At 38.8% G+C, this 72,089-nt stretch overlaps 4 protein-coding genes and 1 pseudogene across 5 annotated transcripts; 2 read left to right on the top strand and 3 right to left on the bottom strand.

Annotated features, from left to right (window-relative positions):
• Positions 1–24,550: 24,550 nt before the first annotated feature.
• Positions 24,551–26,675, bottom strand: LOC121746217. Its single transcript, XM_042140153.1, has 5 exons — positions 26,360–26,675; positions 26,159–26,213; positions 25,919–25,975; positions 25,245–25,322; positions 24,551–25,076 (listed from the first exon to the last, which is right to left on the bottom strand). Exons 1-5 carry the CDS (start codon positions 26,618–26,620, stop codon positions 24,667–24,669), a joined length of 861 nt encoding a protein of 286 aa, XP_041996087.1. The 5' UTR covers positions 26,621–26,675; the 3' UTR covers positions 24,551–24,666.
• Positions 26,676–27,956: 1,281 nt separating this feature from the next.
• On the bottom strand, positions 27,957–29,672 carry LOC121745921 (hydroxyproline O-galactosyltransferase HPGT2-like). The gene is made up of 7 exons (XM_042139866.1): positions 29,336–29,672; positions 29,176–29,239; positions 28,939–28,951; positions 28,776–28,848; positions 28,626–28,679; positions 28,439–28,511; positions 27,957–28,079 (listed from the first exon to the last, which is right to left on the bottom strand). Exons 1-7 carry the CDS (start codon positions 29,467–29,469, stop codon positions 27,984–27,986), a joined length of 507 nt encoding a protein of 168 aa, XP_041995800.1. The 5' UTR covers positions 29,470–29,672; the 3' UTR covers positions 27,957–27,983.
• Positions 29,673–33,980: 4,308 nt separating this feature from the next.
• LOC121745920 lies at positions 33,981–41,239 on the bottom strand (annotated as a pseudogene).
• Positions 41,240–56,486: 15,247 nt separating this feature from the next.
• On the top strand, positions 56,487–59,860 carry LOC121745465 (ER membrane protein complex subunit 10-like). Its single transcript, XM_042139387.1, has 9 exons — positions 56,487–56,820; positions 57,031–57,093; positions 57,181–57,276; positions 57,615–57,665; positions 58,225–58,296; positions 58,417–58,475; positions 58,840–58,927; positions 59,041–59,220; positions 59,624–59,860. The coding sequence occupies exons 1-8, from the start codon at positions 56,512–56,514 to the stop codon at positions 59,194–59,196; spliced, it is 894 nt and encodes a 297-aa protein (XP_041995321.1). The 5' UTR covers positions 56,487–56,511; the 3' UTR covers positions 59,197–59,220; positions 59,624–59,860.
• Positions 59,861–68,674: 8,814 nt separating this feature from the next.
• Positions 68,675–69,768, top strand: LOC121743499. 2 transcript variants are annotated; one of them, XM_042136808.1, is made up of 2 exons: positions 68,675–69,447; positions 69,571–69,768. In XM_042136808.1, exons 1-2 carry the CDS (start codon positions 69,107–69,109, stop codon positions 69,605–69,607), a joined length of 378 nt encoding a protein of 125 aa, XP_041992742.1. In that variant the 5' UTR covers positions 68,675–69,106; the 3' UTR covers positions 69,608–69,768. The 2 variants fall into 2 exon arrangements, with proteins under 2 accessions (XP_041992742.1, XP_041992741.1); XM_042136807.1 differs by having other exon boundaries at positions 68,676–69,447; positions 69,526–69,768.
• The last annotated feature ends 2,321 nt before the right edge of the window (positions 69,769–72,089 follow it).

Raw genomic sequence — 72,089 nt, 5'->3', positions numbered from 1 at the left:
CATCCATCCTTCATAGCCGTCACCGTCAAACTTTGGAAATTCATACCGTGTTGATCTTCCCCAATCAGTTCCATTTTCATACCGATTACCTCTATTACTACCTTCACCAGTCTCTGTTTCCTTATTCCTTCGATTTTGCAAGTTAATTGCAGCAATTGATTGTGTCAGCTCCATAATTTCGATCTTATGCTCTTCTCGCATCTCCTGCATTTTCTGCTCCATCATCTCCATCATTTTCTTCTCCATTTCTGCGCCTCTAGTCACCGTTCCGACGTCCGGAGATCGATTGCTCTGAATACCAATTGTTACGATCTTACGCCGCGATCGACCTATCGTAGCTCGTCACTGCCGAACTCAATGACTTCTTCGCGGTCGGCTGCCGAACTCCGTGACTTCTTCGCGGTCGGCCTATCTTAGCTCGTCACTGCCGAGCTCAGTGACCTCTTCTCGGTCTTCCTCTCTTAGTTCGGCGTTGCCGAACTCAGCGATAAAACGCCGATCTCAACACTTGAATGATCAATAGAATGGATTGCATTAACAATGATAATGTTCTACAATCGAATAAGAAGCAAAGAGGAGCTCACGATCCACGATCGGAGCTTAACAAACATACAACTCACAATATTCACGACAATTCAAAAGAAGAACAACTACGGCTATTTATACTCACTGCATCTTAGCTCGCTTCCTTCTCATTGGCTAGCAACACGTCACTGCTCTCTTCTTATTGGCTGATGCATTTCCTAACTAACGCCATGTCATCAACTAACACAATATTGCATGCGCATGTCCCTTGCTTACGTTGCATGCATGTTTATATTAATGCATGCAACAGATGCCTCTCCCAGAATAAGACCTGCGAGACATTGCTGTGGGTGCGAGTGGTTGTGTATGCACCTGATTTCCAAAAGCTAATTAATCAATCCACCAAATCAACTTGGGGTGGAAATTTCTGCAAAAAATTAAAGAAACAAATTTTTTTTTCTGGTATAGAAATGAACCTGGTTGAGCTTCGAGGAAAGCTGCAACTGGAGGAATATCAGCTGCAGGTGATACGACGCCGTTCTTGCATAGAAATCGGTGGGCATGAGTCATAAGGTGTGTTTATGAATATGAGGAAAGGGGCGTGAGAGAGATGGAGAAAGAAGCGATTTTGTTGGAGAGAGATGTGTCGGAATTGGACCTGTCTTGCTCCACTTAAAGAGACGTTGCCTATTTTCAATTTCGACTTCAATTAGGCCATCCACAATAGGAATAGCCCAGCAATAGCCCAGTCATAGCCTAGCCACTGCCACATCATCAGCACTAAAAATCCTCCTGCCACATCATAAATAGCCCAGCCATAGCCCCGCCACATCATAAATAGCCCCGCCACATCAATAGCCACATCACTAATAACAATTATATAAAATGACATAATTAACAATCACACAATATACGGAATTTAATTTACGAGACATATACGGGAAAAGTTTAATAATACTATTAAAATTTTAAAAAGTACAATAATTTAAAAAAAGTACATTAATTTTAAAAAAAAATACATTGATAAAAAAGAGTGACAATTCACTCCTCGTCTCCGTCGTCGTCGCCTCCGTCGCTGTCGCCTCCGTCGCCACCATCGTCGTCGCCACCATCGCCGTCGCCTACGCCGCTGCCGCCGCCACCGGTCTCCCTCCGTATAGCCTCCAACTCGTCCTGCAGGCTCATGAGCAAGGTTTGAAGCACGCTCTTCTCCACGGGATCCGTCGCCACCCGCCATTCGGCCATCGTCTTGATCAACTGAGCGCGCGTTTGGGCGCGAGCGAAGAATTTGAGCTCCTGGGTGGATTGGCCAAGGGGGGATGCCGACTGGACCTCCTGGGAAGCCCCGGCGTTCCCTCTCGCCGCCTGCTGAGCGCGCTTGCGCCCAATCGGGCGAGGTTGGCCACCGACCGAACGCGGCGTGGGGAACTCCTGCGTCGTCTCGGGGAGGTCGTGGGAACCTCCGCTGCTGCCGCTGTAATCGCCGGTGTAGTTCAGTCGTTGCTTCTTCGGCCAGCCAGAGTAGACACCTACTCGGAACTTCTCGGACTCGCTCAGTACAAGATAGCAGTTCCAGTAGGTGAAGTCCTTGTATAAACCCTTCAGTGGGAAGGCTTTCTCCGCTATTCTCCTGCAGTCATCCTCCGTTTGGCCACTGCTCATCATGCGGAGTGCGTTGGTGTACAAACCCGAAAATCGGGAGACCGCCGCCCTGATTCAGTTCCAGCCCTTCCGGCAATCCTCCCCGTTGCGGGGCCTCCCCTCCGGGCAAAATCTCTGGTAGGCTGCTGCTATCTTGCCCCACATGTTGACGATCCTTTGCTCGTTCGAAACGAGAGGATCGTCGCAAACACTCACCCACGCCTTGCTGAGCGCGACGTTCTCGTCGTCCGTCCACCTCCTCCGTACCTCCTCCTCACCCGGCTGCGACGACTCGCCGACCTTCTTCTTGCCCTTCTTCTTTGGGGCGCCACGCCCCGGCACTGCCCCCCCCCTTGAACTAGAGTCTCCGGAGCTCCGAGAGTATCAAACACCAACTCATCTAAGGAGAAACTATCAAACCCCAAGGGTGTTTGGGTCGATGTGTGCGAAGACCCAGTCGAAAAATCAAAACTGGGGCGATAGACATCCCCCGCCGACGCCGGGGACCCCCCAGGTGTCCCCTGTGTAGCCGGTACGACCCCCGGAGTCCCCTGTGTAGCCGGTACGACCCCCGGAGTCCACTGTGTCGCCGGTACGACCCCCGGAGTCCACTGTGTCGCCGGTACGACCCCCGGAGTCCACTGTGTCGCCGGTGCTCCCCCGGGCATCATCTGCATCCCGGGTACCCACCCCGGTATCGGTGGAAACCCCCCCGGCGGACTCCCCCCAATTGGGGCTCTAGGCATCATCTGCTGCTACGGGTACATGTTGTAGTACCCGGGCACCAGACCCCATCCACTTCCCACAGGGATCGTCGGAGTTTGTGACCCGCTACTCCCGGAACTAGGCTCGTTGTTGAGATCCATTTCCCGTTGTTGATCTTGAACAGAAATTAAGATAGAGAGAGTACTCGTTAAAACAAGTGGTGCGAATGAAAATGACGAGCAAAGCGCGTATATATAGTGTTTCGGAAAAAAAAAATTAATTTTCGCGCTAGGCGGTGCGCTGGGCGATCCGGGCGCTGCAATAGCGCCGAACGGACCGCCCAGCCGATCGCCCAGCGCTGCGCGGTTTCTCTCTCCACTCAGCCGCTGGGCGGCTGCAATAGACCGCCCAGCGAACCGCCCAGCGCCGGCGCTCGGCTGGGCGGTCGCTGGGCGCCTATTGTGGATGGTCTTACTAAAGTCTACAGGGATGCCAACCAGCAGTTAATTGCCGGGTCGGAACCATAACCAAAACCGACAGCCGGTTTCAAAAGCAACCCTGGTTTATCAGGGCCAATTACAGTTAATTAGAATGTAGAACCGGAACCGATGTTTAAACGAGGTTTTGAATTGCCAGTCAAACGGTTAATCGATTGTTCTAAATAATACTTCATTCGTCCCTTTGTAGTAGAAACGTTTCTTTTGGGCACAAGATTTAAAAAATTATATTAAAAGTGAGTTAAATGAATGGAGAATAAAGTAGGAAAGAGAACATGTAGAGAGATGGAGAGAAAATAAAGTATGAGAGAAGAAAAGTCAGTATTTTTTGCCAAAATAGGGAATAACTCAGCTACAATGGGACAATCAAAAAATTAATATGACTCAGGAGTAGCACTACGTTCGACCATAAAAAATAAACTAATTTTGAATGACATGAGTTTTAATACAAACTTAATTGGTAAATTAAGAATGAATGAGAAAATTGTGAAAAAATTATTTTTAGTGGTTTCTCTTTGCAGAGACATCAACAAATATTTTATGCTTTGTTTTCAATATAAAATAAAATGTTGTCGAAGTATTTTTTTATATATAATTATTTGTTTAGATTATTCATTCATTTTTTTCTAATACACGATACAAATCTTTCTTTTACCTTCTCTTCTCATTTTCTTTATTTTTTTTATTTTATAACTCATTATCTTTATCTCTAATTTTTTGCATCATTCTTTTTCTAAGACATAGAAAATAGTAACATTATCTATAATAGTTATATTAAATTTAAATGTTTGCTGCTCATAATTTTTTATTCTTATATTGATAAAATATTGGAAATAGAACTTGAATATTGGTATATTGCTAATTTTCCTTAATGTATAGTTTAAAATCTATAATAAAATACTCCATACGTCCCATATAAATAGGTTATATTTCATTTTCCGTCCGTCCCATAGAAATAGTCCATATTTATTTATGACAATTTTTTTCTCCTTCTCTTTTACTTTATAATTTATTGGCCCACCATCTACTACACAATTTCAACTATTTTTTTTCTTTCTCTCTTACTTTACCAATTACGCACTAAAACTTGTGTTAATCCCAAATTACCTATTTCTATTGGACGAAAGGAGTAACAAGTAATATAATTTGTATATTGATAAATTAATAGATAATAATATAATTTGTATTATTGATAGACTGATAATTTGTATTATTGATAGACTGATATGATTTGTATAATAATTATTATTTTAATGGATATAGTTTATATAATAAATAAAAATATTTGGTTAAATCTATTGTGAATGGATAAGAATAAATAACTAATGAATTTGTAAGTTGATATATTAATATAATTGGTTTTTTTATAGATTAATATGAATTCTATTATTCGATTGTTTCGAAAATTGAAACTTGCGATTCTGAACCGGCTCCATTATTTTGGGGAATTGAAACGAGTGATTTTTAAACCATGGGCTTCACTGCTTACAGGTGAGGTGGCCACCAGACACCCTTTTTACAAAATTTTTGTTTCTCTGATTATGTAAATTTTCACTTACAATTACATTTCTAGTAACGTTATTTTTTAAGCCATAATATTTCTAATCAAATCTCATTTCTTAGTTTCAAATTTAATTGTAATCTCTCTTTTTTCCTCATTTCATCATTTTATTAATTATTTTTAATTCTATATATTTATTTATTTAAATTACTATATTTCTAAACATAAAATTTATAACATTAATGGCATCATTAATGTTACAAAAGCTAAAATTCTATTTATTTTCTAATGGCATGAGTAGAGCATAATGTTGGTATCCTTTTAGAGTTTAGGTATACTTGATACGCTCGGATTTTGCACTGTTTTATGGTCATTATTTGGTCCGTTTTTAATGTCAAAATCACATTTCATGTCCATATTTTGTATGTTTTATCTATTTTGGTATTTTGACCTGTTTTGTGAGAAATGTGCATATTTGAGCCTTAAAAGATAGCTAAAAGTCGAAGTTGAATATCTTGAGCTTTCAAGACGTCCAACGGTCCGCTGCAACTCAGCCAGAGACCGCTGGCGACCACCGACCGTATGAAAAGAGGAACACGCTCAGCGACCGCTCCAAGTGATCCAGAACCTACAGGATGATTGCCAGCGACCGCTGAAACAAGTGCAGCGACCGTTGTTCAAGAGGCAGAGGCTACAGATCAACCCACATCGACGGCTGGCCAAGGTGCAGCGGTCCGCTGGGAAAACACGACGCACAGAATTGCCCTGCTTTCTCCCCAAGATTTACCATACTTTGCAACTCTTTTCCTTACTGGAGATGGACGAAAATTCAGCTATAAATACCCCATCAAGCTTCATTATTATGATCATCTTTTTGCCATATAATTGCAGAGCATAAAATTGAGAGTTCTTCATAGTGCAAGGGTTTGAAAAAGGAATCAGGAGAAGATCAAGGCTACAAGGGGTTGAGTTCAAAAGTGAGAGTGCTCCATAGTGCAATGGATTGAAGAAGGATTCAAGAAGATCATCAAGGCTACAAAGATTCAACCTTTGAGTTGTATTTGCTTTAGTTCTTATGTTCTTTATGACTTCCCTACAAACTATGTTTTTAGATTATTCTATCATGTGTAACTAAATTCATAGGATTCTAGGGATGTGTTAGTAACGATTTTGGTTATACAATTCCATTTTCTATTTAATATTCGTTTTATTCTTACTTCGTTTCTTTTCTAAGTTCACGATAATTGTTTCACGTTTGAGTGACACATTTTGTGATGATTTAATATAACTTGCTACATAATCGTGAGAGGAGGTTGGCTAGTTAGATCGGCTTAGTAGACACTACAATTAGCTTCCCTTAAAACGGCACTGTTAATTGAGAGTGAGGACTTTTCAAGGGTCTTAGGAGCTTTAAGGAGTTACGGATCTAGGATTGACGCCCCTAGTGTTAGTAATCCACGTTTGTACCTCATGGGCATAACTTAGGCGACTCGTTCTACTGAAGTAAGAACTGTGCTAGGATATTGTAGTTGAAATTTGTATAACCATAATTATGAATGCACATCCCTGGAATTCCCTTATCTCTTATATCTATCTTCTTGATTTACTTGCAATTAGTTGTTTACTATTTTCTAATTAGTAATTGAATCTTAGTAGAAGGTAGACAATTTGTGATTGTTTTTCCTGTGTTCGATATTCGATACTGACATTTGGCTATACTATTTATACCCCGTATACTTGTAGGTATTTTTAGTGCTAATAAAAAGGCATCAATACTGCAAAGTACTGTGTATGTAAAAAATTTTTTATCTATTTTTACGAATTAATGCTAAGAAATATTTTGTCACAGTGTATTTTTACTTATGTAACTGTAAGATGTTTTACTTACATTAAATGTGTAAGAAACAAATATGTTTAATTTTTCTGCTTAGTAGATCGGTCGTGGTCCTCGTGGATATGTTCATCACAATAGATGATGAAATTAGCTCTTTGCAGAAGAGAGAGAGTTAAGACTTATTTAAACTTTCTATTTAAAAGAAACTATTTAGAAAGGAAATCCTTCTGTGAGATTCTGTGTATTCTAGAATTTAGGGAGTAACTCAATAAATGAAATTTATCAATTATCAATTCTTAGTCATTGAGATACGAAAGGGAGTAAAGACTACTCAATAAATGAAATTTACTAAAGATTTTTCTTTGAGCTATTTGATAGTTATCCGACTTAAGTTTAGACTTAAGTTATGAATGCGAGTGGTTTATTTTTCATTTTCCAAGGAAGCAAAAAGATGGGAATCGTAGTGTAGTTCTTTTTATAGGTCCATTTGTTATTTAATTTACTATAATTGGATACATAGACAAAACTTCGAATTAAATCGTTTTTTCTCGAGCCGTACGAGGAGAAAACTTCCTATACGGTTCCAGGGGGGGTATTGTTCACATGTATCGATCCCAATGAGTCGTATATCGATTCGTTGTAATTGATGTTCGATCCTGAAGCGAACGTAAAGATAAGACTTGTTTCATTGTTAGATTTGTTCAGTGTTATACCACACCATTAATGTTATATCCTTAGGTACAGAAATTCGCGAACTTACTCTGCAACATTTCACAATAGGTAGTTAAAGACGGTTATTTCTTAATCATTGTTGATATACCATTGATAAACTGATATTGATTATTCACGTTGACCTATCAAAATGTGTGAGTTTTTGGTAACCCGAAAATCCTGATATCTTTGATAGTGATGATTAATGTCTATCGTTGATAGTATTGATATTGAAATGAATCATGTGTCGGGCGAATCCGGTGGTTAATTAATATTTTCAAGAGGTGTTCAGAAAGAAGTTTTTGTTATTTATAAATGGACAGCTGGAATTTATTCCATGAACTTTTTTCTTTCAATCTCTCTCAATTTATCTCTCTCAATTTACCATTAGTGTATTAAAACTCATGTCGTTTCAAATGTTATCTGTTTTTTAGGGACGCAAAGAGTATTAGTTAATTAAAAGTTAAATAGCAGAAGTAGAATTATTTAAGGAATATTTATATTTTAAATATGATAGATAATTAAATGAAAAAGGAATACCCAAATTAGTACTCCCCCGTCCCATAAATATATGTGCATTTGAAATGAAACGAGAATTAATGCATAATTGGTAAAGTAAGAGAGATGAGGAGAATGATAGTTAAAATAATGTTAGTGGATAATGAGACTCATATTATTATTAAAGTTTAATGAGTTGTAATGATGAGCGATGGTGATATAAGTTCTAAATAAATTGACGTATACGGCTAAAAAGTTGTGACAGCTTTCCATAAATGAAAATGCCTATATTTTTATGGGACGGACGAAAATAAAAATTGCATATATTTTTATAGGAGGAAGGAAGTACTTTTTTACCATTAGTTTTACTACACCCATTTTAGACAAATTAGTACTACATGTTTGCTTTTCATTTTAGACTTAGTCCTCACACATTTTCTCTTAATCCAGTTAGTCACGAAGTGAAGCCACATATGAAAAATAGATTACGTACCATTAGCCACACATCCATAGCATTCTGCTACCATCCAAACTTAGTTCAAGTAGTTAAAGCACCATCCAATCTTAGAATAATGTCAATGGTTCAATTTGCGGGTAAGTTAGGTTGTTTATATTTCTACTTTTCTATACAACTTCTATATTTTTAAAATAGAAATTCTTTCTTTATTTTTATCCATTTCTTAAAAATAAAAACTTTTCATTCAGGTTTTTTTTCTTTAATAAGGTGAAACTTATTTTCCACTAATACACATTTTCTTTCTATCTCTCTTACTTTACCAATTTCGCATCAAAATCATACTCCCTCCGTTCCATAGTAGTGGGGACATTTCTTTTCGGCACGGAGATTAAGAAAGTAGAGAGATGAAGAGAGAATAAAGTAAGAGAGAGTAAAGTAAGTGAGAAGAAATGTGTTAACTTTTACTAAAAACGGAAATGACTCAACTACTATGGAACGTACCAAAATGGCAAAATGACTCCACTACTATGGAACGGAGGGAGTACCGTTTAAAAAAAAATTATTTTTAAGACATAAGGGTGGTACTCAACCCTAGGTGTGTCGGCTAAAATTATTATAGTAGGTATTATATATTCTAATTTTATATAAGGTAATAATTTTCTTATACTTTATTGTTTTAAACATTTAATAAGAACTTTTCCACGTCAATTTACACAAGCTACTAATAAAACCATAATGTATACAACTAGAAAAAAAAATTGCCAAGGGCTTAAGCCCCTCCCTTTGTTAGGGTATACTAGAAATCACATTTCGAGTGATTGAATACTGTAAAACTCTAATAATTATTTTCCAATGAATGCAACAGATTATTTTTGTCGTAATGTTGTTATGTTTTACATTTAATGGATGTTTATTGCATATTTAAATGTATAAGCGAACATAACATAAGTCTAAGTCTTTGTTCTAGTAGACCGGTTGTGGGCTGTGCTCAATTTAAGGTACGCGGTCAGTTCTGAACAAAGCAAAATAAGAATTTCACAACCCAGATAGACCTAGACTACCTATCGTGAAAGGTTGCAATGTCGGTCCGATTATTTCTAAGCCTTATTGAAATATGATGACGTTGGTGTGGTATAACACTGAATGGATCTAACAGCAAGACGAGTCTTTATGCTATCTACTGAAAGACGAGGTCTTGAAAATTAATTTCTTAATCAATGTACGTTAGCAATGAGCATACGATATTGAGTATCTACTACTTTGACTTACCAAAGGTGCGGGTTTTTCGTCACCCAACGATCCAGGTATATTGGGTAGTGGTGATCATTATCTAGCGGTGCTAGGATTGCTATTATGTTGAATCGTGCGCGAGGAGAGTCTCGTTTGATAACATCCACAAGAGGAGCTCGAAACAAGGTTTTATTATTCGGAACCTAGCTAGTTGGAGTTTAATTACTCTATGAATAATAAATAAGAGTTTCTTGCTAAGTCCACTCTTGGAGAATATAATATGTTAATTAATTAAGTCCATAGCAGACATTAATTAATTAATGGATGTTTCTGCCTTAAGCGCGGGAAATGAATTAAACAAATAAAGAAAACCCGGAATACTTGTAATTTCAGATTTGGAAAGACAGTGCAATATTACTTCTGTAGTGGCTGTTTGTAATATTCCAATATAAGCTTATATTAAATTGTGGGTTCAATTTAATTAGTAAAAAGCTAATTGGGTGAGACCATGTCCAAATTCTTCCTTAGATCCCTGACTGGGCCCAAATGTGACGTAATATAAATAGGAGAATAAAGGAGATAGAAAAAATATATATAACAATTATTGCTCAGAATTTTCGTCCCCTTAGAGAAAGAGAGAGTTCGAAATTTTGCCTCCTCCGTGAGCTGTGTTCTGTCTTCGTTATTCAAGTCCTAGTACGCTGGTGAGATTTGCCCACACAAATATCAGTGTACAGTCCGGGACACCAGTCAGAAGATCTGAGGTCGAGTATTGAAGATATTCACGTGGAGACGGAGCAAGCCATCATCGATTCTTGATTGAATCCACGAGGTAAATTGGCTAATTCCGTAGTAAGCATGTTTTAGGGATTTTAAATGCTAAAGCATGTTTTAATTCAAGTTATGAGCATGATACATGTGATAATTACGCGAATAGAATTTGTCTAAATAATCTGCTAAATAGATCAAATTTATGTGATCGGATTTCACGCACGCTTCCGCTGCCAACCCCTTCAATTGGTATCAGAGCCAGTCTTTGGCTATGATTATTTGGATTTAAATTTCGCGAAATTCATGTATGCATGTATTATTTGATTGCGTAGCATGTTCTTGGTGTTTTGTTTAATTTATTATGCGTGATGAACTCAAGAACTATCGAATCAAAGAACTTGAATTGCTCGATCGTACGAGACGTGCAATCCGTCGGTGCTCGCACCGAGACGGATCGCACCACGCGCGATCGAGGTAGGGTAGTCCAGACATTGGGAGCCAGGTAACCGCGATCACGGGGCGACGTGCAGACGAGTGTGGGCTCGTGCACGCCGCTGGCCGAGACCGCACGCCCCAGACAGAGCTCGCGTCGAGATCGACACGGCGGAAGGCGTGGCACATCAGTTGGACAGAGAAGATGCCGAGGTGCTGAGCCACCAGGCCGAGAACCCTAGGGGGAAGGGTCGAGACAGATGGCGGCGCTGGCCGGGAGCGCGCGCCACCCGGCGCATCGAAGATGCCGAGACAGGCGGCCGGAGCTGGCCGAGAGCATGCGCGCTACCGTGCGCTCTGCTGGCCGAGAGCTCGAGCCGCCCGATGGAACGCTGGGCCGAGACACGTCGGCACCTGACGGTCGACAAGACCGAGACGGGTGCTTGCCGCTGGCCGAGACGGAGGCGACACCCGATTGCTCGACGGGCCGAGATGCAGGCGCGCCACCTGCGCGCCGGTGGCCGAGACGCTGCGTGCGTCGTGATTCGACGACGAATTCGTCGGATCTTCGTCGTTCATCGTTCGTTCGAACCTCGTACGATGAGATAACGATGAAAGATTATTTTAATGATTATTTAATTATTTTATTAAAAGATATCATTAAAATATTATTATTTAATGGAAATAAAATCTTTTTGGAAGATTTACCTAGATTTTAGGAATATTTTTATTATTATCTATATCTATGGAAATAAATAATATTATTTTATTCCTAGATGATATAGATGAGAATAATTTAATAGTTTCCTAATATTTATCTAGATTTAAGGAATATTTTTATTATTTTCTATATCTATGGAAATAAATAATATTATTTTGATTTCTAGATGATATGGATGAGAATAATTTAATAGTTTCCTAATATTTATATATATCTAAGATCCTAATAAGGATAGATATGTATGAATACATTAAATAATAAAATATCTCTTCCTAATCTTGAACAAGAAAATAATTTGAATTTATTTTTCATGTCTTATTAAGGATTAAATAATTTTTTTATTTTAGATATACCTTATAGTAGACATGAATAAGAATTAAATTCTAGAATAATAGTTTCCTAAAGGAAGATAACAACATAAAACTAAAGATTTAATTATCCAGAAAATTAAATACCAACATAATTTAATTAAGCTTTTATCTTCCTAAAGACTAACGATAATTAAAGAAAAACCATAACCCAAATATCTAAGCTATAATTACGAACTCAACGTTTGTATATGGTCTCCATCAATTGGTCTGCAATTTATGAAGCCTTTTTCTAATATTATCGCCACCTGCTCTGTAGGGGACTATAATCCTAAGAAAATAGCAAGTTCATGAGGTCGGACTTCTCAAAAAATAAATAGTATGAACTAGAATGTGGTTTCCAATATTATCGCCACCTGCTCTGTGGGGACAATAATCCTAAGAAACTACGAGATTCAGATGTTCACACAGAATTTATGAGATAGCTTGATCTTATTAGCAGCACATGAGCATTGTTATGGGAGTGTGTTGTAGAAATGAGACTCTGTAATGCTAAAGAGATGGTCTTGCTTAGGCAGCATTAGGCGGCCATGCCACTCTGTGGTCTCTGGACTATTCGTCGGTGTTGTGACCAGTAAAAATTGTAAGATTTTAATGCGTATTAACTTCATCTGGAGGATACAAAATTTTAATTTTACTGTTGTAAGATTTTGAATAGTTTTATGGTTAATCTAATCAAACTTCTTACATAAGTTTATGACAAAAGGTAAATATTCTATTTTGCAGTGCAAATCAAATCGTCAATATGTCATTCAAATCCTCTTTCTGCAATACTTAAAGAAAATAAACTCGAGGGCCAAAATTACATAGAATGGAAACAAAATTTGGACATCGTTCTCACAGCAAATGAGTACATCTTTGTACTCACAACCCCGTGACCTCCAGTGCCTCCAGCTAACGCTGCGGCAGGAGTCAGAGATGCACACAGACGGTGGCATAAGGCGAATAAGATGGTTAAGTGCTATATGTTGGCATCTATGTCATCTGTACTCAAGCATCAACATTCAGCCATGGAAACTGCCGCTGAGATCATGCACAATGTCAAGAATCTTTTTGGTACTCAGAATCGAACGGCTAAGTCTCAAGCCTTTCAGAGTATCATGTCGAAGACTATGAAGGAAGAATCGTCTGTGAGGGACCATGTCCTCGAGATGATGGGCCACCTCAACCAAATTGAGGTCTTGGGAAGGACGATCGATCCCGAGTCCCAAGTGACTATTATCCTTCAAAGTCTTCCCCCTAGCTTCCAGCAGTTCAAGCTCAACTTCGAGATGAACAAAAGGAACTACACCGTGGCAGAGCTGTTGACTAAACTTCAGTCGGCAGAGGACCTTATGGTCCAGGCTAAGGCGGCCATGATGACTTCGGCGCCTCGTTCCTCTAGCTTCAAGCCTAGCGCAGGAAAAAAAAAGGCACCGAACTCAGGACCGGCCAAGATAGTTAAGGGAAAGAAGAAGAAGAGGGTAAACAAGAAGCCCACGGGGAAGTGTTTCAAGTGCGGAGAGAAGGGGCATTGGAAGCCAGATTGTCCTAAAAAGGGCAAGGCTACAGGTATGCACCAAGCTTTAGTAGTCGAGTCATGTTTGGCTTCGAAGTCTACTTGCACTTGGGTTATTGACACTGGAGCCACTGATCATATTTGTTTTGATCCTGACTTAATGCAGGTGACAAGACGGCTACGTGATCGTGAGATCGAGGTCCAGCTGGGCGATGCTACTAAAGTGGCGGCCGTAGCAGTGGGAGACATATATTTGCATTTTAGTAGTGATAGATTTTTTATTTTGAAGAATGTTTTGTTGATACCTTCTTTTAGAAGAAATTTAATTTCAGTTTCTAAATTGGTTTTTGATGGATATTCGATTTCTTTTAATGACAATTGCGTTATTAAGAAAGATGGTTCTTATATCTGTCGTGGTATCATGGAAAACAATCTGTACACAATCACATCTACACAGTTTAATAATCGCAAATCAGAACTCAATACAACATAAAAAATTTCAAAGAAACGAAATGAACCTTCAAGTTCAATGAACGAAATGTACTTATGGCACCTTAGAATTGGTCATGCCAATGAAAGGAGGATCCATTCTCTCGTTCAACAAGATCTTATTAAAGATCTAGAGGAGGAACATTTTCATAAGTATGAGTCATGCTTAGAAGGCAAGATGACCAAGAGGCCTTTTCATGCTAAGGGCAATAGGGCCAAGGAATTACTTGAGATCGTTCATTCCGATGTATGTGGACCAATGTCTACTGAGGTAAGAGGTGGTTTTCGATACTTCATCACATTTATTGATGACTTCTCGAAAATTGGATACGTCTATTTGATGCGCCACAAGTCAGAGTCTTATGATAAGTTCAAGGACTTTAAGACTCTTGTGGAGAAGTATCATGGTAAGGGTATCAAAAGCCTACGATCTGATCGTGGAGGTGAGTACCTCAGTGCGGAGTTTTTAGACTACTTGTCGGAGTCGGGAATTGAATCCCAACTGACTGTGCCGGGCACGCCCCAACAGAACGGCGTGGCTGAAAGAAGGAACATGACCTTATTGAACATGGTCCGATCGATGATGAGTTATGCACGGCTACCTACTTCGTTTTGGGGACATGCCTTGCTTTCTGCAAGCCATATTTTAGACAATTTACCGCCAAAATCCGTACCTACTACTCCTTATGAGTTGTGGACTGTGCGCAAGCCCAATCTAGCACATCTCAAGATTTGGGGTTGCCCGGCTCATGTATTGGAAAAGGATCCAACTAAGCTTGGATCTAGGACGGAGGTATGTTTGTTTATAGGGTACCCCAGAGGAACGAAAGCTTATGAATTCTTTAGTCTCCGAGATAAGAAAGTTATTGTGAGCACTCACGCCACATTTTTAGAGGAAGACTATGTAATGAATCATAAACCCAGCAGTGAAGTGGCTCTTGATGAGCTAACTTCTGTCACAAATTCCATTAACCAAGAACGAGTACCAAGTGTACAAACAATTCCAGAAACTTCAACTTCTATTCCAAGAGTTGTAGTGTCGCGCCGCAGTGGGAGGGTCTCACATGAGCCCGAAAGATACATTGGTTTGGGGGAATCTATGGATCACTCCTCAGACAACAATGTATTAGATCCCTGGAACTTTGCGGAAGCGCAGGCAGATGTCGATCATTGCGAATGGGTGAAAGCAATGGATTCGGAACTACAATCTATGATAGACAAAGACGTCTACGATTTGTCCGTCCTACCCGAAGGCTGTACTGCCATTGGGAGCAAGTGGATATATAAACGTAAACGTTGACCCGATGGACGAGTTAAAGTCTTCAAGGCAAGACTAGTTGCTAAGGGGTATACCCAAAAGGAATGTGTCGATTACGACGAGACTTTCTCCCTAGTGGCCATGCTCAAATCGATCCGGATACTATTGTCTATAGCAGCTTATATGGATTGGGATGTATGGCAGATGAATGTTAAGACTGCGTTTCTAAACGGCGGTCTTGAGGAGACCATCTACATGGAACAACCCGAAGGTTATTCCATAAAGGGCAAGGAACACATGGTTTGGAAGCTTAAGAAGGCCATTTATGGCCTTAAGCAAACATCTAGATCATGGAACCAGTGTTTCGATCAAACTGTTCGCAAGTTTGGATTCAAAAAATGCCCAAGTGAAAGCTGTGTGTATAAGAAGGTTGAAAAGGGGAATGTAGTGTTCTTAGTTTTATATGTAGATGACATTATTCTAATTGGAAACAATAAAAATATGTTGTCATTAATACGAACATGGTTGTCAAACCAGTTCGAGATGAAGGATATGGGAGACGCGTGACACATCCTCGGGATCAAGGTTCTTAGGAATCGAGAAAAGAAGATGTGTTTATCTCAAGAACCTTACATCGAAACAGTGCTTAGTCACTTTAGCATGCAGGACGCCAAGAAAGGTTTCTTACATTTTAGACATGACATCCATCTATCTCAAGAGATGTGCCCCAAAACGCCGTCTGAGATACAAGCAATGAGAAGAATTCCATATGCTTCGGCAGTTGGAAGTCTCATGTATGCTATGCTTTGTACGAGGCCTGATATTTGCTTTGCTGTTGGCACGGTGGCAAGATATCAGTCAAATCCGGGCCAAGGACATTGGACTGCCGTAAAGAACATACTCAAGTACCTTAAACGCACTAAGGACTATGCTCTAGTTTACAATGCAGTCGAGCTCTGTCCTTTGGGATATTCTGACTCAAACTTTCAAGCTGATCAGGACTCGAGAAAATCTACTTCAGGATATATGTTCACCTTAGGAGGTGGAGCCGTAATTTGGAAGAGTGTGAAGCAGAAATGCATCGCGGACTCGACCATGGAAGCCGAGTATGTGGCCGCTTCGGAAGCTGCAAAAGAGGCGGTATGGTTCAAGAACTTCCTGGCAGATCCTTTTACAAAGGTATTGGCCGTAAAACCGTTCGAGGGCCACATTAAAGGGATGGGAGTTCGACTCATTCAAGACCTCAACTCGCTTTCAGTATAAGTGGGAGAAATTTGACGTGTGCACACTGTTTTGTATACTCGAAAGCTGTTTTGAGTATAAGTGGGAGATTGTTAGGGTTTGTATACTAGAAATCACCTTTCGAGTGATTGAATACTGTAAAACTCTAATAATTATTTTCTAATGAATGCAACAGATTATTTTTGTCGTAATGTTGTTATGTTTTACATTTAATGGATGTTTATTACATATTTAAATGTATAAGCGAACATAACATAAGTCTAAGTCTTTGTTCTAGTAGACCGGTTGTGGGCTGCGCTCAATTTAAGGTACGCGGTCAGTTCTGAACAAAGAAAAATAAGAATTTCACAACCCAGATAGACCTAGACTACCTATCGTGAAAGGTTGCAATGTCAGTCCGATTATTTCTAAGCCTTATTGAAGTATGATCACGTTGGTGTGGTATAGCACTGAATGGATCTAACAGCAAGACGAGTCTTTATGCTATCTACTGAAAGAAGAGGTCTTGAAAATTAATTTCTTAATCAATGTACGTTAGCATTGAGCATACTATATTGAGTATCTACTACTTTGACTTACCAAAGGTGCGGGTTTTTCGTCACCCAATGATCCAGGTATATTGGGTAGTGGTGATCATTATCTAGAGGTGCTAGGATTGCTATTATGTTAAATCATGCGCGAGGAGAGTCTCGTTTGATAACATCCACAAGAGGAGCTCGAAACAAGGTTTTATTATTCGAAACCTAGCTAGTTGGAGTTTAATTACTCTATGATTAATAAATAAGAGTTTCTTGCTAAGTCCACTCCTGGAGAATATAATATGTTAATTAATTAAGTCCATAGCAAACATTAATTAATTAATGGATGTTTCTATCTTAAGCGTGGGAAATGAATTAAACAAATAAAAGAAAACCCGGAATACTTGTAATTTCGGATTTGGAAAGGCAGTGCAATATTACTTCTGTAGTGGCTGCTTGTAATATTCCAATATAAGCTTATACTCCCTCCGTTCCATAGTAGTGGAGTCATTTTGCCATTTTGGTACATTCCATAGTAGTAGAGTCATTTCCCTTTTTAGTAAAAGTTAACACATTTCTTCTCACTTACTTTACTCTCTCTTACTTTATTCTCTCTTCATCTCTCTACTTTCTTAATCTCCGTGCCGAAAAGAAATGCCCCCACTACTATGGAATGGAGGGAGTATTAAATAGTGGGTTCAATTTAATTAGTAAAAAGCTATTTGGGTGAGGCCATGTCCAAATTCTTCCTTAGATACCTGACTGGGCCCAATATGTAGACGTCACCAAACCGAACCGAACTTGCTGAACCGGCCCGGAACGCGGTTCGAACTGTGACCGGAACTGCCGGTTCCGTCTGGCCGGTTCAGGTTTCAATTCTAGGCAAACCGTAACCGGCGGTTTCGCCGGAACCACCGGTTCGGCGGTTCCTGACAACTTTTCAGGCTTATTTCCGACCTAACCATAGGCTTTTCAGAAACCGGTCAGAAACCGCCGGTTTTTGTCAGAAAACCGTTGACGAAACCGGCGGTTTCCACCAAAAAACCGGCGGTTTACGCGTGAAACCGGCGGTTCCGGTGGCAAACCGGCGGTTCAGCCGGATTTTCAAAATTTCAAAATTTGAATTTTTTTTTAAAAAATTTAATCACAATTTTCCCCTATAAATACCCCCTCCTCTTCATTTCTACTCACCCCATTCTTGTGTTAATAAGAATTTCTCTCTCAATCTCAATTTCTCTATTCTCCATCCTCATTCTCTCAAGTTGTTTACGTTATTTGCGCTCATAATTTACTCATGTTGTTCACGTTTTCATCTTCACACAATCACACTACTCTCTATTCTCCACTTTCAATTTCCATAAATATTTATATCATGTCTTCATCTCGTCGTGGTGGTGATCGGGGCAAGGGAATTGCCCAAGATCAAAGTGATACTCGTCGTCGACGTGCCCCTTCTAGAGCACAAGTTGCTGAGGGGGTGGGAAGGCTAGCCGCTCTTCGAGCTCAAGTAAGTTATAATATGTTTTTGTTTTTTGTTAATTCATTTTTATTAAATTCATAATTTCATTTTTCAACATCTATGTGTCTATGTGTTTTTATTTTTGTGTTAGTATTTTTACTTAGTTGTATAATTTTCGTAGGAGGAAGAAGATCGAAATGCGGCCTTGTTACTTGCCCTTGCCGACGACGACCAACAAGGGGGGCATTCACATTCGGCTTCGCGTTTCGAGTACGATGTGAATCTATCATCGGACGAAGGCGATGATGGATCGCATCAATTCCCCCCTTCTAGCATCGGCCAAGTTGGCGACAATGACGAGGAGGAGGCCGATGCTCCTCCTCCCGTAGGACGACAAAAGAAAAAGATGCCTCCCAAGTTGAAATCCGAGATTTTCACTAAACATTTCAAGAAGGTCCCGGTGGTAATTTCAAATCCTAATGATCCGACCACTACCGTTGAGACAAGTGAGTTCAAAGCATATTGCAACTATTGCGATAAAGTCTATCCATTTGTTATCGGTGGGGGATATGGTACTCTCCATCGCCATTTGAAGGCAAAACACCCTGTGGAATATGGAAATTCTAAGTCCCAAAGCCAAATAAACTTCCCCGCCGGCTCATCGTTTCAAACAGGTACGCCGCTATTTAAATATGATCCGAAAAATGTTACCGATGCTATGGTAAGATGGGTGGCAATGAAACATTTGCCGTTCAATTTTTTTAATGACAAAAAATATGAAGTTACTATGCAAACCGCTTTTAATGTTGCTACAAAGAGAATTCCCCCCTCTACTGCTCAAAGATCTAACAACCGTCAGTTTTTTGACAAAAAAAGAGAGAGTGGAAAATTTCTATCCACCTTGGGGCACAAAGTTAATATTTGCTCCGATGTGTGGACGGATTCTTTCCAACGAAATTCTTACATGGGAATTTCATGTCATTTTATAGACAATAGTTGGTCTTTAAATAAACGTTTAATTGGTTTAAGACAATTTCCTTCCCCACACACCGCACAAGCAATTGCATCTTTAATTATTCAAGTTTTGAATGAGTATGAGTTATGCAACAAGATATTTTTGGCTGGTTTTGATAACGCAACCGCTAACACCGCAAGTATATCTGATTTAATTGCGGCTTGCTCCCCGGCGATAAGTGGTAAGTATTTTCACCAACGGTGTATTTGTCATATTTTAAACTTATGTGTACAAGATGCTTTGTCTTTATGGCAAAGACATATTCAACCTATTACTACAGATGTATCCTTGATCCACTGGAAGCCTCAAATTAGCAAGACGTGGAAGAAGTATCGCCACACGAAGAAAATAAGGTACACAACTTTTACTTTAGACGTGTCTACTAGATGGAACTCTACATATGATATGTTGCATTCTACATTGGAGCATATAGAATATTTAGTTGATTTTTATAGAACTTACCATGTTGATGATTTATATCTAACATCTTCTTGTTGGGATCAATGCATGAGCTTGTTTAAGTTATTCAAAGGTTTTCGAAATGCAACTATTGAGTTATCGGGTGTGTATTATTGCACATCCGTTCGTGTTTTAGAACATTGCATGATCATATCACTTGGTTTTAAAACTGCAATGAAAAATTCCACAAACAATCTTGAGTTAATGTGTGTTTTATATTACATGGTTGAAAAATGGCTCAAGTATTTCAACGAGATCCCCACGGTTTTTTTGCTTGCCAGAGTTTTGGATCCAAAGTGGAAACTAGTTGGTACTTTCAAAATTTTAGAATTTTATTACAACAATTTGGCTTCTATTGATCTTGAACCACTCCGAGCTTTGCAAACTGACGAGGACGACAACTACATAAACCTAGCCCAAACATTCTAAATAAACCTCCCCCACCTCCCAAGCCTCCAAAGAAGTTTTGAGTTCGACTTGCGGGCTCTCTTTCACGATTATGAAGCCAAGTACAACCGTACCCACCAAGTGAGACCTAGACCCCCCCATCAAACACATAACTTTGGCTTCTTCCAAGTTGATGACCCCGACGCCCAATCCCAATTGGCGGACCTATACGGCTTCAGCAGCGGAGGAAGGACGGCAAATTCGACAAGTGAGTTAGACTTATATTTTGACTCACACTTTTCATTCAATGAGGAAGAAGGAGGTCTCGATCCCCAACAAATCGACGTCCTAGATTGGTGGGGATCACACGAGAAAGATTTTCCCATCCTTGCATCAATGGCCAAGGAGATCTTTCGGTTCCGGCTTCCACTGTCGCCGTCGAGTCCGCCTTCAGTGTTGGAGGCAACGTCTTGGACGACAGAAGAAGTAGACTCACCGGGCAAAACATGGAAGCCGCCATGTTACTTGATGATTGGTGCTCCGCTGAAATTAGAGACCAAGAACCGGATTGGAACAATCAAGTAGTACAACCCGACCAAGACTACTTCCCCGACGAAGAAGAGTAGGCGCGCCACCAATTCCTAGATCAAGCCAAATAGGTAAGTAAGGTAAGAGAACTACGTGGACTTTGATTCCAAAATGCAATTGAGCATTGATGATACGTAGGCATCTCAACTTAAATTTTAAATTTAAGTTGAGCTCAACTCATTTTCCTTTATTTCTTTTTTCTCCCATTTGTTTCGAATATGTAATTTGTAAATTGTAATCAAGACTTTAAGTCTTTTGTATTTATAATTTTTAAGTTGTAATTTGTAAATTTTAAGTTGTAATTTGTAGTTTTAAAGTTGTAATTTGTAAATTTTTAGTTGTAATTTGTAATTTTAAAGTTGTAATTTGCAATTTTAAAGTTGTAATTTGTATCAATAAAATTGCATTTGTACATCGCTTTATTCTAATTTTATTTATACAAATATATTTACATTTTTTACTTGAATTACAAATTCACAATGTATAAAAAAAAATTGAACCGCCGAACCGGACGAACCTGCCCGGAACCGGACATGCAACGGCGGTTCCGGCGGTTCACGGTTCACGAACTGGAACCGCCGAACCTTGGCCGGGCCGGTTCAGGTTCACTTATTTTTTGAACCGGAACCGGCGGTTCCGAACCGTGAACCGCCGGTTCCTGAACCGTGGTGACGTTTACCAATATGTGACTTAATATAAATAGGAGAATAAAGGAGACAGAAAAAAAAATATATATAACAATTATTGCTCAGAATTTTCGTCCCCCTCAGAGAAAGAGAGAGTTCGAAATTTTGCCTCCTCCGTGAGCTGAGTTCTGTCTTCGTTATTCAAGTTCTAGTACGCTGGTGAGATTTGCCCACACAAATATCAGTGTACAGTCCGGGACACTAGTCAAAAGATCCGAGGTCGAGTATTGAAGATCTTCACGTGGAGACGGAGCAAGCCATCATCAATTCTTGATTGAATCCACGAAGTAAATTGGCTAATTCCGTATTAAGCATGTATTAGGGATTTCATATGCTAAAGCATGTTTTAATTCAAGTTATGAGCATGATACATGTGATAATTACGCGAATAGAATTTGTCTAAATAATCTGCAAAATAGATCAAATTTATTTGATCGGATTTCACGCACGCTTCCGCTGCCAACCCCTTCACCTTTAACATATGTGTGTTTACCAATGCGTGTCATCATCTCCAAAACTACAAAACTTAGAGCGTCCGCATCGGTGCTCGATACGGAGAGCTGACGTCGTGCCGTCGACGCGGCATGCTCCCTGCTCGCCGATGTTCTCTTGCTGACGGCACGACCATGCTCTTAGCATCGAGCACCGCCGTGCCGAAGAGCAGGGCGACGTGGCGTTCATTGATTGGCCAACGGCAATGCCGTTGGCTATTTTCCATTTTTTTAATTTTGAAAATTATTAAAAAATCATATTTATATAAAAAATAATTTCCCACTTCCGAATAAAATATATCCGTTTTTTATCCACTTTTAATTTATTTTACATATTTTTACCCAAAAATTCACATTGTCATTTATAAATACCCCCATTTCAACTCAAAATTTTTTACACCACACTACACCAAACAATTCTCTCATTAATGTACTTCTCTCTAAGTTCTCACTGTTTCTCTCTTGCAAAAATACCCGGCTCCGGCAATCACCACTCCGACTCCCGCGGATGGAACCACAAATGGTTCGGCGCAACGCCATTCCCTTCGCCGGATACGAATTTCTCGCCCCCTCCTCCAACCCAAGATTCGCAAGTTTCAAGTGGCTACCGGCCTTACCCGGTGGACGAGCAAGATGCCCCCGAGGGGCGATACGGGTGGGAACCCGAACAAGGCTCGGGCGGGAGCGCCTCGATGCCACCGTTGTCCCAAATTCCAGAGGGCAATTCCGACAGTCGCGTCGCTCGTGGTGTCCGTGTCCGTACTCGTGGCAGTATCGGTGACCCCAGCATCCGCACCTCGTACACTCCGCCCGAGATGGATAAGATATTCGATGCCTATTTGAAAATCTCCGAAGATGCCGAGGTGGCATGAACCAAAGCAGGGATAGGTTTTGGTTCTGTATCGCTCGCCGATACAATGTGAGACGACCGACTGGAACTATCGAGCGCAATGAGAGTATGGTGCGCAATGTCATCGAAAGAGCCAACGAAGAAATCCAAATGTTATAGGGGTATTACCTCCAGGAACAACAGTCGGTAGGGAGTGGCACAACCGAGGTTGACATCATCACGAATGCCATGTCGACCTACCAATCAATGCAGTTCAAACCATTCATGCATCTTAACACTTGGCTGATGGTGCGTAATCATCCAAAGTATAAGGCAGGCGTCCTATCCTCCTTGAGCTCCTCCAGCAAACATTCCAGGACGATATCCCTATCCGATTTCGCCGAGGACGAGGTGGCAAGCTAGCTTGTCGGAGCTCACTTGGATAGTCCCGACGCCGGCCCGAGAGGTTTCCAACGCCGGCCCGAGTGGTTCCCAACGCCGGCCGCAAGGAATGAAACAGGCGACGGCCAACCGCCGTCGCACCACAAGCCCCAGCCTCACCGCCGGCTCCCGCTCCTTTTGTGCCGCCTCCACCCCCACCAACTCGTTGTGGGCCATTTTGGCTCAAGCCAATATGGCCGATACGTCTCGGATGACTCCCGATAAACTTGATTCACATATTGCAATGACACGAGCTCTCCGACAACAATTGGAGACACCGCCATCAGTCTAGTCTTCTTTTAATTTCAACGGGTGTATTTTTTAAGATTTAATTATGTAATTTTTAATTTGTAGGATTTTAATCATGAAATTTTAATTTTTAGGATTTTAAGTATGTAATTTTTATTTTTTTTATAATTCCTAATAGTAGTTCAGGTATTTTGAATTCAGTTTAATATTGCGGAAATGTTTTTAGTAATTGAAGTATTTAAATTGAATAATAGAATGATGAGACCCTTGAGGATGGTCTTTCGGAAGAGCATGGATGTGAGTGTTATGCTCTTGCGGAAGAGCATGGAATAAAAAATGAATAAAAGTGGGTCTGGGCCCACATCCATGCTCTTTCCTAAGAGCATGGATGCGGATGCTCTTAAAGTAGAGTAAACATTAACAATTTCTTTTTATGTGGGATTCGACCCTGCTTGCCCTTATCCCTCGTAGAAGTATGAGCAGTGGTTTATTTTTGTCATATGCACGATTCAGATAGCTGACAACAACGTATTCAGCTCATTACTTTTTCGATTGTCCGACCAAAGAAGTCTATTCAATGGTCTAGTTCTCCGATGAGCTCTGTCCAAAGTAAAGCCGGGAACCGAGCAGCACCCACCAGTTGCTTGATATGTCTCATTGTGTGCACATTCCATCTTATGTCATCATCGAGGCTCGTGGCAATATGAATCGCTTTAGTATGAATCGCTTTAGTATGAGATGTCATTCAAGGACCATTTCTCGATTTATGCGTGTCATCCTCAGATATCATTCAAGGCGGAAGAGATCACCTACATCTCTTCATACAATATTTCCTACTGTACTAATAATAAAATGACATGTATATTCGTAGAAAAAAAATAAAAATGCAAGATGGTAATCTTCTCTTTGTTTTGGTATCATATCTCAAATGTTCATATGATATGATAAAATATGTCATCTAATCAACTCTTATTATCTCACCCTCATGTAACCTACTTAACTGACTGCAAATCAACATATGAATGCAGTATCGACCAGTAATGTACAAAGTAGAATTTTCATCTCTCAGTCATGTCAACTACTGCTCTTAAATTACACAAAGAAACTGTTTATAACTAACTTTTACAAGCCCAAAAATAACAGGATGAAGGTTACAGTAAGACCATCTATCTGCCCACTTTCTGAGGCTTTGCCGTATTTCTAACAGAGCTATTATTCTCTTCTTCTACATCATTCACATATATAATACCTTGCTCATCTTCTTCATCATCATACTCCTCTTCCTCCTCTTCTTCCTCGTCTGTATCATCATCAACCATGTCAGCGCGCAGTGTACTGAACTCAGGAGGTGGAAGACAGTCTTCCGTCTCAGCCTCGTCTCGCTTCATCACAAGGTGTCGGATGACCCTCTCGTCTCTATCTAGCATGCTCTTGAATTCATTTATCCATTGCGCTTCCACCTCGAAGTTCATGAGAATGTAATGGGCGTTCTTCGCTTTCTTTATCTTGTATGCCAGCCTACGCATGCCCCAGTCGCCGAATCTCCAAACTTTGCCCTTCTTTTCCTCCAAGAAATCTATCAAACAAATTGTGTAAATGAGAAACAACATCTGAGATACTACTAAAAACAAAAGCATGATCAACCAAGATGAGAAACGAGGAAGAAGAGCTTCCAACTTTCATTACAAACAACTATTATCATGAGATTAGGATATCATAAGCAACAAAAGGATAGCAAAAATACCTCGAACTTTGGTGTTCACATTCTCAACCTCGTCTTTGTAATCCTCATGGATAAGATATACGACTTCATAATGTCGCACTGTTCAAGAAACCAAGGCACATTAGTCACTTAAAGGAGCTTTCTAATATGATGATGTGGAACATTCCTCTCCAATTCCATCATGTTCCGATTTTGCAAGTGCACTTGAAATTCATATTGAAAATACATTAGGATATATTAGTAGAATGAGATAGGAACAGAGGAAATGAACTACATTTACGGTCACCTTATAATTTTTACAAACTCTAACATCACAAATACAAAGCAAAAATATCAAGATAACGGAACGCAAATATTTACGGTCCTCACCATTCCTATCATGTTCAATTTACAAGAGCTCTTCACATTTATACTGATAATACAATATGCTATGTCGATATGAGATAAAACACAAAACCAAAAGATTTACAACATACAGACAAAGGGACCAAACTACTTTCATGGTCTCCACAAACGATAAACCTTTTTCTAACCCAAACATCAAATGATCATTGATAGTTCATCTATCATAATATGAAAACCAAAATATCAAGAAAACGGGGAAGAAATAAAACGTCATAATAAGTAGATATGGCAATAAAACACTAATCAAATCAAAAATCAAAACACTAAGAAATCACAAGGGTCATTCTCACTTTGATCTACATTAGTATCACTCTCTAGCAGCAGATTTAAAGCCTCAAAGAGTTCACCTGCAAATCAAAATTCAGAGAAATCACTTTAGTTCAAAATTAACTAGAAAATTTGGTTAAAAAAGCCATGAATCCCAACAAATAGAAACAACAAGCAACTACTTCACATTTAACTACTAGCAAAAGGTAATAATTTTAGCTGATTTTATACTGTAAAACTAAGAAATAGCAAAATGAACTCACGCTCTTCGACATCGGCAAACTCCGGCATAAGCCTACCATCTTCTTCAACACTCCTCTGCCCAAACATTCAAACACAACATCAAATGCGAATCTCATTGATTTTACATTCTTCGGTGTAAAAAGAGTTGATTTTCTTAGCAAAACTATTCACATTTTCAATAAATTACAAAATTCGGAAAAGACAAAATAAAAAACACGCACCTGTTTGAGAAGCACGGCTTCGGGATAAGGGCCAGTGGCTTCATCGGGCGTGGAGGCGAAGCTATGGCTGTCATCTTTTCTCTTTTTCTTGGGTTTATTTTCCTTCTTCGCCACCACCGTAACTGTAAAATTGCTTCTGAGCTTTGATTTTGGCGAAACCGAAGATAACCAAGTGAAATTAGGGCTTTTGTGTACATTGAGGTTTGATTTTGGGATGCAATTGAAGGCGAATTGAGTAGATTTTAGCAAGATGGAAACCATTATAGATGTTTCCTAGAGCTGTAGATAAAAATTTGGCATTTAGATGATTCTTGTAATTTTGTGTACACTGTTCTATTAGAGAAAATCGGGTTTATAAGCTACTTTACCTTTAAAATAATAAAAAATATACTCATTTTGTTATCTCTTTCATAAATGGGAAAAAGCCAGCTGCATTGGCGTGTATATAATTAAAGACGCCAGCCTAGTTGGCGTTTTATAATGTCGTCGTATTTTACTCGTATTTTCTCCAAATACAGTTAATTTGTGTATAGTAAATTAGACACGCCGAAGGGAATGGCGTGTTTAGATAAAGACGATGACATTGGGGATGGCGTTTTTATAAACCCGATTTTCTCGACGAAGTAAACTAACAAGCTGCCTTTCTCCATCTCCAATCATATAACCCCAGCAAACCCCCTCTCTCTCTTCTCCCGACATTCTTCATGTTTTTTCTCTCTCCATTAAAGATTTGAGAAATCTTCATCCTTTGGGTGCCGGAGAGGAAACAAGGGTTTGTACCATCTCAGTATCGTCGCCATCTCTCAGATGGATTCAGAAAATTGTGTATGAAAACAGAAAGAGTGAGATGGTTTAGCGTTTTGTTAGTTTCTAACTTTCAGTATAGTATAAAGCTTATCCACATTTTATGAGAAATGCAATTGGTGAAGGTGAGATTAATCAGATTTCATTTGAGAAGAAAAGGTTTAGACCAAGATTGAATTTTTCGAGAACCCGAGTTCTCAAATTACGCAATTGTTGAAGATGAAATTAATTAAATTCAATTCTACAAATTGGTCTTTTTTAGGGTTGTAAATAGATTTTGAGTTTGATCTAATTACCGTAAATTGAAATTAGAATACATATTTGAGGAAATTGAATCTGAAATTTTCTTCTACTATATATTTTAAGTTGAGTGTGTATTGATACAATTTATGAAATGTATACACTTGGTTAATTACAATGAAATTTTAGAAAATATTGAAATTTTAGAAAATATTGTCTTGTGTGTTAAACAAAAATAGGAATTAGTACTACTATATTTATATATTAATGTGAGAGAATTTTCTTTAAAAAAATATTTTTACATCTTTTCTTGGACAAACTAAAATATTAAACAATTGAGAGAGAAAGATTGAACAACATTAGATGGAGAAGTAGAAAAATATTACAAGAAGAAAAAAGAAGTATTCCTCAAAATCTGAACTTTCTCTAGTCCCACTATAAGTAATGCCAATTTAACGAGCATTCTAGACGTTGTGATGATACATACACTTACGATTTCTAATCACCAAACTTCCACCATTCTGGTTCGCACCATGTTTTTCCCCTGCAAGATAAACAGGTTCAAGTACTTACTAATGATTTACCTCTTTTCACATACGAAATTTTTGTGTAAACTAATCAAGAAAGGGAGTATCACTTTGTTGGGCATTTCCTCCTGGGCCTCCTCATGATGATCATACTGAAGCTAATAACCGAGAGCTAAGGGATTTCGAGAGTAATTCATAGTTTAGAGGAAGAGAATGTATTATCTTTCAGTATGTAAATGCCTCGGTTCTACCTCCTTAAGTAGGAGTGAATTACAATGTATTTTAGGCTAGAGATCAATCTATTCTAGGCTAATGTAATACATATTAATGCTATATCAATTATATATCAATTACAAATCTTTTTCCTCTAATTGTGTCCTTCCATTTTGGTATGTTTGACAGATCCTAGCAAAATACTAACTTGTTTTACACTTGTAACACCTATGTAATCGAAAATGCAAAGTTTACTGTCATTCTGCTAAACTGACATGGTATTTGGATGGCTTACAAGTATCAGAATGTCTTCATTTGCACGATTTTCCTCTGCAATACCACGGTCCAAGCTATCACCGCGATTAGGGCTGCAAATTCAAGCAACTGACGACGTTCAACTTCTAGTTTACAAATAGATGAAGATCTAAGACAACTATCAGCAGATTTTCTTTAGAAACGAAGTCCAGAGGCAAGTGGCTAACCTCCTTCCGATCACAAATCGCACGACGATCCCTCTTTCTTCCAGATTTTTAAAACTTCAGCTGCAATCACAATCAAAGTAATTGGTGTCATAAGTTTCAGATCAAGCAAACAAAAAAGAAAGAGATTCGTCTGATATACATTTAACTTACACCCTGACATCCAAGACCCCCTGATTATGTTGCGTCGCAACCGACGCAACATATATGTCACATTCTCTTCCCCCTGTTCACCTTCACCAAAAGCCAGGCTTTACACCTCTATGTTCCATCGAGGCATATCACGTAGTGGCTCATTCACTCATAAAATCAATACCTAATAGAGTTTTCTACACACATTTTCACCATCATAACTAATGGAATAGAAAGAGCATCTACATAACAGACTTCAGCAGTTCATCTTACAAAGCTCGAATCTCAAATCTAGAACCAACTAGGCTAAAACTATACCATTTCACACCTCTCCCAAAATAAAACCCATTTCTTCAAAACTAAAACAAAAACAAAAATTAACCTAAATGCGAATTTTGTTTCAGATTCAGAATATTCAAACCTGACCAGAATTCTTCTTCAATAAACCAGCAAGCAGAGTTCGGTTCTGTGGATCTTGCCACAACCTGAGATAACAAAAAAAACCCAAAAAAAGAAAAAAAAAAGAATCAGATTATAGAACAGAAGAACTGATCACAAAGGGTAAATGCAGAAAGGGTTACCGGCCAGCAACGTAGAGCCACGCAAGGCAAGAGAGGAAACCCATTAAAAGAGGAGATTTGGAGGTGTTTTGAACCGTCTTCGATTTCGATCGCCTCTCTGCTTTCGCATTTGTAACTGGTAAATAGCTCTCCATTTCCTCCAACACTAATCAAATTCAATTTTCACGATTTCTTGATCAATCGAGAAAAATCACTTCGGATGTGGTAGTAAAAGGATGAAGATTTCTCAAATCTTTAATGGAGAGAGAAAAAACATGAAGAATGTCGGGAGAAAAGAGAGAGGGGGGTTTGCTGGGGTTATATGATTGGAGATGGAGAAAGGCAGTTTGTTAGTTTACTTAACGGCACTCGTATTGGCGTTTTTCAATTATAAAACGTCTGTCTTTATCTAAATACGTCATTTCCTTTTGCGTGTCTAATTTACTAAACACGCCAACTCAATTGGAAGTGATCCAAAGATGGAAGCAAAGTGTTGTCCGCCCTCAATTAGTTTGATGGCTTTTGGAGTGATCCAAAAACCAAATTAATTCAGGTTTGGTCTAAAGCGGACAATACAAACTAATATGCCTCCAAGGATGCTGAATTTTCTTGAATATAATACTCTATCCGTCCATTGAATTCGATGATCCACTTTTTTTTTGGATTGCCCTACTAAGATGACTCATTGCTAAAAGTAAAAACACTTTTATCTGTACGTTCTTCCCTATCTCGTACTTTATTCTCAACACTTTATACTTAATAAAACTATATAAAATCTCATGCCGTCCAAGGAAAGATTCATCTATCTTACGACAGAGGAAGTAGTTTGAAAACAGCATTGGACCGTGTCTTGCAAAATTTACATTGGATCGTGTCTTGCAAAACCTATACTCAAGATTAAATCTTGGATATGCGTATGTAAGATGTGTCTCCAAATTGATGACGCGGATTAATCATATTCACACATAAACACATGGATTAGGGGGTGCGATCCATTGCTAGCTTTTTTTAAATTGCTAACTTGTTAACTCTTCAACACAGTATATTAAAAATGTCAACACGACGACATTGATATGTCAATACAAATTTAAATGACGTACTTATGTCTTTGTGTTGAGATTTAAATATTCACGTCAATCCAAAGACATAAGTATGTCAAGTAAATTTTTGTTGATATAGTAATGTTGTCGTGTTGACATTTTTAATAATTGCGTTGATGAGTTAAAAAGTTAACAATTTAAGAAGAATTAACAATTGACCGCACATCTATGAATTAGTATATCTGTATAAGTCAAGTACTTGGATGTAAAATACACTGTTTAATTAATATTCTCTATCCCTAATAAATACTATATAAAGTATTTGATTTTTTAATCTATTTGTGAATTTATAAACTCCTCTAATTTAGAAAGTATTTAGTAAGAACATTATCCTTCCTCAACATTTATTTATAATTTATACTATTATAATCTAACTAAATACTATTAATAATGTGAACTTGCACCATCTATTAACACTACTGTTATTATTTTTTTCTTTTTCTCTCTTTTACCTTATTAATTTTATAATAAAACTTAAGCCCTATTAAAAGTTGATATATCTATATTGGATAGAGGGAATAATAGAAATATTGTGTATATATATCATATAAATAATATTACTCATACATAATTGAGACAGATCTTATTCATTAATTGGATCATACATAGAATTAGCAAACCAGTAAGACAACGGATTGCTAATGGTAAAAAATACGAGAGCAATAATGACAAACTCTAAAATTATTTGATGCTAATATATTTCTTCACTATATCTGCACCGAAAGGAAAACTTTTTCCATAGAAAAGAATCTTCTCAATTAGAATCCAGCATTACCTGATAAAAAAATTAAATTTAGTCATATAAACTTAACATAAATGTACAAAATAAATGGAAAATAAATTTAGTTCACTTCGGAATGACTAGATGGGTCAGCTGCGTTCCTGATGTGGTCTCGATTTTAGGAGAGATTTGTTTGGTTGCAAACTCATCCCACATCAAAGAATATATAAGTGTTGTCTAGCCCTAATTAGTTCGACGCCTGGCCTTGAACCATAGGTCATCTTACACCCGACTCTAACTCTAGCCCTTCAAGTCCTGACCTTAACCAGGGCAACTCCGAACGCTTAAGTCGGGCCCATGATGACTTATGTTTGAGTCGGTCCTAGAATGACTTGATGTATTGACTACATTCTCGGTTTGGTTGCAGTTTGATGGGAAGTTTGTTGTGTTGCAATCTCATTCCGCATGGGAGAATGAAGTTGGAAACAACCTATAAGTGTTGTCCAACTCCAATTAGAAAGTGCTCTCTAATTATGAAGTTTTTTTTCTAATCTAATTGTAAAATTATAAACTCTCTATTCAGGAAATATTTGAATAAGATATTATTCCTACATATCATTTTATTTACAATTTATATCATTACAATCCAACTAAAGTAGTACTTCATCCGTCCCAACTAAGTTGTGTCGAAACTTTTGGACACGGAGATTAAGAAAATATGTTGAAAAGTAGGAGAGTGGATTAAAATAAGAAAGATAAAGAGAGACAATAAGTGATGGAATAAAGTAAGAAGATTGGATGGTTTGTTTTTTTGTCTAAAAAGGAAATGACTAAACTTAGTTGGGACATACCAAAATGGAATACGGCTCAATTTAGTTGAGACGAAGTGAGTATTAATAATGTGAACCCCCACTGTACATGGACACTACTTTTACTACTTTTTTTTCTCTTCAAACTTACTAACAGAAAAATTGTGTATATATCTATTGGGGGTAGAGGGAGTAATGGAAATATTGTTGTGTATATATCTATTGGGGGTAGAGGGAGTAATGGAAATATTGTTTATATATATAATATATAAATAAGATTACTCGTACATATTTGAGAAAGATCTGTTAATTGGTATTCATTAAGTAGATCATACATTGAATTAGCAAACCAGTATTCATTAACTAGATCATACATTGAATTAGCAAACCAGTATTCATTAACTAGATCATACATTGAATTAGCAAACCAGTAACCCAAGGGATTGCTAATGGTAAAAAATACGAGAGCAATAATGATCAACTCTAAAATTATCCGATGATAATATATTTCTTCACTGTATCTGCAGTGAAAGGAAAATCCTTTTTTCATAGAAAAGAATCTTCTCCATTAGAATCCAGCATTACCTGAAAGAAAATTAAATTTATTCATATAAACTAAATATAAACGTACAAAATAATAATAAAAGAATTGGAAAATAAATGTACCATGCCCATATATTTCAATAAACATTCGCAAATGTGGATCCACAGGAATCCCCATTGCTCGGTACCTCTCATCATAAATCGAGTACCTAAAATTCACAATTTTTCTACATTATATTTTTACATATTAATGTTGATATGAATATTATGTATAGGGTTAATTATTGCAGTTTTACCTAACGCTTCCGTAATTGCTTGACCTACATTCCTCATCAGAAAAATTCCTATTCTTTTGGTTTGGAACAATGTCATCTTCACAAACCGTTTTTATTCTCTGCAAAAAAATTAATAGACTATAGAGTAATATATTTATTTATAGCATAATGCTTAAATGTGAAAAAAGAAATTATGCAAAATTTGTTGGCGCACACAAAAAAGTACTACTCTCTCCGACTCATTAAAATATGGAGTACAATTTTAATTTTCGTCTGTTCCATAAAATTATGGGTATTATGATTTATGAAAAGTTGTCCCCAACTCATTATTCATAGTAGGCCCACCATTACAATTCATTAACCACTAATAATAACGTGGGTCCCACTATCACTAACACTATTTTAATTATTCTTCACATTCTCTCTCTTGCTTTACCAATTATGTATTAATCCCGTATTATTTCAAACGTACATAATTTTTGTGGAACGGAGGAGGAAGTAGATACATACCTTCAACGTTGGTCCTTGGTTGACGCTGCCTGTGCCTGCCATTGGTCTAGAAACACACATCATAAATCATACTCTAATAATGAGTAGATATCAATAATAGTAATGTACATACCACTTTTAATTTACAAAAAAACTTAATAGTCATTTATTCCAAATATATTGTAAAATTGTTTATATTTCTGGAAAATATGTTACCTTGTTGGTCTAGAAGTTGTATGATTCACATTAGGCGTCCAATGGGAATGTTGAGGGGTCTGCTGCTAATATTCGAATCCATAAATAAATATAAATAATAAAAATATATAAAATAAAATAAAATAAAATAATAAATGAAAGAGAAATTACAATTATTGCATGTATTTGCTGTTCTTTTGGACTCTCTGCGCCGGTCAATAATGCTAGATAGGATATGTGTTCTTCTGTATCTACAATTCTACACAATTTTGAAAAAAAAATTACAAATATTGTAATTATAAGGGATAACTGCCTTAAAAGTCATCAACTTTGCTCAAATTCCGGTTTTTCCCACGACCTATAAAATTGGCGTATAAAGTCACCAACTTTGTCGGGTTGCTGATATCTCCCAAATTGACACGACCCTGTGTTTTCCGGTAAGTAAGTAGCCTATGTGGCAGGCCTGAAAGTTGACAAGGATTCATCGAAAAAATTTATTTCTGTAATTGCTCCAAATTTCAAGCTTCGAACACTTCATCCGATTTGGGAGATACCAACTAATTTACGTCCGATTTCCTTCAATTGATCGGTGTTATCGGTTGACGGCGGCCCCACCGCCGTCAACCGAAATCTCGGAGGTCCCCCTCGGCCTCGGCGCCAAGCCTGGAGCAGCGGCGGCCACTGCATCCCCTACTTCATACTGAAATCAACAACGTGGACTAAATCTCTACCGGCGAAGGATTCCAAAATCGCTTGATTAGCAGTGAAATGCGCAAATTTCAGATAGGGGCACGTCTCGTAGAAATGCATCTGGAGCAGATCGGTGAAGGCGGAGTCCGGATTCACCGGATACAATCTGTAAATTCGCCTAGCCAAAGCTTCAGCGAAATAGGTCGCGACCTTCCGCATCGCACCGGCTTGCGACACCGCTAGAAAACTGATGTTCTTCACCAGCACTTCCGCCAATTTGAAATCCTCCTTCTGCACAACCTCCGCGCACGCTATCAGCGAGTGAACAAGCCTTATTCCATTTTCATGCGAGTCAACCATCACAATCGACTCGCTTGACTCAGTCTCCTGCGTCGAAAGCTTCAATTTCTTGGTCGGAGATGGGGGTTTCGCCCTAGGGTTAGGGTAGACCGCTTTTCCGGTATGGCAGTGAGATCCGACCCGAAATCAGAGTCCACAACCATTCTATTAACGGCGGAATCGAAATCCGGAGTAGGATTGAGGCCGGAAATCATGGATTCGAGCCAGGAGGAGAGATCAGAGGGGGTTGTAGTGAGTGGTGTTGGAGGCGAGCTGAGAGAGGTCGTCGTTTTCAACGCTGCACATGACCTGCTCCAGGTGCTCGATCTTTTGCGCGACGTCGGCCATGTCGGAGGGCTTGATGCTGTAGCCGAGGACGGCGAAGAGCTCGTCGTCGGCGTCACAGAGCCACATCGGGGGCTTGGAAGAGGAGCTGCAGCTGGCGCTGCTGGAGAAGTCACTAAATTTTTTTTATTGCACAGTCAATAATTGTTGACCATGTCAGCCGCCATGAGACGCCACGTCAATTAAAAACGACACATCAACTCGCTCTTTAGCCGAAAAAACCATCATGGGAAATCGGCGGCTAAATGCAAAGTTGGTAACTTTATACGCCAATTTTATAGGTCGTGGGAAAAATTGGAATTTGAGCAAAGTTTGTGACTTTTAAGGCAGTTATCCCAAATTATAATATCAGGTCTGAGTTTAGCAAACATAAAGTGCAAGTCATTAATACACTCTCTATCCACCATTTAAAAAACTATTTTACCATTTTGGATTGTCCACGATTTATAAAACTATTAACTTTATTTCACTTTTAATATTCGGACCTCATATTCCACCAACTTTTTATACTCTCAAACAAATATAAAACTAATACTTTAAATGGGTTACACGTTCCCCTCACTTTCTTCCTTTATTTTTCTTCACATATTTAATGAATTTCTTAAAACCCGTGCCGAGTAAAAAACATTGACGGACACACATATGACTAAGGAGGGGTTTAAGGCCCTTCCCAAACTAATTTTTTTTATTATTTTAACTGTATTATATTATAATTATGTTAGTATATTATGTTTTATTATTTTAACTGTGTTATGTTAGAATTTTATGTAAAATGATGTGTAAAAGTCCCTAACAAAACTACATGACATAAAAAATTTATCATCTCATCCAAAATTTAGAATATACAGCCTCTACTATTAATAATTTTCTGCGTCCGCCCCCTTATCAAAAGGGCTCTTTGAATTGTGGACGGAGGGCGTATAAAAAGGTGAGATTTATGAGCATGTTTTTTGCATTTTGCAACATATAATGAGCAATCTTAATTTGATTTGAAATTCGTACCTTGCTCGTGTTTCCATTGGAAGCGATGAGAGAAATTGAGGCGTTACTAATGAAGATGATATCGAATCCTGGGGTGATCCTCGCTCCATTTTTCTGAAAACAAGATAAAATGTAATTACACAGTAATTACCATTATTTGCCATCAATTTTATCATCTATAGCAATAATTAATAATACAACTACAACAACAAATACAATAATATTTAGAGAAGGTCCATATGTTCACCAGTGATACTACATTTCCATCATAAAAATATATATATGTAAAAAAGCAATAAATCAATTCATTTAATACCTTAATGTTTTATCTCTAATTGATACAGAAGTCTCGAGAACTGCGAATGATAACCAAATATGTCAGTAAATCGCAAGTGATACACAAATTATATCCCCAATGGGAAAGGAAAGCCAAGAAGATTTTATTTTTTATTTTTTATTTTTTTGAGAAAAACACTACATATAAAAGCAGGAGAAAGAAGAGGATTCAAGTGAATACTTTTATGCAAGCTGAGTATTTCTATTCGAATTGAAGTTATCAATCCTCTATGGTTTATAAATACTGAGGATTAATCAAACATGGTAAATAAATTTAAACAATAGCAATTAATATTATTATCTTTGTTGGATTCTGAGTTTGTGTGATCCATTCTGTATAGATGTATTTTTTTTAAAGTATGTTAAATTAAATGCCAGGTTTCAAATTCGAATGACCATATAAAAAATTGAAAGGTTGGTAGTAATGCTAATTGCCTTGTATTACATGAAGGCAAACAGTCATTAGTGCTTTATTAATTTACACTTTTATTTTTACTTATTTAGGGACTATGATTTTATTTTTAGGATTTGTTAATTATATATGAAAACTCTAATTATTACTCAGAAAGCTAGTATTTAATTGGATGCATGTATTTATGTTTTCGATCTTTAACGTAACAAATTATTCAGCAATAACATTTTCTAAAACCATTACATTTTGTTTTATTTATATTAAATTTATAATCTAAGATTTATAATTTTCTTATCATATAAGATAAATTTATGGCAAAACATATCCACATATCCTTATATTTTTATATTTTGTTTCTTAAGGACCCTTATATAATTTTTTATTTAATAGTTACTCGTACTTTTATACTCTCCGTTAAAAAAAATAATCTTATCTTTTAATCTTTGTCTATTCACCAAAATTAGTTTCATACTTCAATTGAAATTGAAGGTTACACCTAATTTATATTACTCCTTCCATCCCATAAAAAATGTCACTCTTGTTGGATGACACAAAATTTTAGGAGATTTTATTTTGTGTTTTAACTGAAACGAAAAAAAATACTACCTCCGTCCCGCATTTACTGTCACATTTACTTTTCTGCACTCCTTTTATAAAAATGATACTCCCTCCGTCCCGCTTTAGCAGTCCCGGTTGATCAATTTCGGGTGTCCCACTTTAGGAGTCCCGGTTGAACTCGGTGCATAAAATTTGATGTCCACTACATCAATTTATTTATTACATCATTTAAAAATGGGACCCAATCTCCACTACATCATTTATTTATTACACACTTAAAAGCAAAAAAGTAAAAAAGTTGTTTAAAAGTGGGACCCAACCTCCACTACATCATTTATTTATTACACACTTAAATACCCCTTAAAACATGTGCCCGACTCAACCGGGACTGCTAAAGCGGGACGGAGGGAGTAATAAATAGCTAAAGTCGAGAAATAGTAAAATAAGAGAGAGAATAAGGTAGAGAAGAGTCTTCTTTACATTATTCTCTCTCTTACTGGCGAGACTTGGAAAGAGGCGAAAACGCGATTAGAATGCGGATCAAGTTATATGGAATGATAACCGAACCGGTCGGATCAGTTAGAAAATTGTCGTTGCCACTTAATCACTACAGTCTTGCTCTCGCTCTTTCTTCCTTGCCAAAATAATTTATAAACTCCCAATTTTGCACAACTTTAACATTAAAGCGGCAAGTTCCCACAGAGAAGTTGGTGTATCGAGTGTGTGAGTAGTGAACAGGGGGGTTGGTTGCTGCCACGCTTTAACTTGGAGTTTTTAACTATTGTCTTTACTCTATGCAGAATTTAACTAGCTAGCTTGATCAATGGAACTTTAACTACTGGGTCAAGTGAATTGCAGTTAAACTATGCAGAACAGTAAATGCGAGAATGTAAACGAAAATAACTTTGATTAAACTAAAAACTGAGTACAACGTGAAATTTAAACTAAGCTAACACTTTGGAAGCTAAGAAAACGGTAAGAACTGAGAAGAATCTCAGCGGGAAACTTAAGATAACGCTAACAGAAATGAGTATTCTGAAGTGCTCCCTTCGGTCGCCCTTTTAACTAAGCTATCTAAGCTAAGCTAGAGAACTGAACTAAACTAAGCTAGAGAGCTTAATTAAACTAAGCTAGAGAGCTGAACTACGCTAGATAACTAAGCTAAGCTAAACTAGACGGAAAGTAAAGTGTCGAATCTCCCTTCTTGTGGTGGCACATCATCTATTTATAAGCTCGATTCGACTCCCAGCTGGATAACGATCTTGATAGGGAATATTCGCTCATTCTGAGAGTGAGCGACTCATTGATTGCTACGTGCTGTTCTTCTAGAATGACGATGCTTTTGGTAACAGATTCGTATAACAGCTTCGTCCTTGCGTTCTCATATTCCGGCACGTGTCCCCTTCTAGAACGTTGCCCTTGATAACAGAATGGTGCTCCATATCCAGCTCATTTCCTCACGTGTTCTTCTTCTAACAGCCAGCGGTCACCACCTTACTGCTTGATCGTTCCCCCTTGATCAACTCCCCCGATTCATGGCCCTTTTTCGCCTTTTGTACTTGCTTGATTAGTTCGGCCTTGCTGCCTTGGTCAAGTAGCATATCTACACATTTTAACACTTGTTTTGCGCGATAAACCGATCAAGTAGTATACATTTTACCCTTAAACCGATGCATGAAATGAGCCTTATCAAACTGCTCACACTTAAAACATACTTGTCCCCAAGTATAAAGAAAAAGAAACGAAAAAGATAAGGCAAATTTCAGGCATGGTTTACTTATTTCACAAGTAAAAGAAAAAAAATCGAAAAGAAAAAACAAGACCTTAAGATAAAAATACGTATTCACATATATATGCATTAGACCGAATAATTTTCCAACAATCATAAAAAAATAAAAATAAAAAAAAAATACCCGAGGTCGAGGTCAATCCATTTGTCAGTAGCTTGTGCTCCTTCTCTTTCGCCTTTGCTTGATCAAGGTGTCAGCTTGTCGAGATTTCTCAATTTAAAAACCACTGTTGGATTCACTCAGTCACTCATTTCTCACAGAGATGTTAGGACTTTCACTCGGTGTTGCCATAAATTTAATACCTTGAATCGGACTGCACAAGATAGTTCCTTAAGGTCTTTATTTTAGGTTGTAACGGGGCTCAAGGGTAGTAACGTATTAGGGTAGGGTCCTAGGGGTTCTAAGTTCAAATATAAAATTTTAAAGAAAAATCACATGAGTCGAAAAGCCAAAGATTTGACTAAACTCGCTGGATCAGAATTGGGATATTTATTTCTTCCTCTTCTTGATGCTCCTTCTCGATCAAATTTCAACCTTTAGCCTTATAACTTTCGACTTATTTGTTTACTTTTGATTTTCTGGGTCAGGTTACAACTATTTCCTTCCTTTTCTTTTTCTCAAACCTTTTAATCATTTTTTATATGATCAACCCGATTGTCTAACTTGATCAACCCGGCTACCCTTTATTTCGATCATTCTATTGTTATCCCCTTTTGTTTCCCTTGACAAACTTCATCTCTTCGACCCTCTTTTCTCATGTGATATGAAACTTGTATTTGGTCTTAAGGCTTCAAAGAATGAGTAAGGGTGTTTGGGCTCAAAGTGGTTAACTAAGGGGTGCCTTGATTAATGAGGCGGGGTTGTGGAATCGAAGGAAGAAAACTGCTCAAAAGGCTAAGTCCTAGTGCCTTTAGTCCTTACTACTTGTGCAATTTTCATCTCAATATTAAAAGTCAGCCTCTCGTAAATTTTTTCTTTTGTAAAAATAGTAGAAAATGTTCTACTTTTGGCTTATAACTCACATATAGAGAGGCTTCACAGTTGGTTTAGAAATTGAGCGTTTCCATCATACTTGCGTCGTTCAAATTGATCAAGTTTTTGCAATCAAGTTTTACATGTGAGCATACTGAATCCTTTTTCTAACTCTCCCAAAAAGTAATCAAGTCTTCCATTTATCCAATTTCATGCATATTGTCTATCTCATTACTATCTGGAATTTGTTATTTTTGAAAAATTTTAGCATGTATGATTCTACTGTAACTAACCCGTCCCCCCTCCCCACTGTATATGAACTCGTCCTCGAGGGACTGGATGCAATGGAAAAAAAGGGTTAGGCACAAGCGACGGCACAACAAGGAAACTTCTCACACTTAGACCAGATACTGGGCTAAGTGTGAGACAGTGCCAACAAACAACACATGCTAATATAGAAAAAACATAACACATAGGCAAAACAGACAATAACTTCCATAAACTTCTCACACTTAGTCCAGACACAGGACTAAGTGTGAGAACGGAGTCAAAAACACAATTTACACAAAGAAACATGGTTAAGGGTGATACTACTACCTTCTAGATTGTTGAATCAGGAGAATGTTGCGCGCCTTCCTTATCGCCTCCATTACACATGCCTTCCTTATTGCCTCTAAGGCTACGCGTTTATCGGAGCTCCTCCTTCTTGGTATTTTTATTCTTTTTCTCTTTCGTGGGGAGAAGCATGCTGGCAGCGTTAGTAAGCCTCATACCTTGGTTGGTATGGTGGCCCATTTTAGGGGAAGGAAGAATACTTTCTTCCCCCTTCCTCTTGCTCCCTTCCTCTGCTCTCACCTGGTTGCTCTCCACAGTCTTGCTTGCTTCAATGACTGCTCCGGTCCCTTGGTTTTCTCCTCATCCGCTTGCTGCCTTGTACCATCAGCTTCAGGAAGCAGCTGGTTCATTGTCTGGTGGCGCGTCCTTCTCGGGATGGAGTCTTCCTCTATAGTCGAAGAAAGGTTAAATTCTCCCTCCTTTCGTCGTAGAAAGAAATCACTAAGAAGAGGCAGCCCTTCTGTTGGTGGTGGCGGAGCAGGGTCCTTAGACCGAGAAATTCTTAGGGGAGCTTTTAGGGCAGTGTAAATCTCCACGGGGTCAGCGCCGGCGGGAAAACTTCTGAGTACGGAGTCCACACGCCTTATGTCAGTCGGCTCCACATATTGGAGCCAGCTGATGAATCTAGGAGGCAATAATGGGGTTCTGGTGGTTGGTGGACTGGATGGTAACAAGGAGCACTGATTATCACTCTTGATGCCGGCTCCTGAAGAAAATGAGGATGTATTAGATGTCTCGAGTTGATTGCCCTGCATTTCTTTCTGATTATGTTTGCTGGTGATTTGAATTTGGAGAGAATTAGATGAGGATAGCACAAAGGTTCTGAAGGTAGTTGATGGAAAGTGAGATTCGGAAGACCCTTTTTATATTGCAGCCCCGACTGTTGAGATTCCTGCCTGTTTGAGATATCTGCGTTTGTTCAGATTTGTGCGACTCTTCACGTGCAGGCACACCTTTTTAGAGTGCCAGGTGGCAAAGCTTCTCTGATACGCTTCCTTCCTCTCTCCAGGACGTCCTTTCATTTCAACAGTCGGCGCCGCCTGACACCTCTCAAATTACTGCGCACGTCTTATCATCACCTGTTCTTATCAACTCAATCACTGCACCACCAATTAAGTTCAAATTGCACTGATCACGTGGACCATTAAATCCCGATGACAACTCACATAATTCCACTTGATCAGTTTCTTTTCTCCACGTCCGACTTTTGATTAACTAAGAAAAACTTAACACACTAAAAAAAACTATTTACACTAACAAGGATTTGACAGGGTTTCCTTGGAATGTCACTTGATCAGATTAAGAGATTTAGAATTTGTCGCTTGATCAAGCAGACTATCCATGAATACCCGATCACTCCTTCTACCTGTTTACTGGCGTGAGCTAGGCATTGGTAGTGAAATGTCATTCACTACAAATGCCTCTATTCTGTTCCTACCGGGTAACTCACTTTCCTCCAAACTGTCGGTCCTTCCTGCGAACTTTGCCCTTTTAGGTGCAAGTTGCTCCCAGCTTCTCTGTTTACTTTGATCAATCCTCCTTTCCTGGCAGATCCGCTGTCCCTCAGACTTCGACTTGATCAGATGCAGGTGCCCTCCAGGGATCTTGTCTGGAATGGCTTCCCTATTTTCTTTTTGCAGAATTCGGCGCAGGTGACTCGCCTCTATGTTTTCACATCCTTTCCTATCAACTGCTTCCCACTCAAACTCCTGTAGAAGGAGTAACCATCTGATCAAATGCGGGTTTGATCTCCTCTTCGACGATAGGTATTTGATGGCTGTCTGGTTTGTATACACCATCACTTTGGAACCAAGTAGGTGTTGTCTGAACTCCCCAAATGCAAAGACTACTGATAGCATTTCTTTTTCGGTCACATCATAGTTCCTTTGCGCCCGACCCAATGTTTTTGATGCGTAGAGGACAACATAACTTTTCCCCTGGATTTTCTGACTTAGTATTGCTCTCAGAGCACAGTTACTAGTCTCACACATCACCTCAAAGGAGTGATTCCAGTCAGGGCCGCGTATTATAGAATAACTCATCAATCGATCTTTCAGAAATGGGAACGCGGCCTTGCAGACATCAGAAAATTTAAACTTTATGTCATCCTGGGGAAGCTTCGTCAGGATCTGGGCTCTCCCGGCGAAATCCTTGATGAGTCCTCCACGGGCCTCAGCGTGCCTTAACAAGGCTCTGATCTCCTCTTGGTTAATAGGGTACGGAAGTTTTGCCACATGTGTGTGCCTTGCCATGACTGTTCGAGGGTCCGCCCAGTTTGAACTTCGCTTCTTGGACATCAGCTGGGGTTGATGTTGGAAGAGTAGTTCTTTCTGTTTCTGCAATCTTGGTTCGACTGGTTTGTGATCTGTCTGGCTGGACAGGTTCTTGAGAGCCATCGGCGATGCTGGTACGGAAAGTCATGCATAAACAAATAAATCATGCATACAGACTATTTGACCGATTATGGGATTAATTAACTACATGTGAAACAATCAACTGCATGCTAGAACACAGATTATTCACAAATAAGGAATCAAAAACCTAATTCATGAATCCCTACTGTTTAGAATTAGCGATCTAATTCTCCAAAAAATCGATGATTGCTTGCGCTTCTCCATGTGATGTTCTTCATACTCAATCACGAATCTTCTAATTTGTATCCCGAACTCAGAATCTGACCTTTGGGTGGCTAAAGCTCGTCTGAATCAAAAGGACTTGATTAGAGAAGAAGACAAAAATTTCAGTTCTGGAGAGAACTGAAAGACACGTTCAATCTAGAGAGAGGAATGATTAAAATGAATTAATTCATTTCTCTTCTGTCTAATCTCCTTTATATAGAGTTATGATGGGCCAGATTAAGGATCCATGGAGGTTGGACTTGAGCCAAACCTATTGGACTTTTACTAATTAAATTGAGCCCCAATTTAATACAAGTCTAACAGAATATTATAATCATCCACTATAGTATAATAATATTGACTGTCCGTCCAATCCCAAATTACGAGTAATCTGGGTTTTACCTCTTTAATTTATTATTTCTCGTGTTTAAGATATAAATATCCATTAATTAATTTAAGTCTGCTAGTTGACTTTAATTAATTAATATCTTTTTCCAAGAGTTGTCTTCTTCAAAATCTTTATTTATTACTCTAGAATAAATTCCAACCGGTCGGGTTTCTTAATAATAAAACCTTTTTCGAACACCTCTTGAGGATATTATCAAACTGGACTCACCCAGCACACGATTCATTGCAATAACAATACTAGCACCTCTAGACATTGATCACCACTACGCAAGATATCAGGATTCTTGGATTGCGAAAAGTCCGCACCATTTGATAAATCAAAGTAGTGCATAATCAATATCGTATGCTCAATGTTATGTCAACAATGATTAAGAAATAACAATAACCGAGACCTCGTCTTTCAGTAAATAGCAAGAAAGACTTATCTCAACTGTTATATCCTTCAGTGCTATACCACACCAGTGTCGTTTATTTCCTAAGGTAAGGAAACATGCGGACTGACACTACAACCTTTCACAATAGGTAGCCAAAGCCAATCTAGGTTGTGAAATTAGATTTCTCTTCTACAAAGGATCGACTATGTCACCTTCTGTGAACGTCGTTCACGACCAGTCTACTATGAAGAAGAATTAGACTTGTTTGCTTCTTATACATTTAAATGTTTGAGAAACATCTTATAAATGCACAAACAAACACCAATGCGATAAAATTACTTCTTCTCGCCTTGGGTTAAAAGTGGATTGTGGAGTTTATTGTATACAAGCAATTATATTCGTGCAACATGCTCGAAATATGTTTTTCAGTAAATTAATTCTAACAGTCTTTTCATTGAGAGAGATGTGTCTTTTCATTTCAATAGGTATCTATGTCAACAGTCGTGTCATTTCATATGTGACTCCTAGAGCATTATAAAACGAGTCCTCGTCTCTTATTATAGACACACCACAAAAATATGTAAAACAACATAGTTGTTTGGATTAACTTATATTGCATATTTAAATTGATCATTTGATCATACCGGAGTCCTTCGGTATCAACAATTGGTATCAAGAGTCTCGTTACGATAGTAACTTGGGCAAAATCTTAACTTATTTGTATGAACTATGGCAGCAATACGTGCTATATTTGAGTCACTTGACTCATCCATGACAAAATTATTGGAGATGGCTCAAACAATGTTCAGGGAAAGGGAAGAAATGCGAACAATTTTATAAAAACAAAAGAGGTAGAGGAATAAAGAAACAAGGGCATACCAAACCCATTTGCGTCCTCAAGCGGATATTATGAGTAAGAAATGGAATGGGAGGATGAAATATCTGAATCTGATGAAAGTTCATAAAACAATACACACACCGATCGATATTGGAAAAATCATATTCGCATGGATTTCTCTAAGTTCAATGGCATTGACGACCCACGTGTGTGGTTAAACAGAGTACAAAAATACTATCGTATCCAAGAAACTCTGGTAAAGAAATGGGTTCTGTGGGCTTCCTATCATCTCGCTGGCGAGGCGAATCAGTTATGGCAATACTCGTATTACTTTGTCCAAGGATCCCGCCTCCTCACACTTGGGCGACTTGCTCGAGAGCAAGTAGACCAAGTGTTTAGAAAGAGATTACTAACGACACAAACAATCACAAATGTTGGAAAGGCCACAAAATACACATAAAGCCAACAAGGTCACAAATACAAAAAAGATTAAAGTGAACACATACGTCACACGCACAGCACATATATACAACAAATAAAAGATAGAGTTGGAACGAAATCACCTCCCCCACTTTGTGTAGGGTATGGGCTAGATAGCAGTGGGTGGTGGATCAAGATCCTTCTTTGGCTCGATCCTTCTCTGGATCAAAATCTTGAAGCCTCATCCAGTTTCGGCTACTTTACCCACTGCGGCATCCAGAGTGCCCAGTTAAACTAACTGGGCGGCGTACGAGTGTTCCTTTGGAAAATCATCGTCGAATCTGGCTTTCTAATCCTTCCAAGTAGACACATTCAATTTTCTTTTTAAGATACCTATAGAGTTTGGAACCCTTCTCTGAACTCATGTATTACATGCAAACATCGGGACTTATACTCATTATGTCGTTGGACAAAGTCCAACCAATCATCTCCTTATGCTTCTTCAAAACTTTGATACGATTGTCTTTTTTCCTTTTATCTAGGCTATTATTGCTGTTTATTAGAATGGTCTCATTTTCTTTCAAATATTCGAGGATAGGAGGAAATGAATTTGACTCCAATTCAGGTAGATGAATCTCCAATGGTTGCAGTTTTTCCTCTATTCTCAAACCGGTAGGCCACATGGACTGGTAATTTCATAACCTCCACCGAACCAATGAACTTTGGTTTTTACACCAAACCATAATTTCCACATCTATCTAACTGCTTCGAGTTAACCTTACTCTCTAATGGAGAGAGTGGAGTACCAAGTCACAATTGTCTCATGCTCGAACTCCGGAATGGGTAAGTTAAGTTATCAAACTGACTAGTTTGACAACCTGCCATTTCTCCGGTATGATGATCAATCATAATTTTCCTCCATAACCATGCTTACACACGCTCAACCGTCGTCTTATAGATTTTCAAATAAAATTATAGGTTTGGCGAAGAGAACCCGTTGATAAAAAAAATCCAAAAAGAAAAAAACTACAAACAAGAAACAAATCAAAAACTATATACAAGTGTAGAAAAACATAACAAGACAACAACACCGTTCCCCGATAACTATGTCATTTGAAAGGAAGGGGTTTTGCACTTGTGTCGTAGGCACGTGTCCCTTTTATCCAATAATACTTTTACGTTCCCACTTCCCAAATACTACTCCCCCTGTCCCATAAAAATAGGGATATTTAGGACGACACGAGAATTAATGCATAATTACTAAGTAAGAGAGATAAGGAGAATGATAACTGAAATAATGTTAGTGGATAGTGAGACTCACATTATTATTAGTGTTTAATGGTAAGCTCTAGTGGTATCAGTTGTAAATAAATTGATGTATATGAGTAATGAGTTGAGGAGAACTTTCTATAAATGGAAATGGGTTATTTTAACTAGACGGACGGAAAAGGAAAGTGTCCCTATTTTTATGGGACGAAGTGAGTATTAACGAAAAGTATCCGTTATGTATTTCAACACTTAAGATTTTGGCAATGCCGCCATGCTTTAATATAGGTAGGGAAAAAATAAAATGCAGAATTAAACAATACTTACGAACAAAGTGGGAACTAAAGTTGGAAATAAAGTAAAAATGCAAGCTTACAATGGACTTAAGATAAAACAAATAAACTGCAACACAAAATGGCCAACTTAGACTTGGTAGAAAAATAAGAATACTAGGAAAAAAATCACAACACTTAGCAAAATATGAACTTTCGGGAATAAAAAGAGCAAGGGGAAAGAGACCAGCTTTTTCACGAAACTACTAAGTAAAAAAAGCAAAAAGAACTAATAAGAAAGATGCTAACTTATTTCCAAGTGTTCAGGGACGGAACCAGAAATTCGAATAAGTCGGTGCTGAAACTTAAACAATAACAATACCATTAAAATATTTCATTTTATACTAAATATATTTTTTTAATTAAATCTTATATACTTTATGATAATTGTAGTGAAAACAATTTCAATAAATCTATATTCTCAAATTCAAACAAATTATAAATCACAAATTACATCTCAAATCTAACTCTAATTGATTAATTCCAAAATCAGTGAAAACACATTATAATTCATATATATAAATATCATAATTTCTAAAATTGTAACTCTCAATCAAATATATTTTAAAAAAGTACAAAGTCTCAATTTATTATAGGTAAAAAAGTTTTCTAATTAATTAAAAATTTTGCAAATACTTTAATTAGATTTGCCTAAAATATAAGTGGCTTGGCAAATGAGAGCAATTATTTCATTTAAATAGAAAGAAGTAAGTAGGAAAACTCCTTCATTTAAATAGAAATAAGGAGTAATTAGTATGAGTACTCGATATATTAATATTCACATCTATACTAATCTAAAGTGCAAGTTTGATGAAAAGTCCTTAATACCCTTTTTTGAGGGAAAATGGAAAGATGAGGTGTCTTCTATTCAAAAATAATTTTTTAAGGCAAAAACAATTGGACAAATAATAGCCCGATAAAATGCTAACTTCTTGAAGAAGTGTTAAAACACATTTAATTAGTGCACTACCATTAAATTTTTTTATAATTAAGTTATTAAATTTATATATTAATTAGCCTTATATTCGAGTTAAATTGGAATTGTGCTAGAGAGTTTAGTTTGCCTTCCATTTATTTAGGTTAAAATTGAGATTTAATCATTTATTGCAATACTTTTTAATATAAAGAGTAGTGCAAATTCTCACATTATTCAAAACAAACAAGATGCATAAAATATTATCGTTATTTTAAGTGATAGTAGTAATTTACTTTTTATACGTATATGTGGCGGGAAGTAAGAAATTTATTCTTTCCAATATAAAAAATTCATTTAGTCTTTGGAAATGTATATCAAGTTATGTTATGGTCTGAAATTAAAAGAAAGAAATAAACAGTCAACTAAAATGTGATTATTGGATAATACAAATTTTCTAACTTGACTTCTCAAAGAAGTTTTAAATTTATATGATTTAAATTATTCATATATTTAATGTGGATATGTTTAATATTCCATATATTTTTTCAAATTAATTTTTTATAAATTAAGCTATTAAATTTATATATTAATTTACCTTTTATTTGGATTAATGACTTGCATAGCACTTTCAATAAACATCTTTACTCACACATATTTTCTTTATTTGTATATCTTATTCTAATTAATTCATACTCTTTGATCATTAGTCACACATCTTATTATTGTCATTAATTTTTTTATTTTTACTTCACTTAGATTATAAATTAAAATTGCATAAATGTTTCATTCACTGGGAGTAGTAAATTCTTCATTTTTAGTGAGACAGGATAAGTACATTTCTGTTTTTTTAAATCTCCATATTTCTTTCAATTATTATTTTCTATATATTTATTATATTTTATATTCATTATTTGAAACTCTTATGTCCCGTGCATAGCTCGGGTGTTAATACTAGTAGAGATAATGAACAAGCAATTTAAAATTTAAATTGAGTAAAATAAATACAAAATCTTGTTGATTTGTTAAAAGTAGCTTCTAGATCTGCCTTTAAGCATCTTTACTTTTTACATTCCCCAAAAGTAAACTTTTCAATCTCTTCTTACTTCCTGTATTATCATCTCATACATTCACTCATTTATAGTCACACTTTCTTGATACGGGTGATGGGGTTAACATGGCTGGGATGTTGGTCCGGCGCCCGCCAAGCCCCTGCTGGAGCAGTGGCTTGGCCTGAGCTAGGTCTATCCCCGTAAGCGTTCACACCTAAATGAAAGCTGGAAGCTAAGTTACTAGGAAAGTGACATCTAGAAGGCGAGATCTAAAAAGTCAGCAACTAGAGACTTCCTAAAGTGACTAAGTTGACACGAAAAGCATAAAAAGAGTTTTAAAAACTAATTTGGTGGCTCAATCATTTTAAATGTCAAAGAGTGAAAGGGAATCGCACTAGTTGCTTCTCTTAAGCTATAATCCAATGGTCACTAGTTGTTGGCAACTAAACTAAACAAAGGGTAAAATGATTAACGTTTTGAAATCGGATTTTTGCGTTCCTAATTACACTAAGAGCATCTCCAACCATTTACACTAAATTCAAACTCATTTTAATGTAAATGCCACATCAAATATGATTTTACTCCAATCATTTACACTAAGCTCAAACTTAAAAAGAATATTCTCTATATTATGCACTTTTTACTCATAAAATTTAAAAGAGTTTTTGGTTTTCGCTAGTGTAAACCAAAAATTATGTATTTTTTACTCAAAAACCGAAAATGGGATTGATTTTTAGTACCATTGGAGCTAATTATCAATCCTATTTTAGGTTTAGTGTATCATTGGAGATGGTCTAAGGCACGAAAATATTGAGAAAAATAAGATCAAATGGCTGCAACACAAATATCAAGGCTAGATAAACACAAGAACAATAAGTTAGCTACCTAATTATGCCTTTGAGAACACCAAATGAAAAGCTGAGAATTAAGGCACTTAAACAAGATGAAACAAGCTTAAAGAGCACTTAAACATGGTGGAGAAAAGATTAAAAAATTAAATTAACAAGAACCATATAAAGACATGCGAAAATCACACACAAATCGGCTACTTGCACACACTTTTCCTTCTCTTTTATGAAACATTTTTCAACCATGAACAACCCTAAAATGACTTCTAGTATGCTTAGACAACATAAGATGTTGGAAAATAAGTACTCCCTCTGTCCCATCTCAAGTGATTGATTGCTTTTCAGCACGTGTTTGAGGAAAATGATAATAAATAGTTAATTATAAGAGAATAATATAGATACGACTATCTTCTCTATTATTATTTCTCTTACTTTACTTTCTCTCCTCTTTAACTATTTATTGTCATCTTCACAAAACAATGGCCAAAAAAGAAATCAATCACTTGAGCTGGGACGGAGGGAGTACAAAACAACTAGAGGATTCAAAGCACTAAAACACTACACAGCTACAAGCATCACCCCAAAGTGAGCAAAAGTGACAATGGTTGCCAATGGTTCGAAATACTTCCAAGAGGAGAGAAAACGAAGCTTAGAGAGAGGAGATAAATCTAACTAAAGCTAGGTGTAACGTAGTGAACGAAAAGATAAGCCAAAAGATAAGTTTTGTGTTTTTGTTACACTTCTTCCTACCAATCTAATGTGGAAGTCTTTTCCATCCCCAATGATTGCCTTCAAAATTGGCGCTTGTGGGAGTTGGTAGCAAATGCTTTGAAGTGTGACTTTGAAGAGCTGTCAACATTGCTTGGAGACTGGCCAAAAATAACAGTTTTACGCCTTTGAGCTCGCATAGAACATTTGATTATACCCTGTCAAGTGTGATTGTTGTGAATAACGTATAAGAGCCACTTCGTCTATTTCATTGGGCATAGATTGGATAGTTTGTGTTTTGTGGACTCCTTCCTTCTGAAACCATTGAATTTGTTTCTAATTTGCGTCTTCTTTGCATGTATTCCAGGCTCCATTCCCTTAGCATGCTCGTCGGGCCATTCCATTCATTCCCTGCCATAACACACATTTTTTTCATGCAAATATTCAACATATGGTGCAACTAGTGATCAAATCCGAGTGATGAAAACTAGTCTATCAGTAACTGACTATCATATACTAAGCGGCATATACTATCTAGTGCCACCGGATTTTTGATTTGGTAAATTAGAAAAGACAAGAGAAAATTAAAAACTAATATAAAGCATAAAACCAAATAGTCCCTCCGTCCCTTAAATTTTGTCACATTTTTCCATTTCCGTCCGTTCACAAAATTTGTCACATTTCACTTTTTTACCATTTTTGGTAGTGTACCTCATATTTCACTAACTCATTTCAACTCAAATTTTATTATAAAACTAATCTATAAAATTAGAGTGTCCATAATGGTGCCATTGTTGCGGCCGCCGGCGGTGGCAGACGGGTCGCGGCGGACCCGACGATGCAATTTTTTCTAATTAATTTTGTTCTAGTTCAATTAAAATATACCAACAATTGATAAAATAATGTGATGTGGAAGTGTTTTTGTGGCTGTGGCGTGGCTGTTCCGGGGTTGTTGTCCACCACTGTGGACACTCTTAGGATCCACTCTCCACATACTTTTTCAACTCACTTTTCATTACATTTCTTAAAACTCGTGTCTTGTCAAAGTGTGACAAAATTTAAAGAAATGAGGGAGTAATATGAAGCAGGCGAAAAATGTAGAGTTTTAGGATCCACCCACAACGACTTAGTATTGATTTATGTCTCTTAACCTTTACCTCTATGTGTCTCTAGGATAATTAAGAAAGTCGCTACAGTAAAATTATTCATCTCTCGAGTGCACCTACCCAATTGACTAAATTCTAATATTTAAGTCTCCTTTCAATATTTCGAATCCAACTCCTATAGCTCCTCAGACTAAGCCCTCGCTAATGTATCCCCTGTGCAGAAAATCAAGTGTTGATTGTTTCCTTAATCATTAAAAGCTAACTATCTTGCGATTAATATAACCAAATGATCACCGTTCTAAAATTTGATAGAGAAAAGAACAATAAAGCACAAGACCAATCAAAATAATCACAAAAGCTAGAAATTGTTCCATTCCATAAATCAAAACATGTCCATAATAGTCTTTACCGAAAACTCCACAAAAGACGTTTAGCTACTCATAGACAAATAGTAGAAATAATACTCCCTCCGTTCAAAAAAATTAGTCCCATTTGAGGGCGGCACAAGTTTTAATGAAAAAATTGGTAAGTAAGAGAGAAGGTCAAAAAGTAGGTAAAGTGTGAGAGATATGGTGAAAAAGTGGGTAAAGTATGAAAGAGAAACTTTTCATTTTTAGAAATTGGACTATTTTTTGTAGACATCCCAAAATGGTAAAATGAGACTATTTTTTGTGGACGAATGGAGTAAATTAAATTACTAGACATGAACTAAAACAAACATAATCCAATGATGAATTGTGTATAGCCTTCAGTCTTATCTTGCCTTAATCTACAGAGCTTCGTTTAAACGAAAGCTGGATGAATTATGTGTGTTATAAGGGATGGAAGAATTTATGTGTAGAGAAGAAGGATTAAAGGTTTTGAAATGAATGTTATGAATTGGATTATTGGGTATATATAAGCTTGAAATATAAGCTTGAAAAACGATTTAGATATAGTAGATATTGAAAAATGTGTGAAAATATATGAAATGAACACCCATGGTCAGATTCAATCCTGTGTGGCCGGGCACAAGAAATCAACCCATATGGAAAGGTGAATAGGCCCTAAGAGCATCCACAATAGTAAACTAGATTGCGCCCTAGCCGCCGGCGTACGGCTAGGGCGCTCAGCTAGTCCACTACTGCAATCGGCTAGCGGCAATGACGAGCGCAGAACGGACGAGAGGTCGGGCGCGGACTAGCGGCGTTAGACGATCGCTAGCCGCCTATTGTGCGGCGAGCGATCGACCAACGCATATATTTATTTTATTTTATTTATTATTTCAACTCTATATATATGGCTCGTTGCACTTCATTTTATTTACACCACTTGTTTTAACGAGTATCTTTTCATCCTATCTCATTCTCTCTAGATATAAAATGAATCACGACAGTGACTGTCTCATCTCTAGCGAATCACAAATGCCAACTTCGTACCCCAGTGGAGGTGGAGGAAACGTCGGCAGAACGGGCGGTGGCAACGGCAGTGGCATGAACGGATGGGGGAACTTTGGCGGTATGGGAAGTGGCAACATTGGCCGCCCCGACGGCATGGGCGGCAACATGGGATACGGATGGGGGAACCCATGTGGCAACATGGGTAAGATTCTTCGAGGGGTTCCCATGGGATTTCGGTGGGATGCCCGATAGCATGGGCTAGATACCCGGCGGCATGGGCGGCATCGCGACATCGGTAGCATCGGATGCAGTAGATCGGTGATCCCCTAATCGTTGTTTTGTGACAATGTCTATCGGCCCAGCTTGGACCATTTGACCGATGGAGTGGAGGATCCTACTCCACCGGTCACTGAGTACACTAGCGATGTGACTTTCTCGCTGGAGGAGTTGGGTTTTTCTCCGATCAGGGAACAAACTCCTCAGACGACGGGAAGGGGGGATACTCCGAGAGGGAGGGGAAAAGAGGTTGCTGGCGAGTCATCGCAGGTGGCAGAGGGAGGAAACTGATAAATATAGAACGGTCTGGAAACCGGCGGAGTGCACTACTCTTGCGAAGGCGTGGGTCTCTATCGTTGATGACCCAGTTCGATCGAGTAATCAGACCACTGACGGGATGTGGACTAGCATCCTGATGACCTACGAAGCATTGAAGCCGGATGGTGCGAAGTATCACAAGCCTAAAGAACTCTGGAAGTAATGGGAAAGGTCGCACTGTCTCCAGATTTGCCAGCATATACGAGAACAACTCCCACACGATGACTAGCGGCATGAGAATTGACGATGTCAAATCGTTGCCGTACCAGCAGTTCCCTGAGCCTAGACGATTCAAGGCAATTTACGTATCCTGTGTAGAGCTGATTGAATCTTCCAAATTTTACTCGGGGATGGAGGCTAGATGGCCTAAACGGATGAGGCTCGGTGTCTCCGGCGACTACACCAATTCCCACGACCTCAACGACAATGTCGATGAGACGCCTCCATCAGTTCCCCGCCGGTCCTAGTGCGGAGTAGAGAGGAGCTTCAAGCGGATCCTATGAAGTCCAATCCCAGTGAGGAGTCAACCGATGTTGTTCTTATCCAAGCAATCAAGCACCTGTTCGACTTCATGGTGCAGTGGAACCAGACAACCGATCCCAAATACAAGAAATATCTGGAGAGCTTCATCAATCAGATGAAGCACAATTTAGGGATGGGTCTCGACAACGACGAGCCAACCTCCAGAGATGCTGCTAGAGATGTCGATGTCGCCAGGGATGGCCGAGAGAACTCAACGAGTGAGCCAGGGATTGTCGCGTGTTCAACGTTTTAGATGGAAGTTTTTTTATTTATTGTAGTAGACATTTTTTTAATTGTAGTATGTTTTTTATTTGTATTTTATTGAATTATGTTTGCACTTTTTCTACTTTTGTCCAATTTAATTTTGTACTATTGTCAATTTATTTGCTGGATTAGGGCATTGTCTAGGCTATTACTTGGCTAGGGCAGTGGCTAGGGTATGATGATGTGGCATGAGGAGCTTTTGACTAGGCTATTACTAGTTTAAAGCTACTGTGGATAAAAACTGCATGTATTTGGGCTAAATGGTGGAAATACACTTTTTATCGAAACGAGTCATGGTAAGAGCATTCACAATGGCGGCTAGCAGACCGGCTAGCCGATTCTCGGTGCTGGCCGGTCCGCTAGCCGAACCATTGCAGCAGGCGAGCGCCAAATCGGTGAGAAAAATGGCGAGCGCATGCCGATTCCCGGGCGCTGGCCGATGCGCTCGCAGATCGGCAGGCTCCCGATCTGCGAGCAATTGGCCAGCCGATTTTTTATTTTTTTTATTTAATTTTCGAAACACTATATATACGCGATTTGCATGTCATTTTCATTCGCTCCACTTGTCTTAACGAGTTTTCTCTCTATCTTAATTTCTGTACAAGAGCAACAACGCGAAATGGAGCACAACAACGAGTCTACTCCAGTGACGAGCGAGTCTCAAACTCCCACGGTACCCGTGGGAAGTGGATGGGGTTCGATGGCCGGGTACTACAATATGTACCCTTGGCAGCAGATGATGCCCGGGATGGCATCTGGGGGTAGTATGCCGGGATGGCAGGGGATGCAGGGCGGACCGGCGATGCCGGGCGCACAGGGGGTACCCGGGATGCAGATGCTGCCGGGGTGCCAGCCGGGGGATGCAGCCGGGGATGTAGGGGAAGCTGGGGGGGACAACGTTTATCGCCCCAATTTTTTTTTTACTACTTCTTCGCACACATCGACCCCATCGGAGACGCAGTTCACTGGGTGTGATACTTTCTCCTTAGAGGAGTTAGGGATAGATCTCAGGGATGCGGACACTCATGTTCAAACGGGGGGAGTAGGGTGGGGTCGGGGCGCGCCAAAGAAGAAGAAGGGCAAGGGCAAGAGGGTGGTCGGCGAGTCGTCGCAGCCGGCTGATGACGAGAGCCCGACACGGAGGAAGTGGACGGATACGGAGAACGTCGCGCTGTCTAAGGCGTGGGTGAGTGTTTGCGATGATCCCCTCGCCTAGAACAATCAGAGGATCGTCGGCTAAAATAGCAGCAGCCTACAAGGCATTTTGCCCGGAGGGGAGGCCACGCAGCGGGGAGGAGTGTCGGAAGGGGTGGGACCGAATCAGGGCTGCGGTCTCCCGATTTTCGGGCTTGTACACCAACGCCCTACACATGCAGGCCAGTGGCCAAACTGACGAGGACTGCAGGAGGATAGCGGACAAAGCATTCCCCGTGCCCGGGCTTTATAAGGAGTTCACCTACTGGAACTGCTATGAGGTGTTGATGGACTCCGAGAAGTTTCGGGCAGGTGTCAATGCTGGCTGGCCAAAGAAGCAGCGACTGATCTATACCGGTGATTACAGCGGCGGCAGCTGCGGCAGTTCCCACGACCTCCCCGAGGATGTTCAGGAGTTCCCGTCCCCTCCCGCGTTTACTCGTCGTACTCGCCCGGTTGGTCAAAGGCGGGCGCAACGGGCTCGGCAAGGGTCCCAGGAGGTCCAGTCTGCATCCCCCCTGTTGGTAGGTTGACAGCCGAGCTCGCGGGCTCAGATGTACAAGATCTTAGCTGACTGGAAGGCGGCAACTGACCCCGAGGAGAAGAGTTTTCTTCACTCAATGCTCGTGAGTATGCGGGCCGATTTGAATGCCGCCGCGGCACAGTTGGGGGGCTCAGACGCTGGCTTAGATGCCGCAGATTTGGGGGTCCCGGATAACGGCGACAACGGCGGCGGCGACGACGGCGAGGAGTGAGGCGGAGGCGGGGGGGCTCGTGTGTGGAGGAGGAGTTTTTTTTTTAAATCAATGTCAATTTTTTTACTTAATGTACTTTTTTTAATTAATGTATTTTTTTAATTTTAATATTATTGTTGAATTTTTCCGTATTTGTGTTGTAAATTTAATTACGTATTTTGTGTGATTGTTAATTATTTATTTTTTATTATTTTGTTTATTGTGTCTAGGCTATGACTGGCCTATTGCTTGTCCAGTTGTTTGTCCTGATGATATGGCAGGAGGAGTTTTTAGTGCTGATGATGTGGCAGGTGGAGTTTATGGATAGACTATGACTGACCTATCTCTATTGGAGATGCTCTAACATCACACAATTTAATGAATTATTTTTAATTTTGCAAAACTTATATATAGAGTCGAGATCATAGCAAACCGACGAATCATCGATTGAATCAATATGGCGACCCAAATTCTCTCTTGGTTTTTCATTCTCAACATCGTCCTTCTGCTCGCCACGACGTCGTTTGCTTTCCAATCCGACGAACTCCTCGTCGACGACGACGAATTCGGCCTCGAGGGCGCCCGCCTTCCCGATCCGCCGCCCGAAACCCGCCCCGTCACTTCAGCTCGCAGACGTGCGGCGGAATCCGGTTCGGATCTGGACTCTAAAATACAGTTCCAGCTCGAGCACGCCTTTGGGGACTCCGATTTCTCGCCCGCCGGGACTTTCACTGCTCGCCTCAAAACGTGGCCGAATGGCGGCCAGGTAATCGCAGTAAATTGATTTGTGGTGGATTTATTGGTATGATTAAACTGTGGTGGGAGTGGGATAATCCTTATTTGGGATTGTTTCGGTAGTAGTAGTTCGTTACAGTAATTTCATAAAAATTTGATACTAGCATTTTTTTGTATGTATGCATGTATGTATGTATCAACATGTTGTTTGGTTGAATCTCACGAGATGTGATTAATACAGACGCTAACGAAGCTTCGGTTCTCGAGGAATGCCTTAAGTCAGACTGATAAGGAGAATTTCAAAGTAATGCATTCTCTATTATTCGATGATTGAGTTTGAAAATTTTGAAAATATATGTTTTTGCTAAGCATCTGTTGTAAAAATATACAGAGACTTATAGAAGGAGATGACTTCTATCAGATAAGACTACCGTCAAACTTGCTAAACCAACCTGGAAGAGAGCACGTCATCTCATCTGTGAAGGCGGTAAGTTTAAAGTGAATGTAAACATTCAATGTTTGTAGTTCCGACTACGTTAGGTTACTAGGTACTTTGTTTTGCATCCGTGTTCAGCTGCCACAGATTGCTTTTCTTTGTTTATAAAGAAACCTTGAAACATCTTTTGGCTAATAGTTAGCTAGGTTTATTGTTCAAGTGTATGTTCTGTATTGCCACTTAATGTACCTATAGGCTGGTTATGCTCCCCTGCAGCGATTTTATCAAAATCTATTGCTTGAGTTTTTACTTATTTTGGTATGTAGCTATTAGCTACTTTCATAATGGGTAGGTCTATGCCATTACTAATTTTAAAAATTTGCTCACAGAGATGTCTTTCGCAGCGGGATGCACTGGATGAACATTTTCTCATAAACATGGTAATTGTTCCTGAACAATGATTTTTATGTTGGACTATTGTAGCTGGAATGTTACTCATGTATATGATGCTGGAATGTGTGTATTAATAGACTTATTTGCCATCTAACATTAAAAGAGTTAACAAGACGAACCCGTTTGGTTATCTATATATTCACCATAAACTTGTCCCCTCACATTGTTTAATGCTATTTACAAACTTTTGCTTATGGTTTTACCTGAAGTGTTTTTGAAACACAAGTCCTTAGAGTATTCGATGATGAAGTGCAACATAGTTGGTAAGACGCTTCCCTTCCAACTAATTGGCCAGTGGTTTGAGTCAGCACGCCCCCAGAGTAATTGGGGAATCATTATTGACCATCTTTAAAAAAAATGTGCTTAGAACACCTCTATTTGATATTTTTGTTGAAACACAGAGTCTTGATTTAAAAGTTATTGAAAGTTGAAACCCTATTACGTATTTAAATATCTGCTTTTGAGTTTTAATAACCAACTCTCTTGACCTGATTTAAAAGCTATTGACAGCTGAAACCCTATACCTTTCTTATCACTTTATTGCAGGACGGCGTGAATGTCTTGGGTGTTAATTATGGTCCCCCTGGATCTTGTCAGTATCCCCGTGTATCAAGACCTGTAAGATTTAACTAAAACCCTCTTACTTTTTACCGCTATCATTTCATCGTGGAGTGTAGCTGCTAGTCTAAAGCATCTGTGTTGATTTCTCATGCATTGTCCTTCACCATTTCTTTTCAGCCTACAAAGTGGTCTTTCAACTCTCATACGCTTTTGAAGTATAGTAATGAGGTTCTTAGGTAAGATCATTTCATCTCCACTTTGCTTAACAGTAATTTATTAGATTTATCATATCAGGCACATATTTTCTTAAATATATGTTTGAATTTCTGTAGTTAATGTCGCTGTTTCTGACTGCATGAGTTTGCACTGGTCCTCGAAACAATGGCACTTTGCTATCTAATTGTTGAATTGGATCAGTCTTCGTTCTATAACTATTGTTTTTGTTTGAGGGCTTTAATGTGCCTAATATATAGTTGTTGGATTGAAGCCTATTTAACATTCCCTTCAAGATAGTAGAAAATAATGTTAGTTCACATGTTTGTCTTAATTGCTGCGCTTCTGGTTTGATGATATCATAATGGGAGTTAACATGTGATGCAGAACTCCAGTATTTACAGAAGCAGTGCTTGGAGAGAACGGAGAAGGTGAAGAATTGAAGCCTCCGGAGAGGTCCTTCTGGGCTAAATATGTAAGATTAATTGCTAAATATTCACCCTGGTGGAATTGGTATTGTGGAGTAGTACATAATATTTTACTTCTCCATAAGTGCTTAAACAATTTTATGTTTCTGTATGTCTGCAGTGGATGTACTTAATTCCTCTTGGGCTCATAGTCATGAATGCCATGACTCAAGCCATGAACCTGCCTGAGGAACAGGGTGCTGGGCAACCAGGCTCGCAAGGCCCACAAGCAATTTCAGGACGTGGTCAGGCTCCTGCAGTGCGAAGAAGAAACTAGTTATCGACTGGTCTAAAAGAAGAGGTTTTTCCTTACGCATCTCTTCTTAAGTTTTCCTGTAAAGGTCTGTGCATATTTTGTTTGTTCGTCTATGTTGTTTTTGGTGGGTATTTACTGGGATTTGTATAGGGGCTGGGATAATTTGGGATATCTAGTTACCATTATATTTTAGCAGCAAACATAATACTGAATCCATGGTCACAACCTCTTTGATGATTATGATCCCATTTACCATATTATTGATCTTTAGAGCTAATATGATGGAAGGTTAACCTATCAATTTGGGTCGAGTCTTTTATTATAATTTTTATGAATAGAGGGTAACAACGTACTTGAAATATGTTCCTTGTTGGAGTGGAGTTGCCATCAAACATTAGCTGCACTTTCTTTGTTCAAACGTTTTATGATAGTGTCTCCAACGGTGCAGGTTGCTGTAGCCATTGGACTATTCGATGAAAGGATCTCTAATCTCGAAGAGGAAATGCGTTACCAAGTAACATTTCGTCCAGCATATTTGAAAAGACTGCTTCTATTGGATGTAATTTGTTATAGTTCCAATTTTTCATTTTAGTTCTTTCAGAAATATAGACCAGTCTGTGAAAAGATAGACACTTTCAACTGTAACATGATATTAAGTTATTAAATCAAGACATTCTTGGATAAATTACTAATTGCTCCTTGATATTGGCACTGAAATTGATATATTCATACCCATTTATTGCATTTATTTAATGATTTGCCTTTTGTAAGTTCGAAACTATAATAATGTTTCATAATTACATTAATTTGTTCCTTAAAAAAAAACCTTATAATGATTTCACAATTACATAGATGTGCCTTTCACACACAAAAAAAATACACTTTGTAACGATAAAAATAAAAAAAAATCAAATTCATATCCTCCCACGGGAAAAAGGTAAAAATTTAGAGAAATTTAGAGCATCCAACTTTTGACCCAATCCAAGCCCCTAGCTCAAGTGGTTGAGTAGGGTGGCAAGGATACCGCACCATCTTGGAGGTCTCGAGTTCGACTCCTGGATGGCCTAACTTGGGATTAATTTCCCATGTGGGCCTTCACAAGGCTTGTTGTCCCTTCACAAGGCTTGTTGCCCCTTGCCTTGGGGCTTGGCAAGCTTACGAGCCTGGACCCGAGCCATGAGGGTGGCAATGGGGAGGGGCTAGGTAGCTTGCCGAATGTATCTCGAACTCCAAAAAAAAAACCTTTTGACCCATACAAAAATCGGATATTCCCTCCTCTCTCATTATAATAAGTGGCGACTGACACGTATTCCTTTTTAGGTCGTCCCACTATAAGTGAGACATTTCTCTTTATGTCAAAAAACAATACTCTATCTCGCTCTTACTTTTTCTTTTCTTAATGGGACAGGGAATATATTATTTATAAAATTAATGAGTTTGACTTGAATCTTATATTGAGTTCATGTCTTTATAAGGTTGCCTCATTATGAACTTGATAATTTTAGATTGAGTTCGAGTTAGTTGAGCCGAGTTTGAGTAACCCATTAAAAACAATAGTAATACTATTTTAATTATTTTTATTCATTTATTAAAAGATTACACTTTAGTATTATTATATAAGTCCGCGCAAAATAAGGTTTAACCCATGGATATGTTCAACACAGTAAGTGATGTAGTCAATTCGTTATAGAAGTAAAACAATAGTATCACACAATTTGTATAGGTCTTGACTACCAAATCGTGAAATGTTGCAGTATCAGTCCGTATGTTTCTTTACTTTAGGAAACGAAGGACATTTGTGTGGTATAGCACTAAACTGATCTAATAGTAAGATAAGTTGTTCTTGAGGTCTCAATGATTTTTGTTTCTGAATCATTATTAATATAACATTGAATAATTCGTTGCCTAGACATATTAAAATGTTTGGGCCTTTCTTAACCTTAGAGTATCCACAATAGTTTGTGGACAAGCAATAGCCTAGCCATAGCCTAGCCACAAACTCCTCTGCCACATCAGTAGCACTAAATTCCTCCTGCGACATCAGCAAGACAAGCAACTGGACAAGCAATAGCACAGCCATAGTCAAGCCACATCATCATAACTAAAAACAAATAATTAAACAATCACACAAAATACAGAATTAAATTTACAATACATATACGGGAAAATTCAATAATAATATTAAAATTTTAAAAAGTACCTTAATTAAAAAAAGTCAAATAAAAAAAATTACATTACTTAAAAAAAACTCCTAATCCACGCACGAGCCACCCCCGCCTCTGCCGCCGCCTCACTCCTCGCCATCGTCTCCGTCGTCGCCGCTATCCGGAACCCCCAAATCTGCGGCATCTGAGCCCGCGTCAGAGCCCCCCACCTGTACCGGGTCGGGATTCAAATCCTCTCGCATACTCACGAGCACGGTGTGAAAAAAACTCTTCTCCTCGGGGTCAGTTGCATTCTTCCATTGATCTATGATCTTGATCATCTGAGCCCGTGCTTATTGACGCGCCAAGAAGACGAGGTCGGCTGTCGAGCTGCCAACAGGGGGGATGCCGACTGGACCTCCTGGGACCTCTGGCGATCGCGTTGCGCCCGCCTTTGACCAACCGGGCGAGTGCGACGAGTAAACGCGGGAGGGGACGGGGTCTCCTGAGCATCTTCGGGGAGGTCGTGGGAACCGCCGCTACTGCCGTTGGCGTAATCACCGGCATAGTTCAGGCGCTGCTTCTTCGGCCAGCCAGCATCGACACCCGCCTGAAACTTCTCGGAGTCCATTAGCACCTCGTAGCAGTTCCAGTAGGTGAAGTCCTTGTAAAGGCCGGGCTGGGGGAACTGTTTCTCTGCCAGCCTCCTGCAGTCCTCGTCAGTTTGGCCGCAGGACTTCATTCGGAGGGCGTTGGTATACAAGCCCGAAAATCGGGAGACCCCAACCCGGATTCGGTCCCACCCCTTCCGGCACTCCTCCTCGCTGCGTGGCCTCCCCTCCGGGCAAAATGCCTTGTAGACTGCTGCTATTTTAGCCCACAAGTTGAGGATCCTCTGATTGTTCGAGGCGAGGGAGTAATCGTAAACACTGACCCACGTCTTGGACAGCGCGACATTCTCCGCGTCTGTCCACTTTCTCCGTACCTCCGGCTGTGATGACTCGCCTACCACCTTCTTCCCATTCTTCTTCTTGGGCGCGCCCCGACCCCGTCCCACGGGAGTGTCCGGTGCCCCGAGATCTATACCCAACTCCTCTAAGGAGAAGGTCTCAATCCCCTGGAACTGCGTCTCCGCTGGGGTCGATGTGTGCGAAGAAGCAGTACCAAAATCAAAGCTGGGGCGATAGACATTAGAGCCCCCCGGCGTCCCCTGCATCCCCCCCGGGTGTCCCATGCATCCCCGGGTACCCCGGCATCATCTGCATCCCGGGTGCCCACCCCGGCATCATCGGCATCCCGGGTTGCATCCCCGGTACCCCCTGCATCGCAGGACCCCCCGGCATACCACCCCCAGATGCCATCCCGAGCATCATCTGCTGCCAAGGGTACATGTTGTAGTACCCGGGCATCTGACTCCATCCACCTCCCACGGGGACCGTGGGAGTTTGAGACCCGCTCGTCCCTGAAGTTGACTCGTTGTTGAGATCCATTTCCCGTTGTTGCTCTTGTACAGAAATTAAGATAGAGAAAGTACTCGTTAAAACAAGTGGTGCGAATGAAAATGACTTGCAAATCGCGTATATATAGAGTTCCAAAAATAAAAAAAATAAAAAATCCACTCGTCGGTCGCTCGCCGAAATTCTCACCGATTTGGCGCTCGCCGACTGCAATAGTTCGGTGAGCGAACCGGTGAACGCCAAAAATCGGCGAGCCGGTCGCTCGCCTATTATTGGAGATGCTCTTATAATCATGATATCTTGCGTGATAACAATTAACGTCCATGAGTGCTAATAATATTATTGCAATGAATCATGTGTCGGAAGAGTTCAGTTTGATAATATTCTTAAGAGGTGTTCTATAATTTTTTTTAATATTCAGAAACCCGGCCAATTAAAATTTATTACAAGAATAATAAAAAATACTGAAAATTTTGAACTAATAACTCTTTAAAAAATATAGTATTAAATAATTATATCAAAAAAATAATTTAATAAATATTTATATTTTAAACATGAGAAGTACTAGTTGGAGTGATAAAATAAAATCGTTTTGTCTACTATGTTCCCAAATCCCAATAATATGACACAACGCCTGCTTGAGTTATTGTACGTCCATGGAAATGAGGTATATAAACCCTTGGAGTACTCATTGTGTCCGTACAACTCGATTTACTGATAATGCTCAACACCGCCGCTATCTCCGCCGAAATGCCGGATCCTTCGCCGCCGTCCCACTTCGCGTCGACGGCTCCGAACAAGACGCCGCCCTGTCGAAATCGGAGTTCCTGACCCGACCAGAAGTCATCGAGCTGCGCGGCCGGAGAGTGAAACAGCTGGCGCAGATTTACCGTGACCAGTATTGGTTATTGATGGAGGAGCTGAAATTGAAGTACAGGGAGTACTATTGGGAGTATGGGAAAAGCCCCTTCGTTCAGAGGATCAATTCGGATAACGATTTGGGGTTTAATGCCACTGGTAGGTGTGGCGTCAACGGTTGCTAGGCAAAGGCGATGGTGATAACGGACTTTTGTCATATGCATATACTCTCTGATACCAAACAGACCCTTTACAAACCTTGCACTTTCAACATTAAGAGGTTTGTTTTTATTTCCTTTTTTATTTATACCTAATGATGAATATGAGCTTATGCATCTGATTCGACTAGTATTAGATTTTGTAGGATGGTTGAACTACTTGATTAACCCTCAACCTCTTTATGCTTATACTGAAAAATGTAGCAATGAGAAATATATGCTCATTTGCTTTGGGAGTGATACATTAGCTTATGCATCTGATTGGATTAGTATTTAGATAGTGCTTACATATTGCTATACTGTATGTAATGTACATGTTTTGATCTTGAAAGACTGCTTTTATGTCACTGCTTGACAAAATTTGCTAGTGCTCATTGTTGATCTTCCGTGATGTCTCAAGTTACTTGCAATTCATTTGATTAATCTCTATTCGTGTTTAATGCGGTAGAGCTAATTTATATAGTCTAGTATAGATTTTACCTTTGTCATGTTTGCGTAATGGCTATCTTTCTATGACACAACTTGGACTCAGTCAAATCTTATGCATGACACTCTTCAATTCTTTTTTTTGCTTGTACAAATGGAATGACTATTTTGGACAGATAGAAACCCGTGGGGAATCTAGCGATGAAACTAGGAAGATGCTGCCAAGTACGCAGATGGTAATACAAGAAATCACTGGGCTTAACGGGTAGGAGTAGTTGAGATCAGTGTTGTTAAAAGCGCGGCCCGAGACATCAGTGTTGTTAAAAATGCTCCCCAAGCGCGCTCAGGGCGGCAACTAAATTGCCCCGAGATGGCTGGGGCGAGCCTTGGAGCGGTTGGGGCGCCTAATTTTTGAAATTAATAAACCCTAGAATCTTCTAATCTTATCAAATCTTTTTTTCCTAAACTAACTTAATTACAGTTAATGTTCAAATCTTTTCCTTTAATCCTGATCTTAATTCCTTCAAATCTCCAAAAATTTCCTAAAAAATATAACGTTCAGCTAATTATTCTCCTTTTCTCAATTAATTCTTCCTTCTTCTACACAAATTCTTTTTGAATATATCGAGAATAGAAGAACTCTAATCTGTTAGTTTGGCCCGATTAATGGGGCGCATGCCCCATCGCCCAGTGCCCTGAATTTTGACATAATCGCCCCGCTTCGCCCCCAAGTTCTAACAACACTGGTTGACATACCAACCTAAATTGTCTTTGATCCTTGCCTTGATGCTTGAAGAAGAAACAAAATATATCAGAAGTGATAACCGTTAATGAGACTTAAATAATCTTGGAAATGCTATATTCTTACTGCATTCTCATGACTTTGGTATAAAATTGGTGGCCTGGATGCAACTTGACCAAGCATGTTTAGTTTGTGTTGGTCAACTATAGATTACAAACTCATTAATTCACAAGCATGCAGAGCATAAAACAAATTAGTCGAAGTTTGACCTATGTTCAACTTTGATTATTTTAATATATGGACCAATTTTAAAAACCCTTTTTCATAATTAATACCCCCTCCGTCCCTCAAGAATATGCACTCTTTCCTTTTTAGTCTGTCCCACAAGAATATGCACTTTCTAATTTTAGAAAGTCTTTTCTCTCTAAGGTTATCAGAACAGATAATAGTCTGTCCCATTATCAAGAATATGCACTTTCTAGTTGGAGTGAAAATTTTTTGACATGGAAAAATCTTGTTGAAAATCAAGCTGAAAAAACCATTAAGGTTATCAGAACAGATAATGGTCTTGAGTTTTGTAATTTCCAAATGAATTCTATGTGCTCTCAGTATGGAATTAAAAGACACAAGATCCTTATACCCCTCAGCAAAATGGAGTTGCTGAAAGGATGAATAGAACCCTTTTGGAAAAAGTTAGGTGTCTTTTATCTAAAAGTGGTTTGTCAAAAATTTTTTTGGGTGAAGCTTTATTGACTTCAGTGTACCTTGTCAATAGGTCTCCTTCTATTCCCCTCAATGGGAAGTGTCCAGAATCTATTTTTACTGGTAGAAAAATTTCTTTATCCCATTTGAGAGTTTTTGGCTGTAGTGCCTTTATTCATACCAAAACTGATAAGCTGGACCCCAGATCCAAGAAATGAGTGTTTCTTGGATATCCTGATGGTGTAAAGGGTTATAGGATTTGGAATAGGAGTGAGCCTGGTTTCAGGGTCACTATAAGTAGAGATATAGTATTAAATGAAGATGAGTTTCCCTGTCTTAAACCTACCCCTGATTCCAATCCAACAAGTGTTGACAGTGAGCCTCTTAGTGAGGTGGATTCCACTGACACTCTCACTGATGTGGGGTCATCTGAGGATACTCCAAGTGAGGTGGAACACTTCTGGAATTCAAATCCTATCACTCCTGAGCCTGAACCTAAGCCTGAGCCCTTACCTGTTGACAACCAAGATGTGACTCATCATGATGACCAAGTTGCTGAGACTCAACATGTTGTTAACCCTGGTCCAGATTTGAGAAATTATCTCATGTCTAGAGATAGAGTCAGGAGACACATTAATGAGCCTAATAGATATACTGGTTTGGTCAAGTTGATTACTTTAGCTTTTAATGTGCATGAATCTGATGGTGATGAGCCTCAGTATTATAAACCGGCTGTAAAATCTAAGTTTTGGAGTCAATGGCAAAAAGCCATGGAAGATGAAATGCTTTCTTTGAAAATTAATTGTACTTAGCTGCTTGTTTCTCTGTCTGCTGGTGCTTCTGTTGTTGATTGCAGGTGGCTCTATAAAATTAAAAATGAGGTTGATGGCCTGAGGTACAAGGCCAGACTTGTGGCTAAGGGTTTTACTCAACAACAGGAGGTAGATTACACTGAAATATTTGCTCATGTTGTGAAGTTTACTACTGTTAGACTAATGCTTGCCTTATGTGCTCATTTTGATTGGGAATTGAAACAAATGGATGTGAAAACTGCCTTCTTTCATGATGACTTAGATAAACCTATCTATATGAAGCAGCCTGAGGGTTTTGTGGATTCCAAGTATCCCAATCATGTGTGTTTGTTGAAAAAATCCTTGTATGGTTTAAAGCAAACCCCTAGACAATGGAACATCAAGTTTAATTCTTGGCAAAACTTGGGTTTATGAGAAGTACCTTTGATACTTTCCTATATGTGAAAAATCTTGATAAGGTTCCTGTCTTCCTTTTGCAATATGTTGATGATATGCTGATTTTGGGACCTTGCCTTAAATCCATCAAGTATGTGCAATCTACTTTATGTGATAATTTTGACATGGAGGATCTTGGTGATGCTCAAAAGATTTTGGGTATCAATATCTATAGGAACAAAAAGAAGTCTGTCCTTGTGCTTCACCAAGAACCATATGTGATTAAGATCTTGCAAAAGTTTAACATGTCTGCTACTGAAACTGCTTCTGTGCCTTTAGCTGCTCATTTCCTGTTGAGTAAAGATTTGTGTCCAAAGTCTGAATCTGATATCAATGCCATGAAAAAGGTCCCTTATGCCAATGCTATAGGTTCTGTTATGTACTTAATGGTTAGTACTAGGCCTGATATTGCTTATGATGTGTATTGCTTAAGTAGATATATGTCAAATCCTAGACATCTGCACTGGGAGGCCTTGAAATGGCTTTTGAGATATCTGAAACATACTTCAAAGTATGGTCTGTATTTTTCGAAGTGTGATGATGGTATAAATCTATGTGGTTTTGTGGATTCTAACTATACAAATGATAGGGACAAGAGAAAGTCAACTACTTCTTATGTGTTTACAGTATATGGATCATGTATAAGCTGGAAATCACAACTGCAACACTTTGTCACGCCCGCATTTTTTAAGGATAGAAAACACGGTTGATCGCGACTAGGGGAGGATTAAAGAAGCGGGGAAGAAAGGGGAAAACAACACAACTCGACCAAAGCTCGAAACAAATGGGAATAGCTCGAATAAAATCAGAGTATCTCAACAATTAACAACTCAAAAATGAATACTATCTCAACGATACAAGAACTCAAAAGAAGGACAACCACTTAGCGGAAGCATTTGAGAGAAGGAATATGCCACGTGTGAAGACATGACACATTTTACACACTTAAATTTCTTCAACGGTCTTGCTCAACACCCACCGCGCCCTTCACGCTCAACCTGTAATTTTTAAAAAGAAAAGCAGGGCTGAGTACTTGATGCACTCAGTGGACTCATGCCGAAAATATTTTATAAAAAGTATTTATCATGCCACCATTGAGTGACCTTGGGGTTTTAACTTTAGAAATCGCCCAAGAACTAAAATCATTTCCATTGTAAAAATCGACCGCAGTCATTTTCCCATAGATGTCTACCATATCTGATCCATTGATGACAAGGAATGTGGCCACATCCCAAGTCACTAGACCGGCCGACCCAAAAGACGGCTCGCGATCCCCATTGGTGTACACTAGCCTAAGTAGGGACTCACTCCCTAGTCAGACCCGAATTCGAATATCCATAGATGGCTAAAGCCACATCAGATAGGTTCCATAGATAAAACAAAACACGGCATGACAAATATTCATATCATTTTCACATAAAAATATACTTAGGGCATTGCCCTTGTTTAAAAAGAAAGCCCACCTCAAGTTCTTAATCCGAAATTATTTCCTGTCCCTTGATATCACGTCTCACTTGTAAGGAATCACATTTAGCATTTAAATAACACATAAATCAACACAATGAATCAAGTAAATAAATAAGATGCATGCACCCTAATTAAAATAGTTTATCTCGTTTCTCGGTTTTCGGTTATTCGGCGGCCGCCTAAAGTTCCTCCGTTGGCTCCTCGTATTTCCACCATGATGTCGGAATAAATTCTTAAAATTTATTTAAGCGTATAATTAAATTATCACAACTATTTTCCTTCGCAATTATATTTATTTTGTACTTTGAATTATTCCGAGAATTAAATCAATAATTCCCCACTATTAAATTATCGGCCCAAGGATTTAATTAATCTGACCCAAAATAATTATTTACTTAGTCCACCTTATTTCTCCACTTTAAATTTTAAAGCCCAACACAAATTAAATGGAGCCCAAACCAAACAAAACATCCCACTTAATTGTTGAGGCCCAATTTCTAAAAAAACAAAGGCCCACTATACTCTCATCATCCCCACGCCTCTCTCTTTCTATCTCCCTATCTCTCAATTTCTTTTTCTCTCGACAAATTGAAGCTAACTCTCTCAGATTCCCGTTGGCTTCTCCCTTGATTTCACCGGAGCTGGCTACTGCTTTCTGATTTCGCCTGAGATGGCTACTTATTTCAGCGATTTCGCTGCCGATTCGTCATCATTTTCCAGCCCCTGCGTCCGTAAGACGCCGCTGCTCCGTCGCCGCCGGGAAGAGCTACTGCTGGCCGCGTCCACGCTGTCGCTCAACGCCGGTGCCGTTGCCATCGCGTTCGGTCACAGCATCCACGCGGTCGCCGTCGGGTTCTCTCAGCTCCAGTGCCGTCCCCGTCGGGTTCGGTCACAACAGGCTGCGGTCAGCCACCGTCAGAAGACGCAGCGCCACCGCCGTCTGCAGTTCGCCCCTGCCGTGGTCCGCTCGCTGTTCGAGCAGCCCCGAAACCAATCCGATCTATCCCGCAAGTAAAGTTCTTACGTTGTTTTCTAGAAATTAAAGTTCGATACTTTGATTCGGTTTTGTTTTGGTTATTTGATTGTTAGATTGGTTACAATTTATGAGATGCACAAAAATGAGGCTATTGTCAGGGAATTGATGTACCTTTGGAGAGAAGAAATTGCCTAGCAGCAAAATTTAAAAGGAATCACGGCAGTTCTGTTTTCCTCTCAACTTTTGTTTGATCGAGCAGTTGCAATTCCAAGGAGATTTGTCTACATTGTTTTCCTCCGATTTTGAATGTATGAGATTGTGTTGTGATTAATATAGAGGGACGGTTGTTACAGATATGTGAGAGATTTAGGGGTGAGGGGAGAAACGGTTTTAAACGTGGGAAATAGGAGTGGATTTGTTTGTATTTTATTTGCAGATCACAGAGGAGGAAAATCTTTGTAAAATCTTTATTTAAAATTTGGACTAAGGAATAATTAGTGACCAAGTCAACTAGGAAAAGATTTAATTATATTAATTTAATTTTTTTTCTCCTTTTTATTTGGTTGTTACAATCTACCCATCTTAACAAAAATTTCTTCCCGAAATTTGCTTACGTCCTTCGAATGGTTCGCACCTAGCTTGCTCTAAAGTTTCACGCAATTCCAAGAAAAAGTTTCATGGTCCACGGGCTTCCATTCGCACTCTCGATCTCCTCGTCTCGTCGTGCCATGACAAATTCACCCCAAACTTTCAGATTCTCGTTCGTTTTCGTCACACGGGAAAGTGATAGATTAATTGTCAACTTATAACTATGGTCCGCGCACGTTCCATCTAGCTTGGTCTTAGGCACTCTAAGTTCACAACACATTTTCCCACCTCATAGATCAACAAATATCACATTTAAAGTCATTCATAGTTCAAATAACAAGTATAATACACAACATTTCGCTTCCCAAATCACAACGCTTTTACATTTCACATCTACTTTCAAACAACATTTTCTTCAAAACTCTCACTTTTCTCAAAAATTTCCACATTTCACTTTTAAAGTAAACGTTTTGACTCAAAACAAAAACGTACTTTCGCATCAACTTTCATCCTTCGTATTAAACACTCCATAGAATAACGCATCATACTTTGCACCTCATAACAAAAATATCTTCACACTTCCATAGCTCAATTTTCCAAACGAAAAAGTTAAAATATTTTTCTCGAAACTCAAAAATTTTCGAACAATTCATAAACACAGTATTTTCCATTGATCAAATCTTTTCACATATACAAGTCATCCCATTGCAAGGCATACATATTTTTATCACCATAGATTTTCATCTTCTCACAAAACACATATATATATTTTTTATAACCATAACTCCTCTATCCCATTGTAAAAATACTTTGTTTTCATAACCATAGCTCTTCCATCCCATTGTAAAACATACTTTGTTTTCATAACCATAACTTTTCTATCCCATTGTAAAACATACTTTGTTCTCATAACCAAAGCTCTTCTAGCCCATTGTAAAACATACTTTGCTTTAATAACCATAGCTCTTCTATCCCATTGTAAAACATACTTTGTTTTCATAACCATAGCTCTTCTATCCCATTGTAAAACATACTTTGTTTTAATAACCATAGCTCTTTTATCCCATTGTAAAACATACTTTGTTTTCATAACCATAGCTTCTCATCTCATTTCCTAAAAACTTTCTCATAAAATTTTTTCATAAAGTAAATTACCTCTTTCTTGCTTGAGCGTGGCGAAGCGGGATGTTGAGCCTTCAATACACAATTATTATTTTATCTTCTTTTATTTTATTTTATTCATTATTCTAGTCTAGCGAAACGAGTCTGGACTAAGACAGAAAAATACTCTCGGGTCCAGAGCGGAAAGAAAAATTGCTCTGATACCACTTTGTCACGCCCGTATTTTTTAAGGATAGAAAACACGGTTGATCGCGACTAGGGGAGGATTAAAGAAGCGGGGAAGAAAGGGGAAAACAACACAACTCGACCCAAGCTCGAAACAAATGGGAATAGCTCGAATAAAATCAGAGTATCTCAACAATTAACAACTCAAAAATGAATACTATCTCAACGATACAAGAACTCAAAAGAAGGACAACTACTTAGCGAAAGGATTTGAGAGAAGGAATATGCCACGTGTGAAGACATGACACATTCTACACACTTAAATTTCTTCAACGGTCTTGCTCAACACCCACCGCGCACGTCACCCTCAACCTGCAATTTTTAAAAACAAAAAGCAGGGCTGAGTACTTAATGCACTCAGTGGACTCATGCCGAAAATATTTTATAAAAATTATTTATCATGCCACCATTGAGTGACCTTGGGGTTTTAACTTTAGAAATCGCCCAAGACACTAAAATCATTTCCATTGTAAAAATCGACCGCAGTCATTTTCCCATAGATGTCTACCATATCTGATCCATTGATGACAAGGAATGTGGCCACATCCCAAGTCACTAGACCGGCCGACCCAAAAGACGGCTCGCGATCCCCATTGGTGTACACTAGCCTAAGTAGGGACTCACTCCCTAGTCAGACCCGAATTCGAATATCCATAGATGGCTAAAGCCACATCAGATAGGTTCCATAGATAAAACAAAACACGGCATGCCAAATATTCATATAATTTTCACATAAAAATAT

Source organism: Salvia splendens, chromosome 8 (genome assembly GCF_004379255.2).
Source record: "Salvia splendens isolate huo1 chromosome 8, SspV2, whole genome shotgun sequence".
Taxonomy (NCBI): domain Eukaryota; kingdom Viridiplantae; phylum Streptophyta; class Magnoliopsida; order Lamiales; family Lamiaceae; genus Salvia; species Salvia splendens.
Note: the sequence above shows the minus strand (reverse complement) of the source record. Positions and strands in the feature narration are given on the sequence as shown.

Bases quoted from the DNA above. Each gene is read 5' to 3' on its own strand.
- LOC121746217 (XM_042140153.1), bottom strand. From the start codon at position 26,620: ATGGTTTCCATCTTGCTAAAATCTACTCAATTCGCCTTCAATTGCATC. The intron at 26,214-26,359 runs GTGCGTGTTTTT...ATGTTTGGGCAG, and splicing joins AAGCCGTGCTTCTCAAACAG to AGGAGTGTTGAAGAAGATGG. The intron at 25,976-26,158 runs GTGAGTTCATTT...TTTGATTTGCAG, and splicing joins GTTTGCCGATGTCGAAGAGC to GTGAACTCTTTGAGGCTTTA.
- LOC121745921 (XM_042139866.1), bottom strand. From the start codon at position 29,469: ATGGAGAGCTATTTACCAGTTACAAATGCGAAAGCAGAGAGGCGATCG. The intron at 29,240-29,335 runs GTAACCCTTTCT...TTGTTATCTCAG, and splicing joins TGGCTCTACGTTGCTGGCCG to GTTGTGGCAAGATCCACAGA. The intron at 28,512-28,625 runs GTTAGCCACTTG...TTGAATTTGCAG, and splicing joins CGATTTGTGATCGGAAGGAG to CCCTAATCGCGGTGATAGCT.
- LOC121745465 (XM_042139387.1), top strand. From the start codon at position 56,512: ATGGCGACCCAAATTCTCTCTTGGTTTTTCATTCTCAACATCGTCCTT. The intron at 57,094-57,180 runs GTAATGCATTCT...AAAAATATACAG, and splicing joins CTGATAAGGAGAATTTCAAA to AGACTTATAGAAGGAGATGA. The intron at 58,297-58,416 runs GTAAGATTTAAC...ATTTCTTTTCAG, and splicing joins ATCCCCGTGTATCAAGACCT to CCTACAAAGTGGTCTTTCAA.
- LOC121743499 (XM_042136807.1), top strand. From the start codon at position 69,107: ATGGCTACTTATTTCAGCGATTTCGCTGCCGATTCGTCATCATTTTCC. The intron at 69,448-69,525 runs GTAAAGTTCTTA...TTTGATTGTTAG, and splicing joins CAATCCGATCTATCCCGCAA to ATTGGTTACAATTTATGAGA.